At 31.9% G+C, this 72,089-nt stretch overlaps 5 protein-coding genes across 5 annotated transcripts; 3 read left to right on the plus strand and 2 right to left on the minus strand.

The window, feature by feature from the left end:
- Nucleotides 1-25,106: 25,106 nt before the first annotated feature.
- LOC145571370 (uncharacterized) lies at nt 25,107-30,342 on the minus strand. Its single transcript, XM_081630416.1, has 3 exons — nt 30,331-30,342; nt 25,710-25,799; nt 25,107-25,652 (listed from the first exon to the last, which is right to left on the minus strand). Exons 1-3 carry the CDS (start codon nt 30,340-30,342, stop codon nt 25,107-25,109), a joined length of 648 nt encoding a protein of 215 aa, XP_081486542.1.
- A 6,166-nt stretch (nt 30,343-36,508) lies between these two features.
- Nucleotides 36,509-39,154, plus strand: LOC145571371 (cationic peroxidase 1-like). The gene is made up of 5 exons (XM_081630417.1): nt 36,509-36,574; nt 36,981-37,202; nt 38,038-38,229; nt 38,331-38,496; nt 38,751-39,154. Exons 1-5 carry the CDS (start codon nt 36,509-36,511, stop codon nt 39,152-39,154), a joined length of 1,050 nt encoding a protein of 349 aa, XP_081486543.1.
- A 1,722-nt stretch (nt 39,155-40,876) lies between these two features.
- Nucleotides 40,877-42,967, plus strand: LOC145571372 (cationic peroxidase 1-like). The gene is made up of 4 exons (XM_081630418.1): nt 40,877-41,080; nt 41,589-41,780; nt 41,935-42,100; nt 42,564-42,967. Exons 1-4 carry the CDS (start codon nt 40,877-40,879, stop codon nt 42,965-42,967), a joined length of 966 nt encoding a protein of 321 aa, XP_081486544.1.
- A 4,805-nt stretch (nt 42,968-47,772) lies between these two features.
- On the plus strand, nt 47,773-50,003 carry LOC145571373 (cationic peroxidase 1-like). The gene is made up of 4 exons (XM_081630419.1): nt 47,773-47,976; nt 48,586-48,777; nt 48,916-49,081; nt 49,600-50,003. Exons 1-4 carry the CDS (start codon nt 47,773-47,775, stop codon nt 50,001-50,003), a joined length of 966 nt encoding a protein of 321 aa, XP_081486545.1.
- A 2,650-nt stretch (nt 50,004-52,653) lies between these two features.
- On the minus strand, nt 52,654-56,032 carry LOC145572639 (cationic peroxidase 1-like). Its single transcript, XM_081631599.1, has 4 exons — nt 55,820-56,032; nt 55,521-55,703; nt 54,711-54,879; nt 52,654-53,288 (listed from the first exon to the last, which is right to left on the minus strand). The coding sequence occupies exons 1-4, from the start codon at nt 56,030-56,032 to the stop codon at nt 52,897-52,899; spliced, it is 957 nt and encodes a 318-aa protein (XP_081487725.1). The 3' UTR covers nt 52,654-52,896.
- Nucleotides 56,033-72,089: the final 16,057 nt, after the last annotated feature.

The following is a 72,089-nucleotide window of genomic DNA, read 5'->3' on the forward strand; positions in this document are numbered from 1 at the left end:
AACTCAAAATCCATGGAATTTCCCAAGAGAAACTATGGCTAGAGAGTATAAAACGAACGTAAAAAAATAATAAAAAGCATAAGGAGAAAATAAGTCTCCTTGAGTATTTATAATTCCTTAATTTCCAATTTGAAAATAATTAAAGAAAATATAAATTACACAAGTTGTCAGACAATTAGACAATAGAAGATGATGTGGCGCGAAGATGCTCAATGAAGACGGGGAACTGACCCAAGAACCAAGCCTTAACGAGCAACCATGATGGTCCATATATGTTGGCACGTTGTTGGACTTCAATAAGGCATCGCTGCACCAGCGAGCTATAGCTCGCGAGCTCTCGCTCACTTGCTGCTGGCCATACCGTCGACTTCATAGCTTGTAGCTTCTGATGCAAAGGTCATATATAGACTTGTGACCTATCGTTAGAAATCCCTTCAAGTCTAGTTTCCAATTAAAATTGAATCACTTTAATCCGATCTGCAGAACTCAAGTTATGATCTGAAGAGAACAAGGTCAATTTTAACACTTTTTAAACCATCGTTTTTCTTTGTTTTCAACTCAAATTCAATTCAGAAAGGCACATAGTGATCCTTATGAATGCTATATCCATTTTCTAGTAAAAAAATAATCAAAATCAATATCTACGAACATGAGATCTTTGGTTAACAAACTCAATTCATCGACTTCTATCCAAATACCATCCGAATCAACTCCAAATACTTCGAAAGCTTCGAAATGAGTATGAAATCACCTGAAACATTAAGAAAAACACAAACGAAGCATAATAGAGTGCAAAACAAATAACTTATGCATTTGCAACCTAAAAAGAAACAAAAAGACCTAAAAAGAAACTATAAATATAGAATAAACGTGCCTATGAATCCTATATAAATATGACTCATTATGGATTCACCAAATTATAGGCGTCAAATTGAAGGTTTCAAATTGAAGGTGCGCCTAGCTAAGCATGTTGTGAATATACTTGGCAATAGCGATTTGATTTATGAAGGTTACACTGCATTCATTATCCGTGAGACTACTGACTCCATATGGTTATAAACTACGAATGAAGGGTCAGCGTCGGGGATGATGGTACATAGTTGAGTCATGGAAGTCAAATTTGCCCATATTGACCTATACTCAATTCTTATTATGACAAATGCTCTTTGCGATTCAAAAGGCATACATACAGGGCTGGTTTTGGGCCTATGCAAGCAGACCTACTACACAGGGCCCCAAAACCAAAGGGGCCTAATTTTTTTTTAAGGCATTAAAATAAAATCTGGAAACTTCCTTCTACTTAGCTATCTTTAATAACAGATTAATAGTCAACAATATTCTCCTACTTTACTCCGTCAAATTAGCTTTCTAGTTTTTAACTAAAAGATCCAATTTTCCATTTACAAATTCTCCATTTTTTCAAAAAAAAACCCTCTAGTTACTCTCTTTTCTTGCAATTCCCACAAAAATCTCAAACCTTCCATATTCTTCATTTTAATTTCTGCAATTATACTTTGTAATTGATAATGGAGCAATTAAATCGATTTTTACCTCATTTAATTTTCATTTCAATGGTTAAAATTTTCCATCCAATATATAATCCTAAGAGATGGGCATTAGTTTCAACAGTTAAAATTTAATTTTCATTTCAACAGTTAAAATTTATGCAATTATACTCTGTAATTGACAATGGGCATGAATTATTTGTGGAGTTGAAGCTACTAAGAGATGTTCTTCTAAATAGAAGAATGGGAGCAATTGATATATTAATGTTTCTAAAAAATTTTGATTGTTTTCCCAATACAAATAATGCATATTGAATTTTATTGACTATTCCCGTGACCGTTGCTTTTGCAGAACGAAGTTTTTCGAAATTGAAGCTGTTGAAATCCTACTTGCGGTCTATGATGTTACAAGAGAGACTTAATGGATTAGTAATGACAGCAATTTAAATGATATTTTGGAGACTATACAATACGAAGATTTGGTGGATGAATTTGCTTCAAAGAGCGTTAGAAGGATGGCTCTTTTTAAGTAGTAGTTTGATACTAAGATGTAATTTATAAGTTTAGTTATATATATATATATATATATATATATATATATATATATATATATATATATATATATATATATATATATATATATAGTGTAAATAATTTTTTATTTAATTTATAATTTATTTTATATAAATTACTATATCATGAATTAATTTTTAATAATTTCAATAAAAAATAGATTAAATTGAAAGAATCAAATTATTAACAAAAATGAAATTTAGATTTGTCCAAACTCTTAGAATTTTAACCTTTTATGCCTAGGTTGATGAGTACAACTCCAAATATTGCAAAGGGACTTATAATTGTTGAAAATGATGATAAGAATAGGAGTAAGGATGATCAAAGGCTTGAATTTATTATGTTTAGGCTCGTATGCGTTGTCTCCATTTTTGTTCTTTGTACTATGTTCGAAAACTAAAAATCGGGGTCGTATTTATAGGCTAGAAGACAGAAAAGAAGGGCTGATCATGAATTTGTGTGTCGTGTTACAGTACAAAGTGTCGGGTCACGGTACATAGTACTGTGACGTAGTTCGTTGTACTATGCCACGTTGTTTTTGTACCGCAGCGCAGTGCTTTGGCAGATTTTACGCGTTTTAAAATTTTTCATAACTTTTTTTTATCTGCAACTCAGAATAAGACATAATATTTTTTTGGAAAGATCTTTAAGTTTAGTTTCCAACCCAAAGTTAGGTTAAAATCTTTTGTTGATTTTAATATATGGTTGTTTTAGTGCACTGGTGTGGATTTTGGGCCAAGTTTAATGCTTTTCTCATATCTTCTTCATTATAAATCAGAATAGGAGTTATGATATATCGTTGGAAATCGTATTTTGAGAATTATTCAACAAAATTAGATTTGGATCAAAATTATGGGGCCAAAAATTCAGTTTTGCTTGATTTTGGACTGTGGTCACAAAAAGAAAAAAAAATTAGGCTATAGTTTGTGGATTTGAGATAGGAAAAAAAAGGTTTGAATGGATTTTTAGGCTAGGCATGGATTAGGTTAGGTGGATTAGAACCCTAACCTGATCCACCCACCCAAACCCTTACCAAAATATCAAAAAATTCTGACAAAAAAAAACATCAAAAAATTTTGACCACAACCCAGATCCATTAACCACCACCATAATTTTTTTTTAAAAAATCCAAAAAAAGAACAATTAAAATCAAAATTAAGGAAAAAAAGAGATACATACCTTAATTTGACCACACCAAACCTCGAAATTGGGTTTACAAGGCCAAATTCGAACGTAAAAACTCTAGATATAGAGTTTTCATTATCGAATTTGACCTAAAAACCTTCGTTTTCCACCGTTGATGTTGTTGTTCATGTCGTTGTTGTTGTGGCGGCGGGTGGTTAGTGTTGGCGGTGGAAAGAGAAAGAGAAGGGGAAAAGAGAAAGAGGACTAAGAAGGAGAACAAGAAGTAGAAGAAGATGAAAGAGGAAGAGTGAGACGGAAAACGAGAACGAGAACAATAAAAGGAAAGAGGAGGAGTAAGAAGAACGACAGAAGAAGAAGAAGAGGGAAAGAGAAGAGGAGTGGAAGAGAAAGAGTAGGGGGAAAGAGAAAGAGAAGAGGCGGAAATGAGAGAGAGGTGTCTTAGGATTTTTATGAAAAGCATTTTTTTCTTTTTTTTTTAATTATTTCCGACGGAATTTTCCGTTGAAAATTTCCGACAGATTTTTATTCTGTCCGAAAACATAGTTTTTGACGGATTTTCCGTCGGAAAAGTACATATTTTCCGACGGAGTAGTTGAATATGTCGGAAATTTTTGACGGAATAAAAAACCGTCGAAATTTTTGACTTTTCCGACGGAATAATGTGTCCGTTGGAACCAGTCCGTCGTTATTTACCTATTTTCTAGTAGTGCGCATCCATCCATTACCCACTTCATCCATCATCCACATCCGCCCATTCCCCTTTTGCGAGTGAAACATGTGGATCAGATGAGTAATGGATGAATATATTATGTGAAAAAAACAAAAACCTACACATAAACTCTAATCCATGATTATTATTTCTACACTAGTTCTTTAAAGATTTATTAATAAAAATGAAACAATAACAACATAATGTTTGGAAAAAAAGATTTACAACAAAAATTAAGTAATTTTCATGCATATATAATTCATACTTGTTTTTATTTTAAAAAAAAATAATTATATCCTAGTACACAACCCAAAAGGTTCACCAAATAGTACAATACTAGGGAAAAGTACGGATTCAGAGATCTGCAAAAGTAAGGCAAAATCATACTTCTAAGAGCATCTCCAATGGTTCAATTATAAGGACTTGCTTGCAATTTAAATAAAGTTCCTAGCTACATGCTTACCATTGGAGAATAAAAAATTGAGCAACATGCTAGCAATTGTAGCCCAACCAAGCTACATGCTTAATTGAAAAAGAGACAAATAATCTCCATTCATATTGGAACATGTGTATAATTATCTATTTTTTTTTTAAACTTTATTTTTTTGCAAACTACAATATGTTGTGGCTTACCATTGAAACAAGTTGTTGCTTAAAAAGTGTTGTAGCTTAGAAATTTATGTGGAAAAGCAAGCTACAAAGCATTGTAGCTTGCCATTGGAGATGCTCTAAAGTTTAAATACTTTATAACTAAAATTAACTTATTAATTTTATTAAGCTTGAATTAAACAAAGAAATATATCATGAATTAAATGGATCAAACTATATCAAATATATAGGAAATTAAAATGGAAAACAGTCGTCGCTTATAAAAAAAGAAAATTAGATGGAAATTCATGGATAATGCTAGAATTATTGAGAGAGCTCTCTAGAAAAACATCTGAAATAGTAAGATGGTGGAAAGAGTAGGAATGGAAGGATGATATGATACCTTTGAAAAAAATCAGCACAAGACCGAGTTATCTATTTAGTAAGATCAATTTCCGCTACTTTGGGAAAAGAGTTCATACAAATTAATTCAATTACTACCTTAGTTGTATATTCCCGACCCTCTTAACATGACTAAAAGCCAAAACATTAAAATGAACCTTTAGCAATTAATATCTTTGTAAAGCAAAAATTAAAAGAAGTGGGCCTAAATATCTTCTTTATCTTGGTGCATGCTTGAAAATCTTTTTACTTGTTGAGATCTCATTTGTTGCATCACAAACTCACACTCCATCAATACAAAATCATATTCCAAATTGTGAGCCACCTTCATTATATTCCACATTCCATCACACACCATGTTTTCAAAGCTAAAACATTTATTTTACAAGATAAGTTTCTAAATTATGCACTCAGTCTAACTTAATTCCCTTCGTAGACATGTTGTTAGAATATTCTTTCCTTTTGCTTGTATCTACATTTATGTAATGCTTTTATGATTTTTTTTAATTTTTTATTTGGTAAAGTTTTATAGGATGGACTTATAGTATAACTGATAGAGTATAAAACATATTCCTAAGCATCAACCATCAACTTAAGTTTTTGGTTGATGGTTCACTAACATGGTATTGGAGCCAGCGTGACACAAAGGTCACGGGTTCGAATCTCATCTACCCCTCTTTCAAAGTGGAATTAATTCATGCCGGGTATGGAAGGGCTTAGCTTCCTTGAACCACGCGTCTATATTAAACTTTTGGAACAAATTTTATGATATTATGTTCTTTTGTATTGCAACTTAGTGCCAACAAATTAGGCTCGTTTATTCTTTCTTGTTCATGTAGCTACCATGACTTACTTTCATTTTAAATTATCGTTGCAAACTAATTCTTTAAAAAAGATTTCTACCTTTCTTGGGACTATCTGTGATCAACTCGTGTTTTAAGAACTAGGTTTTTTTAGTATTTTACCAATAATAACCCCATTATATAGGTATTTCTAATTTATTTGAAGTACACATATAAAACAAAACTACTAAAACTATGAATAACTTACCTCCTAAGGTTGTCACTCAGGTAAGATAGGATTACTAGTTCCACTATCCTCTCCGATTCCCATGTCACACTTTCACAAAGAAGGGAAAAGTTTATTTTAAATTTTTATAAAAGAACTTTAAAATAATGTAAAGTATTATAACTAACCTAATAGATTATATAGCATCCTTGATCGTGACCACATTTTCTACATTCTTCATTTTTTTTTTTTTTGCCTCATTAGTTTTGATATCTTCAGCTTTCTTTTTCCCTTTCTCCCCGGCTTCAATGAGCTTTATTGCATTATCTAGATAAAATTTAAATTGATCATTAAAAGGTAAATATTATCTACTTTATTATTAGTGAAAATTTATAAGTTTTATTCATCACACCACTTGCCACATCCTTCATTTGTTTTGTTATCAAACTGATAAAAGATTTAACGGACTTTTCAACATTCGGTTTAATTTGTGGCCTTCTTAACCCCTTGTTACTGGCAGCAAGAGCATAATGTAACATCCCTTTCATGCACTTATAATACCTACGTAAACATTTTTTCTTCTTATTATCCAAATTGTCCTTTACAAATTTGAGATTAGTTAGTAATAATAAAACTAAAATAATGAAATATTACAATTAATAAATAAAAGAAGAAAAGAGTGGTAAGAGATTACAAAAAGAAAGCTTAATTAATATTCAAAAGAGTGGTAAGAGGGTTTAATAAACATGAAACAAATTATATTAAATATATTAACAAATTACATGAAAACTTATATATTATAGTGACACATATAACACATTATAAGTGGGTTGAAGAATTACTAAAAAATTTGCAATTATGGTGCTTTTAACATCATCAAAATTCGAGCCAACTTTTCACATAAAGAAGATATAATAATTATAACTGTTAACTAAGCTACAATACAAATCTCTGACAAAAACTAAACTATTATCACCTTCATGCAAAACACTAAATGTCATCTTCTCAAAATCGATATACCAAATCTTATACAACTACAATATCAACCGAAAAAAACTCCGAGGTTTTAATGATGCTAAATCCCATGAATATGGTTGTCAATGTTTCTTTTACAATTTACTGGTAATAGATTAGACTACTACCTAACCATGTATACTATCTATTGATTGTTTATACTCATGATAGTATCTTCAAACTTCTTAAGTAATTTGGGCTTCATCTTAAGAGGTATATCAACTGCTGTGAAAATCATTTGACATTTATCAAGTTCATGATCAATGTTGGACTGAAAATGCAGATTCCCTCTGTCGATACCTTTGTTCACTACTACAAAAACTAGAATAAGAAATGCAAGATACAAAACAGTTAACTTATATAGGTGATCTCTAGAATTATATAGAACGCCTATCTAAGCTAACCGTTTAATATGATTTATTTTATTATTTTTATTAAATTGTAATTTTAATATATAGAACGCATTTCTTAGTTAATCGTTCTATTTGATATATCCAAAATTTTACACTTACAATATAAATCGCCCCTCCTAGTTAACCGTTCTATATGTTTGATATTATTTTTTTAAAAAAAATAAAGAAAAATGTAATATACCAAAAGTCCCAAAACTCGAACCCTAACTCCTCTTTCCTCTTAAGATAGCCGTCATACTTATTCTCCTTCAGAACTTCCCCTCTTCTTTTCTTCTTCTCTCATTTCTTCCTTCTTATGAAACCCTAACTCCTTTCTCTTCTACCTAGATTCATCCCTTATTGTTCTAAGAACTGATGTCTGATTAAACTCCGAGCATCAACGTTGATGTTACAAAAAATGCGGTGTGCAAAAGATCAATTCTGAATGTTACGAAATATGCGATGTGCGAAAATATGTCGTCTTCTTCCTCTGTTTACAACAAGCCTTGTTTTTAAACCCCAACTCCGATACAATGCAATGTGCGAAAGATCAAGCCATTGAATGTCTATTTTGCTCTGCTTATGGTCATAAGTTGTTGCAGGTTGATTGGTGTTTAACATTATGTAGGTAGCTTGTCTAATTCTCAATTATTAATTTTAGATCTATAACTTTTATCAATTGATTTTTATGTTATGATTTGGATTAAATTCTGATTTTTCATCTTTGATTTGTGGGTGTTTGTTGTGACTTCACTATTTGCGCACACTATTGGTGGAGGCGCTACGGTGGTTGAGGTTAGTGGAAGTGCTGATGGTCGTTCAGGTTGTCGCTGATGGTTCAGTTTGGTGGAAGGCTGGAAGCGCCGCTGGTGGTTCAAGTTGGTGGAAGTGAAGTTGCGGTTGAATTAGATTATTAAGTGGTTTCGAATTTCAAGGGGAATTCAAGTTGGTGCTCTTCTGAAGTTGTTACCTGTTAGCATATTGATAATTATTAAGTTAGGTTAGAGGATTGAATCAAAATGTATTTGAGATGTAATTAATTGAATATAAAGGATAATAAATTTTGTTTTAATTAATTTGGCATTTGGCATTTGGCATTTGACTTTATAATTATAATTCAATTTTATTTATTGATTGATGATGTATATTATGGAGTAGTGTATATGTATTTGAGATTCTTCATCACTGAAAATTGAAACCATTACTAGGGAAATGGTCATCTGCAATGAAAAAATCAAAGATGATAACAATCCCTACCCTTTTAAGTTATCCATGCCCTTTGTTTCACCATTTACTCTTAGAGTTTTTGTTTAGGTAATTTGTAAATAACTACCCCTCAAATCACCTAAATTGATTTTACCACTCTTTTATTATTTATTTTAAATAACCACCCCTTAAAGTAAAAGAAATTAGAAATCATCACCACATAAATAAAAGTTATTGATTTTCGTATCAAAAATTGGTCTACTAAGGGCTTGTTTGGCATTGTTTTTTATTTTTAGTTTTCTTTTTTTTGAAAACCAAAAATCAAAAGCAAGAAACAAGAAAAAGGTGTTTTCACTTTTTTGTTGTCAGTTTTCAAAATTATCATGATTTTGATAAGCTGACTAATTTTTAAATCATTATATGACATATATCATATGATTTTGAAAAATAAAAAACCAAAAAACAGAAAACCAAAGCGATGCCAAACGAATCCTAAGGTTTTGGAGGTCACTTTGGCCCTTTGGGCCAAACTCGACTCTAATAAAATAGGAGCTTTAGACAAGAGAAAAATAAATTCAATATTAATATGCACACATAAGCACATTGTCACGCATGGTGCAACGAAGCTCGCAACCTAAAGTCAAGTTCTATGTTCAACTATGGTCAAGCTTAATTATTTGGGTGTCAAAGGGTATCATAGTTAAGAGTTTAATTTGGACACATTAACAAGGCGGCCTCCCTTTATGGTGTGTGCTTAGGGATAGCTCCACGAGTTCGTGATGAAATCGAACTCGACTCAATGACTTGGTGGATTTAAAATCTAAGACAAATCGTTATTTCCATGAGCGTTTTTGGGTTATTAATGCAAAAATCCTCAAGGCTAGCCATTAGTAGAAAAATAGAGATGCCCACTATTTCAAAACCCCCATTTTCCACCATTTGGGAATATTAATATATATATATATATATATATATATATGCAATACAATAAATAAAAAGTGTCATATATACAAACAATTCTAATTATTTAATAATGTAGTTAAAAAGTTAACAAAATATAATTTCAAATAGAAGTGAAATTTACAAATTAAAGGTAAGGAAAGACGCCAACATGTCTCGAACTTCATTAAGTTCCTTGCTTGTTAACGGACCTTCCTTTTGTACCTTGCAAAACTAGGAATACATAAAAACTATGTTAGAATTAATTACTTAGGTTAAGCATTATGCATGTATGACCTATTTGTTTTTCATAACATGTCAATGTTACCTATTTTTAGGTTTCTAAGGCTTGAAATCACATTAAAAGTACATTTTATTAAGTTTTAAGACGCATTTTACTCAAAATGGCCCAAATATGGCCTATATGACTTCTAATTCGGTCATTTTCTACATTTCTTATCAAATGACCTTGTTATTTCTCATAAAATGTCTATGTTACCTAGGTTTAGGTGTCTAAGGCTTGAAATCACATTAAAAGTTCATTTAATTAAGTTTTAAGACGCATTTTACTCAAAATGGCCCAAACATGGCCTATATGACTTCTAATTCGGTCATTTTCTACATTTCTTATCAAATGACCTATTTATTTATCATAAAATGTCTTTGTTACCTAGTTTTAGGTGTCTAAGGCTAAAAAACACATTAAAAGTGCTTGTTATTAAGTTTTAAGACGCATTTTACTCAAAATGGCCCAAATATGGCCTATATGACTTCTAATTCGATCATTTTCTATATTTCTTATCAAATGACCTATTTATTTCTCATAACATGTCTATTTTACCTATTTTTAGGTGTATAAGGCTTGAAATCACATTAAAAGTACATTTTATTAAGTTTTAAGACGCATTTTACTCAAAATGGCCCAAATATGGCCTATATGACTTCTAATTCGGTCATTTTCTACATTTCTTATCAAATGACCTTGTTATTTCTCATAAAATGTCTATGTTACCTAGGTTTAGGTGTCTAAGGCTTGAAATCACATTAAAAGTTCATTTAATTAAGTTTTAAGACGCATTTTACTCAAAATGGCCCAAACATGGCCTATATGACTTCTAATTCGGTCATTTTCTACATTTCTTATCAAATGACCTATTTATTTATCATAAAATGTCTTTTTTACCTAGTTTTAGGTGTCTAAGGCTAAAAAACACATTAAAAGTGCTTGTTATTAAGTTTTAAGACGCATTTTACTCAAAATGGCCCAAATATGGCCTATATGACTTCTAATTCGATCATTTTCTATATTTCTTATCAAATGACCTATTTATTTCTCATAAAATGTCTATGTTACCTATTTTTAGGTGTATAAGGCTTGAAATCACATTAAAAGTACATTTTATTAAGTTTTAAGACGCATTTTACTCAAAATGGCCCAAATATGGCCTATATGACTTCTAATTCGGTCATTTTCTACATTTCTTATCAAATGACCTTGTTATTTCTCATAAAATGTCTATGTTACCTAGGTTTAGGTTTCTAAGGCTTGAAATCACATTAAAATATCATTTAATTAAGTTTTAAGACGCATTTTACTCAAAATGGCCCAAATATGGCCTGTATGACTTCTAATTCGGTCATTTTCTACATTTCTTATCAAATGACCTATTTCTTTATCATAAAATGTCTTTGTTACCTAGTTTTAGGTGTCTAAGGCTAAAAAACACATTAAAAGTGCATTTTATTAAGTTTTAAGACGCATTTTACTCAAAATGGGCCAAATATGGCCTATATGACTTCTAATTTGGTCATTTTCTATATTTCTTATCAAATGACCTATTTATTTCTCATAAGATGTCTATGTTACCTATTTTTAGGTGTCTAAGGCTTGAAATCATATTAAAAGTGCATTTTATTAAGTTTTAAGACGCATTTTACTCAAAATGGCCCAAATATGGCCTATATGACTTCTAATTCGGTCATTTACTACATTTCTTACAAAATGACCTTTTTATTTCTCATAACATGTCTATGTTACCTAATTTTAGGTTTCTAAGGCTTGAAATCACATTAAATTATCATTTGGCTAAGTTTTAAGACGCATTTTACTCAAGCTGGCCCAAATATGGCCTATATGACTTCTAATTCGGTCATTTTCTAAATTTCTTATCAAATGACCTATTTTTTTCTCATAACATGTCAATGTTACCTAGTTTTAGGTGTCTAAGGCTTGAAATCACATTAAAAGTTCATTTTATTAAGTTTTAGGACACTTTGTATCCATGATGCCCAACTATGGCCTATATGAATTATATGTTGCCTATTTTCTATATTTTTTAACCAAATGAACTATTTCTTTCTCATAACATGTCAATTTTACCTATTTGTAGGTGTCTAAGGCTTGAAATGACATCATAAAACATTTTACAAAATTTAAGGACGTGCCTCATCAAGTTGTAGACTGTCTGTACAATGAGTCACTATGTCAAGCATGAATCTCATCACATACAGGCCACAATCAACTCCTTTATCTTTTTGTGCGCACTAACATAGGAACAAATCACATGAGTCAAACATGCATAGGAAATCAGCAACAATTTACACAATGTTTATTAAGATCATCACAATATCGTGTGGCATTACCATCGGTGATTTCCATGTAGGACCTTGAGGAGCACGACAATGTAGCTTCTTCATAACACTGTACGAAAGTAAATTCAAATTTGATTAGTCGTCTGACGTTAAAATGAGTTGGGTAATGATAATCACACTAGCTATATTTACTTTTGCAGTATAGCCTTCATGAGCAACTTCTTTGTTGATCGAGCTGAATCAAGGTGATAGATTGTGTTATTGGAAAAACACATCACCATGAGGGTCCAATGCAACCTACATAAATTCACAATACACAAACAAATCAACAATTATGAGTCAACATATATTAAGGAGAAACGATTGAATTTGACATGGTTAGACGTACTAATCATAACATGGGGCGAATATGAACTTGTCTCCCGCACGCACTGACTCCTTGATACTCTTTTCTACATAATACATCACGTCAAGGTGGTTGCCTAAGATTCTAGGCGTGGATATCTACTTGGGGGATAACCACCCAACTTCACAAGGAGAATCAGTGTCACTTAAGTGCTCTTGTAGTGCTCTACGTGCATGAACATTGAAAAAGTTAATGGAAATATGAAGGATAATCACCACTAATCTGAATAACATAATTTAAGTGGCATTAAAGTACCTCATGAATGTTTGAATGAGGGACATGTTAAGCATTGAACCACGTAGAAATTCCTTCACGTTTTCTTTGTTAATCCACGTTACTGCATTCTAATCATAGTGGAACATTGCCTTAGGAAGTGAAACTTCAATGGGATCGACCAAATGGCTAACACGATTGTGTAGAAACATTAAATCCTTAGAGAGCAATTGAAGTACAATGTCTTCAACAAGTGGAGTAGGTTGCATGGCTTAACCTCTCAAAAAGTTCTTCTTTGACGCTTCTACACTCTTGGACCGTTGTTCACTATTTTTCTTTATAGGTTGATCAATGCTTTTGGGCTTCTCTACCCGCCTTTTCTTTGAAGCTTGGCTTTGATTCGAAATTTGATTAAAAAATCACAAGTGAGTAATATAAAAAAAATAAAAAAAAAACAACAGGGTGATTTCTGCCAAGGCCGCAACAACTAAGGCAGCAGCAGCAGCCAAGGCCGCAACAGCAGCAGCAGCCCAGGCAGCAGCTGCCAAGGCCCCTGTAGGCCTGCAACCCAAGCAGTAGCTGCCTAGGCCGCAAAAGCCCAAGCAGCAGCTGCCCAAGCCCCTGCAGCCCAGGCAGCAGTTGCCCAAGCAGCTGCTGCCGAGGCTGCAGCTGCTTCCCTGCCCGCAGCAGCCCAGGCAGCTGCTGCCGAGGCAGCCGCAGCCTTGGCAGCGGAGATGGGGTCGGGGAGTCGTGAGTGAGTGATGTTTTGCGTTTTTTTGTGAGAACAAGTTAGAGAGTGCAGATTGGTTATTTAACACAAATATATATATATATATATATATATATATATATATATATATATATATATATATATATATATATATATATAATAACTCGTTGATCAACCTTACCCACGCACATGGCCAATCCACAAAGCTACCTTAAGCTTGCCAAAGCTTAGTCATCCCTTCCTACTCTATGGGCACCGGTAGTGGGATGTCTTTGAACCTCACAATCACCGAATTGATCCCAATCGAGTAATGTTGTGGCATAACCGTATCACCGGTTGTCACTTTTGCACTACCATACGCCACCAAATGCAATTCTCCACTATTTGATAGCCTCAGGCCTAAAAGTGCACACCGGGTATCTTCCTACACTTGTAAAAAAGAAGTTATCAAAAGAGGTCTTTTCCTACACAATTGATAATATAACGAAATTCCTTACGCTAGAACCAAACAAATCACTTGTAAATCTGGAAATTGATGCGGTGTTGGATTTTCAAGCTCTCTCGAGTCCGCATGTGTAGGAGTAGCAACCTGCAATTGTTCGTCAATAATGCCACCTTAGGTCTCACGTAACTCAATATTTCAAAACAAATAGATTTGAAACTACCTCACGTATCACATCTTCTCCATGTATCTCATCTTCTCCATGTATCTCATCTTCCTCTTGTCCTTGTGGGTGACTACATGAGTCGACCGGTGTAGTCGAGGGGAACGACAAGCTCGATAAGTTCATCTGCTTCACCCAAGCATTGAATTCACCTACTATCTCGTTGCGTACTTCTTCCTTAATTAATGCTACCTTGGCATCCAAGTCATCCGGTAAGTTAACACTTGCTCGAGATCTTCCTGATTTTGTGTATTCCAGACCCATCACCTTTTTCCGTCCTAGAAATATCCCTCCTAAACCTACTTCCCGTCCTGTATGGTAGGGCTTTCCTAAAGCCAAGGTGAAAGGGTCTTTCTCTATAATTGGAACTAGCTTGCCTTCAACAAGTTCTGTAGTGTGCTCAAGCTATAGCAAAAAGAAAAAGGTAACATGAATACAGTTAATGTTTTTGTTTAGTTATAATTATGCAAAAGCTTCATAAAGTTCACAAGTTCATAGTTAGCTTAAAAGTTTATCTGCCATTTTTTTGGTTTCAGGACCCTTGATCACCTATTTTCTGGTTTCCTTATCAAACGCATGGAGAGAACAAATGAAATCGCCAGCACGACTCACCAACGTAGTGATCGTGGAGTCATAGGGTTCTTTGGATGACTCTAGAAGCGATTTGAGGTATACTCCCTCCTCGACCCAAGTTCCCCTCCATTCACCAAATGTCTTGGACCCCATACGATGGGTGTACTCCTTCTGCAATGCATTTTTTGTATTTTTCTCTCGAAGTTCCTACATAAATAGAAATGTTAGTATCATTACTTTAAAAAGAGTCAATATATTATACAATTGTCAATAGATTTACCCAAACTTACAATTGCTTCTGGCTGACTTTTTTGAACAACGAAAGCTTTCCACTGATCCTCCGTCATGCTTGGCCATTTTTGCCACGGGAGTTGGTCTTCCTCAACAGCTTCGTCATTTCCACCTTCATTATCCTTTCCCTTGCAAGCTTTCTTATTCTTTGGTTTCTTTTTCTTATGGATCCATCTATTAGCTAATAAGGTTTTGAAGCCTCTGAATCTTTCCGCTATTAAAGATTCAAACACCCTTCTCTTGGCGTCATCATTAGGAATATTAAACAGCTTCTGCAAGCATAAATAAAAGCGATTATTAGTTTCCACTTACAAATTACACAGACCTTAAGAGGAAGGTATTTATAATCACATAAATGTGCCAACAAAACACTTACCCTTGTATCATCCCAAATTTTTTTAATTAAGCCTGGAGGTACTTGAAGCCATTCAAGTGTAATGGGGATTTTGCACGCACACATGCCAACTTGGTTTCCATATTGCCGACGCCATTTGCCTGCAGGTTGGCCTCTGTTGTCATACTCCAGGACCATGGGACCGGTAGGTCTCTTAAAACATGTCGTCGGACCCCTACCCTTTCTCTTAGTTGGGGCCTTTACACCCCCCCCTTCTACCACCACTTGTGTTCATTTGATCCTGTCCTTGGCTTTGAGTTTGAGGAGTAGGATCCTCACCAACAATCTCACAAATTGAATTTTCAATAAGAGGCGCACGTTCAGTAGAAATTTCAAATTCTTCAAGCCTACGCTCAAACTCATCTTGAGCTTGATCTTCTGGCTCACCCAAATCATTCTCCTTGTTGACATCATAAAGCATGTCCTTGTCCTCATCCTCATCATCATCCACCTCCAAATCCTCTACACAATGAAGGTCATAATCGTCCTCCATGAGATATAAACACCTGCCATTACAAACATAACACGTTATTAGTTGCATTAGAAATAAATTAGTTAGGTAAATTATAAATCAAATATAAATTTATGAATTATAATACAACTAAACATAGAAAATGGGCAAGTAAGTTAACATATAGGTCATTTTTATTCTATTTTCACCAAATTGACTCCATAAATTACCTAACTTATGATTTTCTAATATTGTTAACACTTAATATGCTATCATATTTAACATGTTTTGAGATTTAATTCATTCATTAAATAGAAATTGTGATTAATTGGCAACTAAGTTAACACTTTCATTCATTTTCACCAAAATTAATCATAAAATCACCTAACTTGCGATTAAATAATACTTTTAATGCTTACAATCTCAAATTTACACTAATAGTACCTCACTCTAATATTCCTTTGTTGTGATCTGATCGCATATAATTTGCTTGGTCGTCTATGTTATTTTCTACAACAGGTTTAGGAACAGTGAAAGGTATTGAATCGTCAAAAGCATCATATTCGTCCTCATCCTCAACATCTCCAATGCCTAGGATTCTTCTTTTGCCGGCGAGCACAAAAGACCATTTTGAATCGGCTGGGTCAGTTACATAGAACAGTTGCTTAGCTTGAGATGCTAGGATGAATGGTTCTGCACTATCATTCAAGTGGCCAAGATCTACAAGAGTAAATTCATCATATTTGACGTTACACCTGATATTATCAACACACTTACACTTGAAAAGAGCAACCGTGAAGTTACAATAATCAAGCTCCTATATTTCTTGAATTCGACCGTAGTATGACAACTTTGCATCGACAGGTGATTTATCCTTAGCAATTACAAACTCCCTTGACGATGCCATAAGCGTTACACCACTGTTTTGGGTCGAGGATGATTTTAAATCCCGACCCTCTGTCCAAAAAGTGTACCCATTGATGTTATATCCCTCAAATGAGCGAACATCATCCCTAGGACCATAAGCAAGCCACCTTACTGTACCGGTGACACTATCATCCAATCGACCCATCACTCGATCACGAAACCAACTGACAAACCTCTTATTATGCAACTGCATCAGTGCCCTTTCACCTTTCGATGGAAACTCATCACGCAAACTATCCATGTGCTCGTCTAAATATGGGTGAACATCTGCAACATGGTGCAACACATATAGGTGTGCTTGTAAGAACTGATCTCGGTCGGGTGACATTTGTTTCGACCCAATTGTGTCATGACCATCAAGTCTCCCTTCATGTAGAGAAGTAGGAAGACCAATAGGTTCAACAACAGCTATATAGTCGGCCATAAAATTTCCAATCTCCTCACTCACGGTCCCTTGAATTAAACTTCCTTCCAGGTGAGTCGGATTCCTTATATATTACTTTATCTTGCAAGCTGCTCATGTGTCTTTCAAAAGGATAGCACCACCTCATGAACACTGGACCGCACAACTTAATCTCACGCATCTAATGAAGAATCAGATGCACCATTATGTCAAAAAATGAGGGCGGGAAATACATCTCAAATTTGCACAAAGTCACAACCACATCCATTTGCAACACATCAAGTGTACAAGGATCAAGCACTTTGCTGCATATTGTATTGAGAAACGAACAAAGGCTTGTAATAGCTTCCCTCACGTGCTTCGGTAAAATACCACGTATCGCAATCGGTAGGAATACTTGCATCATAATGTGACAATCATGGGATTTCATACTTGTCAGCTTCAATTCTCCATTTAAAGATACAAATCTTTTCATGTTAGATGCGTTCCCTGATGGAACCTTAATGCCGTACAGACATGCACAAAACATCCGTTTTTCTACCCTTGACAATGTGTAGCAAGCCGGTGGTAAATAAGTCTTTTCATCCTTGCCTTTACCCTCATCTTTCTTCTTTGACGCATGCGTGGCCTTTCCTTTTCCCTTGCTCTTCCCCTTTCCTGTTTTCGAAACATTTATATTTTCCTTTTCTGGTTCCTTTCTCTTTCTAACCTTTCCCTTTCTAACCTTATCCTGAGGCCATAATTCTGGACGAACCCCCATCTCTTACAAATCTAACCGTGCACCCTTTCCATCCTTTGTTTTGCCTTGAATATTCATTAGCGTTCCCACAAGTGCATCACACACATTCTTCTCTATATGCATCACATCAAGACAATGCCTAACGTCATGTTCTTTCCAGTACGGAAGCTTCCAAAAGATTGATTCTTTTTTAAAGGGAGCAGTTGAGACCGCAGCTTTTTCTGATTTTCCAATCACCGTTCATATACCCTTAACTCGAGCATAAACCTATTCACCGGTCAATGGCCTAGGCACAGTCTCCTCTTCCACTGTCCCATCAAAAGCCTTTTTCTGCCTACGGTATGGGTGATCACGCCTGAGGAACCTTCGAGTCCGCACGTAGAAATCTTTGCGAGAATTTTTAAGGTATATGCTTGATGTGTCATCAATACATATAGGGCATACTTTTTTCCTTTGACCTTGTACCCACACAAGTTGCCATATGCAGGGAAGTCATTCATGGTTCACATAAGGACTGCACACAATGTGAACTTCTCGTTCTTATGAGCATCAAAAACGGAAACCTCTTCGTCCCACATCTTTCTCAAATCGCCAATAAGTGGTGCAAGGTAAACATCTATGTCGTTTCCAGGTTGCCTAGGTCCCGTTATTAGCAGTGAAAGCATTACATACTTACGTTTCATGCACAACCATGGAAACAAATTGTAGATCACTAAAAGTACCGGCCATGTGCTGTGTTGGGTACTAAGAGTGCCAAATGGATTCATCCCATCCGTGCACAACCCAAGCCTTAAATTTTTGGCTTCGTCACCAAATTTCCCAAACTTCAAATCAATGTTCTTCCATTGTGGGGAGTCATCTGGATGCTTCAGCATTCTATTTTTCTTTCTTCCCTCTACAAGCCACCTCGAGTATTTAACGTTTTTTGGTGTTGAGAATAGACGCTTAAACCTTGGAATAATAGGAAGATACCACAACACCTTAGCAGGAGGTCCCTCCGTACCAGGATTGCAACTCATGTGCTTATAGCGCGACCGCTTGCATCATGGACATTCCTTCAATTCTTCATACTTATTTCGATAAAGAATACAATCATTAGGACATGCATGTATCTTCTTGTACTTTAAACCAAATGGACACATGAGCTTCTTAGCATAATAGTAAGACATAGGAATTTCATTCCCATTAGGCAAGATCTCACTTAATGTGGTCAACAAAGAAGTAAAACTAATGTCCGTCCACCCATGCTTCGACTTAATGTTAAAAAGTGTTAGCAAGACTGATAGTTTGGAGTATTTTTTGCACCCAAGATACAAGGCTTTTTGGAAGCCTCCGATAATAACTCAAACACGCCACCTTCAACACTATGCAACATCTCATCCACGTCTTCATCCTCGACCTCATCCACCTGATCATCCTCAGCTCTATCCTCACCATTATCAATAATATATTCATCATTCTCGTATTCCTCGTCCACATGAATCTCGTTGCTTTTATCATGCTCATCATTCCCATCAAGATCCCCACTGTACTCTCCATCTTCACCGTGCCGAATCCACACATGGTATTTAAGCCTAAACCCACGACAAAATACATGATCTCTAATGATTGCAACACTGTTGACCACCTTCACATTATTACAATCAACACAAGGACAATAAAGGCCTTCGTCACCCATTTTGCATTGATAAGATAAAGCCCTCTCGCAAAACTCTTGAGCTCCATTCCAAAATTCCAATGTATCACGTCTACCATACATCCAACCATGATCTTCTCCATTTAGTAAATTGCCTCTAAACATATATAGAAACATATTATGAATAATATATAATTGCTACATATTTTATGTAAATCAATTTCAAATACACACCGTGAATTTACCATTCATATAGTGAAAAAATGCATGTTTCCAAAGTGTCCTTATCACTCCAACCTAACCTATCCTTGAATGTCTACTCTCACTGGTGAATATATGTCAACTTTCCAATTTTAAGGAAAATCCGGCAACATTTTCCCCTAGTTCTCCAAGTACACGATGTAAATAATTACTTACCCACATATGTACCCAGAGAACATGGTGAGGAAATGGTAAGCCAAGATGTTCCTTAAAATCGAAAAGAAGACATGCATTCACCACCTAAGTGAGAGTAAACATTTAAGAACAGTCCCAACCGGGGACTATTTAGGAGAAAGCCTTGAACGACTATCTAGGCATATGATGATGCAAGCATTCTATATATTGTTGTATTTATTTGTAATTAACCAATAATACACAAGTTGTAATATCCTGAAAAACTTTTATTAAATGGATATATAGAATTAATTAATTCAAACAAGAAATTGCCACAAAATTCAATGAACAAAACGCTAAATTGGGAACAAATTGCAATGTTTGTTGATAACAGAATCATTAAACTAGTAAAGAAAAAAAAAAGAGAAACATATATAAATAAGAGGGAGAAGAAGAACAAACCAGAGAAATGGCAACAAATTGCAAGGATTAGGGCAAAGGACTAGCAGCAGCAGGCGCGGAGTTCTCCGGTAAGGCAGCTATGGCGCTCGATATGAGGGAACAACTTTGAGCTCCTCCTTAATTGGCTAAGGTTCTTGCTGTTTTCACTTCTCAACCGTGAAATAAATCATTCAGACACTATCAACTTTAATCATTATTATACTTAAAAAAATTTAGTTTTATCAATTTAATCAATATAAATCAGTTCATTTTAATAATCAATTTAATAAACAAATATCTACAAACATGAGATCTTTGGTTAATAAACTCAATTCATCGGCTTCCATCCAAATATCATCCGAATCAACTCCAAATACTTCGAAAGCTTCCAAATGAGTATGAAATCACCTGAAACATTAAGAAAAACACAAATGAGGCGTAATAGAGTACAAAACAAATAACTTATGCATTTGCAACCTAAAAAGCAAAAAAAAAGACCTAAAAAGAAACTATTAAAATAGAATAAATGTGCCTATAAATCCTATATAAATATGACTCATCATGGATTCGCCAAATTATAGGCGTCAAATTGAAGGTGTCAAATTGAAGGTGCGCCTACCTAAGCATGTTGTGAATATACTTGGCAACCATATGAAGTGGGATTTGACATTATATGATCATGGACAAAATAGTAGGGAACTGCCAAAATTTTTTTAAGGAACTTAAATTATAAATAAACCGTTCATGGATCATTAAAGGCAACCACGAAAAAGGGACAAACCAAAAGGCAATAGCGATTTGATTTATGAAGGTTACACTGCATTCATTATCCGTGAGACTTACTAACTCCATATGGTTATGAACTACGAATGAAGGGTCGGCGTCGGGGATGATGGTACATAGTTGAGTCATGGAAGTCAAATTCGCCCATATTGACCTTTACTCAATTCTTATTATGACAAATGCTCTTTGCGATTCAAAAGGCATACAAATAGGGCCAGTTTTGGGCCTATGCAAGTAGACCTACTGCACAGGGCCCCAAAACCAAAGGGGCCCTAATTTTTTTTTAAGGCATTAAAATAAAATCTGGAAACTTCCTTCTACTTAGCTATCTTTAATGGCAGATTAATAGTCAATAATATGCTTCTAGTTTACTCCGTCAAATTAGCTTCCTAGTTTTTAACAAAAAGATCCAATTTTCCGTTTACAAATTCTCCATTTTTTCAAAAAAAAAAAACCCCTCTAATTACTCTCTTTTCTTGCAATTCCCACAAAAATCTCAAACCTTCCATATTCTTCATTTTAATTTCTGCAATTATACTTTGTAATTGATAATGGAGCAATTAAACCGATTTTTGCCTAATTTAATTTTCATTTCAATGGTTAAAATTTTTTCCATCCAATATATAATCCTAAGAGATGGGCATTAATTTCAACGGTTAAAATTTAATTTTCATTTCAACGGTTAAAATTTATGCAATTATACTCTGTAATTGACAATGGGCATGAATTATTTGTGGAGATGAAGCTACTAAGAGATGTTCTTCTGAAAAGAAGAATGGGAGCAATTGATATATTAATGTTTCTAAAAAATTTTGATTGTTTTCCCAATACAAATATTGCATATAGAATTTTATTGACTATTCCTGTGACCGTTGCTTCTGCAGAACGAAGTTTTTCGAAATTGAAGTTGTTGAAATCCTACTTGCGGTCTACGATGTTACAAGAGAGACTTAATGGATTAGCAATGATAGCAATTTAAATGATATTTTGGAGACTATACAATACGAAGATTTGGTGGATGAATTTGCTTTAAAGAGTGTTAGAAGGATGGCTCTTTTTAAGTAGTAGTTTGATACTAAGATGTAATTTGTAAGATTAGTAAAGGAGTTTAAAAGAGTTTGATATATATATATATATATATATATATATATATATATATATATATATACATACATACATACATACATACATACATACATACATACATACATACATACATACATACATATATATATATATGTCGCGTTTTTATTTTAATACAATATAAATAATTTTTTATATAATTTATAATTTTTTTTTATATAAATTACTATATCATGAATTAATTTTTAATAATTTCAATAAAAAAAATAGATTAAATTGAGAGAATCAAATTATTAACAAAAATGAAATTTAGATTTGTCCAAACTCTTAGAATTTTAACCTTTTATGCCTAGGTTGATGAGTGCAACTCCAAATATTGCAAAGGGACTAATAATTGCTTGAAAATGATGATAAGAATAGGATTAAGGATGATCAAATGCTTGAATTTATTGTGTTTTGGCTCGTATGTGTTGTCTCCGTTTTTGTTCTTTGTGCTATGTTCGAAAACTAAAAATCTGGGTCGTATTTATAGGCTAGAAGACGGAAAAGAAGGGCTGATCATGAATTTGTGTGTCGTGTTACAGTACAAAGTGACGGGTCATGGTACATAGTACAGTGACATAGTTTGTTGTACTATGCCACGTTGTTTTTGTACCACAGCGCAGTGCTTTGGCAGATTTTACGCGTTTTAAAATTTTTCATAACTTTTTTTTATCTGCAACTCAGAATAAGACATAATAGTTTGTTGGAAAGATCTTTATGTTTAATTTCCAACCCAAAGTTGGGTTTAAATCTTTTGTTGATTTTAATATATGGTTGTTTTAGTGCACGGGTGTGGATTTTGGCCCAAGTTTAATGCTTTGCTCATATCTTCTTCATTTTAAATCAGAATAGGAGTTATGATTTATCGTTGGAAATCGTATTTTGAGAGTTATTCAAAAAAATTAGATTTGGATCAAAATTATGGTGCCAAAATTTTTAAATCAAATGAAAGTCAAATGCATTCAACGAAACTAATTGAATCATATGAAAGTTAAACACAATTTAACAATCCTTTTTGAATCAAATGAAAGTAAGAATGTATTCAACAAAGCTAATTGAATCATATGAAAGTCAAACACATTAGAACAAAGCTTTTTGAATCAAACAAAAGGCAAATGCATTCAACAAAGCTAATTGAATCAAATGAAAGTTAAACACATTCACACAAAGCTTCTTTAATCAATTGAAAGTAAAAATACATTCAAAAAAGTTAATTAAAACATATAAAGTCAAACACATTCAAATAAAGCTTTTTGAATCAAATGAAAGTCAAATGCATTCAACAAAGCTAATTGAATCAAATAAAAGTTAAACACATTCAAACAAAGCTTTTTGAATCATTTTAAAGTCAAAATACATTCCATAAAGCTAATTGAAACATATTAAAGTCATACACATTCAAATAAAGCTTTTTGAATCAAATGAAAGTCAAATGCATTTTAACAAAGATTTTTGAAACAAATAAAAGTCATATGCGTTTAACAAACTATTTTAATCAATTGAAAGTTGAACACATTCTAACAAAGCTTTTTGAAGAAAATGAAAGTCAAATGCATTCAAGAAAGCTAATTGAATCAAATAAAAGTCAAACACATTCAAATAAAGCATTTGAATTCAAATAAAAGTCAAACACATTCAAACAAAGTTTTTTGAATCAAATGAAAGTAAAATGCGTTCAATAAAGCTAATTGAATCAAATGAAAGTCAAACACATTCAAACAAAGCTTTTATGATCAAATGAAAGTCAAAATGCAAACAAAGCTAATTGAATCATATGAAAGTCAAACACATTCAACAAAGCTAACTAAATCAAATGAGAGTCAAACACATTCAGATAAAGATTTTTGAAACAAATGAAAGTCATACTCGTTTAACGAAGCTAAATGAATCGAATGAAAGTTGAACACATTCTAACAATGCATTTTAAATAAAATAAAAGTCAAATGCATTCAACAAAGCTAAATTAATCAAATAAAAGTCAAACACACAGTTTATGAATTGAGATCAAGTTAAAATGAAAATCAGGGACATAAAGCACATCTTTTAGGAAAATGTTATTTGTAATCTTGACCTCACCAATGTGTGTGACTTTAACAGAACTCCCATTAGGAATTGTTATAGTATTGTTAGAATCAGATACTAGTTTATATGACTGAAAATTATCTAGTGTGTGACAAATGTGGTCTGTGCCACCACTATCAATGACCCATAGAGCAGGAACAAAAGACATGAGGCAAAGTTTACCTGTAAATAAGGCATTGCCACCATAAGAAGTATCCCTAGAGCCTTCTCTCTTCTCAGTGTATTCTTGTGGTTGCCGCTTTTGACAAGAATATTCATAATCTTGCTGCATTGTTGTACTGCCATTTGAGGAGTCAACAAGTCATCAACATTCTTTACAGGCTGTTGAGGTTGTTTAGTGTCAGAATCACTAACTTGAGCAAGATGAGCAGCTCTTTTGTTTTTATTGAAGTTTTGCTGACCAGAATCTTTACTGTTGTTCCATACATTCCACCCAGGTGGATAGCCACGTAGCTTGAAACACCTATCAATGTCATGTCCTGTCATCTTGCAATGGTCACAAAACCACTGCCTCTTATTACAAGTCATCATGCTATTCTGATTCTTAGGCTGATTATAAGACCCTACAGAATTCTGTTTGAAATTTCTATCATATGGCTTGTCATTGAACTTCCTTCCAACAGCAAAAGCCATAGGTTCCACGATGGTAGATGATCATGCACTCATTTCTTTGTGTTTCTCTTCTTGAACACACAATCGATATGCAATGGTGATAGTAGGTAGAGGTTGCATCATCATAATATGAGTCCTGACAATAGCATACTTGTCATTGAGTTTCATTAGAAACATTATCAATCTCTAATCCTGCTGAGCTTTCACTATCTTCTTAGTAGTAAGACTAGTACAAGAAGCACAAGAACATATAGGAAGAGGTTCATAACTGTCCATTTCATCCCAAACTGACTTAATCTTTGTAAAGAAAACAGAGATAGATTCATTTGGACCCTGCTGTAAGTCAGATAACTGCTGATATAAAGCATATTGTTGTGTAGCAGAAGTATGGCCAAACCTCTCCTCAAGATTATCCTTAGTAGACTTGTAATACCACACACTCTTAGCTATAATTTTCTCTAAGGCAAACAACAACCAACCTAGGACCACATCATTACATCTACACCAAGTTTTATAGTTTGGATCAGTAGTAAGTGGTTGCTCAACACTGCCATCAATGAATCCTAGTTTGTTTCTCGAGGAAAAACTCAAGAGAATAGACCTCTTCCAATCACCAAAACAACTTCCATCAAACACATCAGAAACTAAGGTCTTATTCGAAGCATCAGAAGGATAAATATAGTACACACATCTAAGTACAGCAGTAGGATCCAAAATAAATTGTTGTGTATTCTAAGGCATGATTAACAGAAAATTATCCTCAGAAATATCACAAATCTCAAATAATACTTCAGAAAGCTTGCTCCGAAAAATCCACAAAGAAATCAAGAATTCACTCAAGAATTCAATATCCTCAACAGAAAACTCCAGATTCACAACCTCAGAATCAATCCAAAAATATCAACAATATCTCAATAACAACAATCTAGACAAAATCATCACAAACAAAATAAGAATCTAATTCCTCAACCACAAAATATATCAACCTCAATCAAACAAATAGTCGAAAAATCTCAAAAAACTAACGCAAGAACAATCGCTACAACAATTGCAACAACAATCGCAACCTCAATCAAGCATTAAATGGTGAACAACCAAAAAATCATAATAGAAATTGCAAAAAAAACCTCGAATTAATCAACATCATAACATCAAAACTCCATTAATGCAGCAATCAACCATAGCAGAAGAAATTTGCAGAAGAATCGAGCTATTTTGGCTCTAATACCATGTTGATTTAATCAAAAGAGAGAGAAAAATCTAGAGAAGAAAACAAATGGAAAGAATTATGTTGTATTATTTCTAAATGAATGAAAAAATACAGAGGAAAGGTATTTATGATATAGCTCCTAACTACATTTTATTACATGCAACAACGAATCTATCATTTTTTTTATTAGTGAGTTCAATCAACATGAAACAAATTATATTAAAATAATTAAACTTAACAAATTACGTAAAAGATTCAATGCAATTGAATTGACTTTTACTGTTGGAGATATGAGGGACCAAACTACAACAGGAAAAGGAAGCAAAAAGAAAAGAAGAAAAAGGAAAAGAGAAAGAAGAAAGAAGAGAGCGAGGAAGAGATTGAGGAAGAAGAGAACAAGAGAGGAAAGCAAATAGGACATGCTTCTATGAGAAGACATAAATAAGTGAAGATTCTACAGACTATGCCCGTGAATGTGGATAATGTGTAAAGTGTGGAAGATATCACGAAACTTTTCTATTACTATCTAATAGACAGCTTCATACTTGTTTCAATACAGGGGACAAATTTTGTAGACTAAAAACCTACACATATGTTGATAAGTCGATATTATACCATTATTTTTGGGCTATTTGGGATGCGTTTACCATAGAATCTCAACATATAGTTTGTGTTTCTATATGTTTTATTTTCTATTTTGGTTATTTAGTTGTTATGTTGTGATTTTAGGATGAAATAGAGCATTTGGAGTGATGATGAATATGCTATGACATTTTGAGATGGATTGGTGAACTTAATAAGGTGATTTGAAAGTCATAAGAAGTCGTATGTTAGAGTGAAGATGATGACAATACTACACGATTATGTACCTCTAACTACACGGTCATGTGATATTTTCCAAGTATAATTGTTTGGTACATGGTCGTGTACCATGTGCTACACATTCGTGTGATGACATCTTCGTATGAACGCAGCCTACACGGTCATGTATCCCTTAGATACATGAACGTGCACATACATGATGGAATCTGGGATCGAGTAGAGACTAGCTACAGGGTCTTGCACCCATCAGTACACAGCCGTGTACGTGTGCGCAAAAGATAATTTTATTTTTATTATTTAATGTTTATTTTTAGGAAAGTATAAATAGTGGTTTTAATCCTATTTTAAACAACTAATTTTTATTATAGCTTTTTCTATTCTACGTTGTTTTGTGAAAGAACACATTTCACTCCATTGAAGCATTCATCTTAATTTAATTTCAAGTATTTCTCTTTCATCTTTAATCTCTTTAATTTTATATTGTTATTATGTTTTCTTTAATTATTTGTCTTGTTATTTCTATCATCATGTGTGAGTAGTTTCATAATCTAGGGTTAGGTTGAACCCTAATATGGATTAACGTGTTATTTAATTCCCAATTCCCAATTTAATTAATTTATAGTTCTTTTTTGTTAGGGTTGGTTTTATTATCAATGATTAACTAGAAATAGTATTATTGAATGTGATTAGGGTTACAACGAAAGTTGATTCTTAATTGATTTTAGAACCCTAATTAAAGGTAAGAGCTTTTATGCATGAAAATAGCTAATTGTTCTTGCTAGGACTTATAGGATGTCGTTCTCAATGTATTTAATATGCATGATTCCATGAAACTAGGTAGGGGTGTCCATTCGGTTTTCGGTTTGGATTTAGCCCAAATACAATCTAATCCGAAATAAATTTTGGTTTTTAATTTTAAAATCCAATCTGATCTGAATTACTTACCAAATCCGATCCAATCCGAATTATAATTCGGTTATTTGGATCCAATCCGAAAATCCGAATTAAAATATGTTGCTAATTTTTGTGGGTCTAATGCAATTATAAAAATAAAATTGCAATAATAAAATTCACTTCCTAAAATTATAGTAGTACATGATTTATACAAGTATTGAAAACATAGGTTTACATGATTAATATTATTATAATCATAAACATAATTTAACCTGATTAATATTAACAATGTTTTTTTGTAAAATAACGCTTTCATAATTCGGTTATTTCGGTTTTTTGGATCCGAACAAGGTCAATCCAATCTGATCTGAAAATCCAAGTTTTCAAAAAAATTCAATCCGATCCGATTTAAAGTTTGGATCCGATCCGAATTGATAATTCGGTTTGAATTAGATTAGATTTTGGTTTTTATCCGAATAATGGACACCCTTCAAAATAGGTATGATTGCATGTTAGGGAAGCTATTAGTTGATCGAAAGAAACTCTTAGTATTGTTTTAGGGAGCGTCTATCCTGGGGAATATTTATTGATTTAATTGAGGGAAAGGGATGGTTCTATTGCATTGATTCATATTAGTGGGGATGCTTAATCTTAGATGTCTTTAGTTATTGATTAATTCATTATTATAATTTTCGTTGCTTGATAATTCGTAATTGTTCTAGTATAGATTTCTCGATATTGATTGGTTACTTGCTTAGTTTAATTTGAGTTTGTTTGATTAGTTAGTCCTTAATCTCTTGGGATTCGACCCCTACTTGCTCAACTACATAGTAGAGTTAGTTCGGTTATTTTTGTTAGGTACACGACACGTCTATCATATGTTCTAAACTTCTGAAAAAATTAATTGGATTCAGCTACATTGAACGACATTCATGAAGGAGCCAAAAAATCAAAGTCGCCACCAACTCTAGCTTTACAAGTTGTTCACCTGTTCTGGATGTTTACAAATTGCCTACCTTTTGCACTCTTAGAAAAATTAGCATGATTGCTGCCATTGATTGCTTAATGTGTTTCAATTTATTATGTGTTGGATGCCATTTAGTTGTTATCATCAATTATATTTACAAACTTGCTTTATCACTGTCTATAAGGGTATTTTTCAAAGTATAAGGTTTGGAGAAACTTCTTTCGGTTTTTTCACCGTATACCTTCAATTTTTAGTTTATTTACCATATACCATCGAAAATTTTCAAATTCATCATAAAACAATCAGTTCGTGTACAATACCACAAAATACCGTTTTTGCTAACTGTCATTAGTTTGTCATTAGTCTTTCGTTTAGGGTTATTTAATAATTCACCATATACCTAGGTTTTTAAAGTTAATTCACCATATACCTAGTTTTTATAAATGATTTCACCATATACCCAAAAATTATAACGACTACTTTTTTTTAAAAAAAAAAAAACAGTAGTTGACATTTGTAAAGGCTAGTTTATGTATAAAAATGTTTTCCTTAAGGGATTGAAGTAACCTTTTACACTTCTAAAAGCATTTGATTTGTCGACACGTTCGAAATCATCATCTTTATCCTACGAATCTGCATACATAAGAGTGTTAAACAAAGCGTGTGCATGTGGGAGATAATTTACAATAAAGACCTCTGATTCGGCAAAAACTCCACAAAGGTTATACTACAACAGAAGCTACGTAGTCACCATCTTCAATGTCATTACTTCTATCAACAAGCATTGGTTTTTTGCTTCTGGTGTTTACATGCCTGCCTGATCTAATATTGCTCTCTCCTTTCTTTTTCCCAACAAAACCTTCATACTTCTTTGCTATGCTTCTAGGATGAATGATTTCGAGTGTGTCAACATTTTCTCAAATGCTTTTAGAAGTGAGAAAGGCTGCTTCAATCCCTTAAGAAAAATGTTTTTATCATAAACTAGTCGTTAATTTTTTTTTCTTTTTTTTTAAAAAAAAGAAAAGAGCAGTTATAATTTAGGAAATTTTGTGAAAAACTACCTATTATAGTCCAAAATTTGCGAGAAACTACCTATTAAAAAATGTTGTAATTGACTACCTAATTTTTGAAAAATGTTGTAATTTACTACCTTACGCCGAATTATGAAAGAGTTTGATCAAAATTCTCCGGCGTTGACTTGGTCACGTGACCATCATGTGACACTTAATGACCCTTTTCTTTCCCAAATTTTCTCACAATTTTCCCACGTGATGGTCACTAAGTGTCAAGTGACCAAGTCAATGCCAGAAAATTTTGGTCAAACTTCATAATCCGGCGTAAGGTAGTAAATTACAACATTTTTCAAAAGTTAGGTATCAATTACAACATTTTTCTAATAGGTAAATTCTCGCAAATTCTGGACTATAATAGGTAGTTTTTCACAAAATTTCCTATAATTTATGGGTATATGGTGAAATAACTTTTAAAACTGGGTATATGGTGAATTATTAAAATACCTTAAACGGCATATTAACGACAGTTAGCAAAATGGGCATCTGATCTTGTGGTATTGTACAAGAACTGAGTGGTATATGGTAAATTTTTTTAAAAAAATATGATGGTATATGGTGAACAAAGACAAAACTCAAGGGAATATGATGAAAAATCCGTTTTTTTAAACTAAGTCAGCAGCTTGTTGTATAGAATAATTGTAACACCCTAGAATTCCTTTCCTTTAAAATACCTATTTTTCTCTTTTTAAAAATCAAAATAGAAAAATCTAAGATATTACCGCCATCGTGAAAACGGCTAAGGAAATTATCAAAGACACGCAGCGGAAGAGTATCGTTAAAAACATTCAAAACGGGTCAACTATTAAGTCAACCAAGACGAAAGTAAAGTCAAACCAACATCAACCGAAGTCAATCTACAACTTGGAACCATTGTAGGACCTTAGTAATACCAAATAAAATTAAAACCCTTGCGTTAGTCTCACAAGCATAATATAGTATAATAAACAAAGCAATAAATCACCCTCATAGTCTTATGGAAACTAAGCATGCTTCGCTCTTCACTCATGCCCATCATGAATATGCTTCATCACCTGAAAAGCTCTTCTCTACTTGTCCCCACTACTCGCCATTAGAAATGGGTCGTCGTAGGGCCAAAGTAAAGACAAGGCCAAACAAACATACAAACACACAATTAGCGATGCTGAGTACATAAGCATAAATAAAACACACTAACATGCTTTCATCCTGTCATCACGCAACTTACCTTGTTGCATCTGTTTACAAGCATACAACATTCAACATGACTCTATAAATAAATAACTAAATAATTTATTTAGCTTGATTACGCATCGAACGGGTTTCCCCCTAACCTGCCCCAATGAAGGGGTACTAACACGGGAGCTAACCGTGCCAGTATAAAAGAATCACTCGTAAGTGGCGGAATTCCTGCGCATAATAAAAAGGAAAATACAGCGTCCTATACTCCCAGTAGAAGTTATGGTCAAATATAAAGTCGCATAACTCCCCCCATATGTTCCTACTCAAGGTATATACGTTCCAAGAGTTTTGGTGCGTAATCTCTTTCACTTTACGTTCTTTACAATTTATTAAACTTGGTGATGACTCTCAAATCATAACACAAACAATCATCTTGATTATTCAAACAATCAAACATACCAATTTAATTCTTGAATAATTAGTGACCACATAATATTTAATGTTGAACCCCTTTTTAAATCTATCTTGGTGTCAAAAACACCTTAAACACATAATGCGCCACAAATCCTATCTCTCGGTGTTGAAAACACCTTAAGTGCACTAAGGCACCAAAAATATAATTTATTCCTCTTGTACAAAGACATTTAAATAGCTCATTCCTCATGCTTATAGCATCAATAAAAATTATATGAACCCTAATAAAATTCCTTTTCAATATTCCAAACCAAATTAAACATTTAGTTTAATTAAAAAACCTTCAATCGTGCCAATAATAAAAATATGGTTCAATGACAATATTCCAATATCACCAATTCCAATAAGTAATTTATTTCAACCAATCATGCTTCACAAATAATTCACCAAAACCATTCTCAATTAAATTAATCCAACCAATTCCTAGCATGTCACTAACTTGGAATCACTTAAATAAATCCTAGCATGTTTCTACATGCTTAATAAACTTTAGAGTACGCGTACGTACCTTAATTTGTCTTTCCAACTAGCCAAAATGCTAGAAATTACTCAACTTAAAGTCTCCTACAATACCAAGTATATAACCTTAATTAATCCCTTGATTACACAAATTTCCAGCAACTTTTAAATACTTTAAAACCTCTCTAACAAGCTGAAATTTTGGGTTAAAACCTTTAAAACTCTTTCTTTAAGTGGACAATTAAAACCCCAAAGTAAAAATGTAATTATAGTGCTTATATTAAAATTCCAGCACACTTTTTAAGGTTTAAACCCCTCAATTAAATCTGAAAATTATATAAAAACCAAATAAAATCTTATTTACTTATGGATAATCAACCCCTTTAATTAAAACAACAAAAGTAGTACTTATAATAAAATTCTAGCCATTTATTTTAAATAAAAACTCATTAAAACTACATAAAGATACAATCTTTAAACTTTAATAACACTTCCAATCAATGAGTATATAAAACCCCCAAATTAATTGCTAATTAGAACCCTAAAAACCAACACTTTAATAATTAAAACCTTAACTTTTAATACTTTATAAAATCTGAAAATTAAACACTTTATAATCCAAAATTTACAATCTTTAATCATCAAAACATAATTATAAAACATACTAATCATGTTTAGGCAATTAAAATCAATACCCAAAAATATATAAAACATGAATTAAATTAAAAACAAGGATTTAAAACGAGGAGAGAGAAGAAGAAGACCACCGTGGGTGGTGGCCGACTGGCTGGGCGGCGGTGACGTGGTATGAGGGTGGGGTGACATGGCACCGGCGATCTCGCAACCATGAGTGTGTGAACTTATGTTCACGTAGGAAAGAAAAAAAAGAAAAAGGAGGAATAAGGAAAAAGGAAAAAGAAAAAAAAAGAAAAAGAAAAAGAAAGGAAGAAAAGAAATAAAGGAAAAATAAAAGAAAATAATATTTACCCCAATGATTCTTGAGCTTCTTTGTGTGGGAAATTTTTGGGGTTTTGAGAGGTATTTATAGAGTAGAGAGTATAATGTTAAGTTTGGGCCCAATAAATAAATGAGCATGAATTATAAAACATTTGACCTACAAGGGTTTAAATGAAGGGTTGGGCTTATTTAAATAAAATGAGTTATTTCAATAAGAGTATGTAGGACTAGTTTACATACGATATCTTAAACAAGGCCCAAAATATATATTTTACTTTTATGAAACCTTATAGTTAAAATACTTTAACCCTTTAAAATATTAAATTAAAATACTTGAGCACTTAAAAAATATATTTATAAATACTTAAATACTTTATAAAAATACATAAAAATATGAAGTATTACAATAATAAATTCATGCTAGCTATTCTCTATTAGCCAAACATCTCATAGCTCAACTACTACAAGGTCTACTGGTCTACAAATGCTAATATGGCCTTAGTTTTATATATCTTGAAGTCTACATTCAAGCAAACTATAAATCTATATATGCTGATTTGAGTGATTTATGTCCTCCTTGCTCTTATTTTGTGAATGTATGTTACCTATATCAGGGTAGTAAGTGTTTTTCTAAAATAAAATTATTTATAAATGGAAAAATAATCATTTTCTTTTACTTTATAATTATCTAAAAATTAGAAATTCATAGAATGGTTTCATTAAAATAGGGTGAATTGGATAAGATAAAGTGGTTTGGATAACATAGGGTGTATTTCATTAGATAAGGTGGTTTCATGAACAGAGGGTGGTTTCATAATATAGTGTAGTCTCTTTAACATAGGGTGAATTGGATAAAATAGATTGGATTTAATAACATAGGATGGTTAACATAACATAGTGTGGTTTCATTAATATACGGTGAATTGGATAAGATAGGGTGCCTTGGATAACATAGGACGGTTTCATAAACATCTAATAGCTCAACTACTACAAGTCTACAACAACTAATAGGGCCTTAGTTTTCATCTTTGAAGTCAACATTCAAGCGAACTATAAAGTTAATGGTCCTAAGCTCCTAGCATATTTAGTATTTGGTTAAGGCTCAACATAAAAGAAATTGCATAAGTTTAATGATCCATCTATCTATGCTGATTTGAGTGATATATATATATATATATATATATATATATATATATATATATATATATATATATATATATATATATATATATATATATATATATATATATATATATATATTACTCATAAATTTCATATTATTTTTCTCATATTAAATAATTTATTTATAATTAATCATTATATTTTTCTTATTTTAAATATTTGTAACAAGCCTTGATTATTTTTTTTAAATAAGTGGTATCATTTGACACATTACGTTAAAGAAGCATAAGTAGTAAACTGTTAAAATTGACGGTTTAATGATAAAGTAGATGATTTCAACCACCTAATTTGTCCAAACAAGGTGTCTATGGATTCATGGGAACAAAGTACGATGACCTATTTACTTTTTGAGTCTAAAACATTAAAAAAAAAAAAAAAAAAAAGTATCACGACCTATTTACTTTTCGAGTCTAAAACATTAAAAAAAAATGTTCAATATTCAATGATATGTGAGATTAGATAAATGTATAGGTTTCTTAACGTGATGTCGAAACCTTTAGGGTGATACAATTAATTGTTTGGAATAATTTATGACTATTAGCCGGTCACATAAAAGCCAATGGTAGCCTTGATTTAATGAAATAGCGTAAGCTTTAAATGGTTGAATAAATAACTTAAAGATAAAGTGGGTTGCAACCAACCATTTAATTGGTCTCCCAAATTAAAGTGTGGGGGGGGGGGGGGGGTGGGTGGGTGGGTGGGTGGGTTGGTTTGTTTTGCATGGGAGGCAACCCAAATTGTTTTTTTTTTTTTTTTTTTTTTTTTTTGTTTTTTTCAGGTTTGAAAAGTTTATATACCAAACTAAAATCTATAATCAATGAAAATGGCCATTATAGTGTTTTCAAGATTTGATGATGAAAATTCAATGGAATATAAGGGATGGATCCCAAAATCATATTATATTGTATGAATTATTAGTTAGTCACATAAAGGGTCGTGGAGGCCTTAAGTGAATGAAAATAGAGGCAAGTTCAAACCAATTCCGAAGTCAAGTCCTAAATTGTTTTTGTATTTACTTAAATTGTTTTCAAGTCAATTAACTAATTGCCAATATTTAAATTTATAAAAATATTGTCAAGTTTTATCTATCATGTATTAATTTTTTATTGCATGAATTGTATTTTCCCAATAAAAGGCAAAGAAGGGTATTTTAGACATTTGATAGAATACCAACTTTTTACTTTCCCTCTAAACTTATATAATAGATGGACTTTTTGTCAAAAACTACCTAATAAAACCCATATTTTATGATAAACAACCTAATAAAAAAATGTTGTAATAAACTACCTAATAAAGATAAAATGTTGTAAAAAACTACCTTTGAAAAGGTAAAATGTTGTAAAATACTACCTATACCAGATTTCCACAATTGACGAACCTCAAAATACTCTCGAAATCACCACTTTCATTCCCAAAACTAATACAACTTGCTTGAAATCGCCTCCACCACTCCTAAACCACCCTTCAACCCCAAAATCACCACCTCTACCCCCAAAAATCAACATCCCGAAGCACTAATTTACCTTAATTACCAATTCGAAATATCCTCCAACCGCCCCGAAAACAACCTTACCACCTTGAAAACCAACCTTCACGGTTGTTTCGGGGGTGTTTTAAGGTGGATTAACCTCGTTAAATTATGTCGACGGTGGAAATTCGGTCAAAAGTAGTATCTTACAACATTTTACCTTTTATTAGGTAGTTTCTTACAACATTTTTTTTATTAGATAGTTTCTCACAAAATTTAAGCTTTATTAATTAGATAGTTTCTCACAAAAAAGTCCATAGATATATGGCAAAATTGAACTCAACAGTACAAACTTTTAACAAGATGCATGTAGTAGTATGAACTTTGACTAATAGCTACTCCCTCTGTCCCACAATACATAACGCAGTCAATATTGCACACATGTATGCCAATGCACTAGTTTGACTTTATTTTTATATAATTAAATATTAATGAAAATTATTTATATTATGAAACTTTTTATTAATTCCTATGTAACAACATATTTTATTATAAAATATGTTTTTTATTATGTTTGTAAAAAATTATGGTCAAAGCTAATACATAAATAGTGAAAAAAAAAATCCAACGTCTTATGTATTTTGAGACGACGGAGGGAGTATAATAACACAAACTTATTTATCGGGTGCAAAACATATCATAAATGAAACTTGACACCCGGAGGGAGTATAACAACACAAACTTATTTATCGGGAGCAAAAAATATCATAAATGAAACTTGACACTAGATATTTTGTCAAAGACAGGGTATATAATATTGTAAAAGTTTAATTTGTGTCAAAAAAAAAAAAAGTATATATATTGTAAAAGTTGACGAAGTATGATAATTAATCTGTCAAAGTAAAGTTGTAATTCTTGTAAACAATGGCAAAAGTAAACGTCAAACTGAAACTTAAAACTAAGGAAGAGATTGCTTTTATTAGGGTAGAAGTAATTAAAATGAGGGAAGAAAGAGATCAGATTACTACATAGTAGGAAATAATAGGCCTAACTAACTATCATATTCATATATATCTAGAATAATATGTAAAGATAATCTTAAATTGGTTAATTTTGAATTTAAATGATAACCATTGTTAAGGAGAAGGAAAATAGCCAGATTATCCTAAGCAATTCATTAGGGAAATACCTTTCTTAATCGGATATATGCTAAAAAAAGACATTTGAATTGCACTTTACAAGCATAATCATTGAAACTAGGACGTGTAAATAATTTTTCAAACATTATAAAAGAAGATGCAAAAATAGAACAACGTAGTACATTATTTTTTTTGAGATAGTAACTTGAATACCTTATATTCTTTTAATATCCTTATATTTTATGTTTATCCTTTAGTCTACTTTAATTTCTTCCATGGCATCCTCCTCGTTGCTTCAATGGTGCTTGATCTTTGTACTTTTCGGGTCGGCATTCGCACAATTGTCTGAAGACTACTATGCAACAACATGTCCACAGGTTAACTCTATTATTAAAGATGAAATGACAAACATCTTAAGAAAAGAACCTGGCATGGGTGGATCTCTTGTACATCTTCATTTCCATGATTGCGGAGTTAGTGTAAGTCTAAGATCTTAATTTGGAGTTGTGTTTAAGTTTTGGTTATATATATACGTAGTTTGTGCATACAATAATTTTTATTTAAGGATCTTAATAGTGGTTCTAGGTTAAACAAGGAACAGTTGATTGATATCTGCATGCATAAGTTATTGTGCTTATGATGTCAAGATCCTCATTATTCTTATCAAAATTCAATGAGGATATATATGATGTCTATGATACATTCAGATGTAATTATACGTCCTTCCACATTCTCCTCCCCACAAACACATGCGAGGGACGGAAAATGTAGAAATGGTGATCCATTGCTCGTTTGTATAGGGTTTAGATCTTGTTAATTCGAGTTTGGTCATGTTTAGGTTGATTCAGGTTTTATTTTGGGTTGGGTCGCTTAATATTCAGTTGACAATATTCTAAATTTGATAAAAGTGTTATTATTAAACATATGGTTTTGTTAAGGTTCAGTTAATATTGAATGGGGTCAAGTGATTCAGGTTGTGTTAAAGTCATGTAATCAAGATCAAGTATTTCAAGTCAAATGATTCACTTTGAGTCAATTATACCCGATTTAGAATAATGTGATAGAATATGAAATTTCAATTTCTTACACCATGAATTTTTCACGAAATAATAGGTGATATAATGGTCAATTTTTATTTTTATTTATTTATTTTTTATTTTATTTTTTATTTTATTTTTTGAGGAAACCATACAGAACCAAGTGTTACCATTATAAAACATGGAGAAAGTATAAAACTACTTTAATTTTGAAGTTATTATTTTTGTTGTTAGTCAAATAAATGATTGCAGTGTAAAATACTTGTTAAATAATTAGGGATGTGATGCATCAATTTTGCTTGATGATACGCCAAGTGTGGCTGGGGAGAAGTCTGCCGCACTTAATCAAAATTCAACATGGGGATACGAAGCCATTGACCAGATTAAGGCCCGGGTAGAAAAAGCATGCCCAGGTATTGTATCATGTGCTGATATCTTAACAGTGGCTGCTCGAGACTCAGTTGTTGGGGTATGGTTAACTTATAACTTCTTTATTTCCATAGTTAAGTTATTTTAATGAATTTTCTCCTTGATTCAGTAATTTTTTTGAATTGATAATGAATTTTCCAGCTTGGTGGACCAACTTGGACAGTACCATTAGGAAGGAGAGATTCGCTTGAACCACATAGATTTATGACTAACCTCTTAGGTGCTCTCTTTATTGGGAATTTAGAAACACTGATTCTTGCCTTCAAACTAAAAGGCTTCTCAACCGAAGAATTTGTGGCTTTAACAGGTATTTTTTTTTCTTTTATTTACAAGGGGGCAATTCCTTATATCAACTAATATTCCGTTCATACCAAACTTTATACAATTTTTAATGTGATAGTCGATACTTATAAGAAATATAAAAAGGTGTGTTATAAGTATAAAAAGAACAGTAAAAGTATGTTTTTATGAAAATGTAGACGTGATGTGAGATATTTACGCAAAACTATATCAAAAGAGACAAAACTGTTACGTTTTGACTAGTGTTTATCTCGAGTACAGGTTCTCACACAATTGGTAGGGCAAGGTGCACAACCTTTCGAAAACGTATCTACGAGGAAACAAACATAGATCCCAGCTTCGCGAAGGCAGTGCAAGTACATTGTCCTAGGCAAGGAAACGATGGCGATCGTATACCAATCGATTGCACCACTCCATACGTGTTTGACAATGCATACTTCAAAAACTTGATGCAACAAAAAGGTCTTCTTGACATTGATCAAGAACTATACACCGGAAAGGGTGGACCCGCGGATGCCATTGTTGCTAATTATAGTGCAAATCAAGATAACTTTTTCAAGGAATATACCTCAGCAATACTAAAGTTCGGACAAATAGGTGTTCTTACCGGCAACGATGGAGAGGTTAGAATTAATTGTAGGAAGGTCAATGCTCCGAAAGCTTGAAGCTTGCTATAGAATGTTCAAGTTCTTGTATTTAGTTAATACGAGCCTTTGAACGTGTGTGATGCACGTGTTAAATATAAAAGAAAACATGTATGATTATTACTTGTATGATTGTAAATTTGTAATTTTCAATCATCGAAAAGGTGTACATAAGTTACTATCTCTATTTCTATTCAAAAAAAAAAAAAAAAAAAAAAAAAAAAAACCCCTATATTTGGTGAAACCAAATACGTACTTTAATTTATTTCAATAATGTTTTGTTACGAAACTCCGTTAACGTTGAGTTAATTGCTCATATACAACTTATGCATACTTTAATGCAAGAAGTGAATTAAGCTATTAAGACATTTGCGATACATGCAATACATTAAAAGACATTACGGAGTATATCTTTTAATCTTTATGCAATACATTAAAAGACGTTATATCTCTTAATCTTTATGCAATACATTAAATGATGTTATATGTAATATCTTTTAATCTTTTATAAATCCTCCCCCTTGAATAAGCAAATAATGCTCCTTTTCAATGTATGTATAAGAATAAACTTAGCTATCTAAAAAATAGGTTATAATCGTCAAAGAGTATAAAAAGCAAAATATTATACATCTTATGTATGAAAAAATAACACATACCTTATAAATGATTTGAAATGTAATTGTATATGACCCGAGCCCTACAAATCATCACATTGTGTCCTTAAGAAAATTGAACTTGCCAACTAGGAATATTTTCTAAAAAGTTTCGAATCCACTCATCAACTTCTTAACCAGCTTTATCTAAAGCAATAAATTCAAACTCCATGGTGAATCAAGCAATTATACAAGTTTGCTTAGATGTCTTTCAAGACATCGCCCCTCGATCTAGTGTAAATACATATCCAATGGTAGATTTCGAATCCTTGGGGCCAGTACGTTATCCGATTTGCATCACTATACTCTTTAAGAGTACAACAGGATATTTAGTGTAATGCAAACAAAAGTTTTGTGTTTGCTTTAGATAATCCAATTCACATTTTTAATGCTTCCTAGTGATCTCTTTTGGATAAACGACTTAATTTGTTAACAACAAAAGCTATATCAGGTTTAGTACAATTGATGATGTACAATAAACTACCTAAAATACGAGCATATTCTTTTTGAGATACACTTTAATTTGGCCGTTGTTCTTGACAAGGCGTTGATCTGATTAATATCTATGGTTGTGTTCATAGAATTTATGTCAAAATCCTTAACTAATTCCAAGTTAAGCTACTCGGAGCTTATATTTCTGCCTCTAGAAAGTTTTGGGTCAACAGTTTATCATTTTCATGAAATATTATTTTCGTTCTTTCTTTTGTGAAGTATTATACTACGTATTACATACATGTCCTACATTAATCTCTTAATTGATAGGATAGACTTGCTAGCTAAGATGCATTGCTCATATTAGTTGTTTATCAAAGATTACCTTTTATTTGTATAGTCAAAAACCAAAAAAAAAACGTTAAATTTGACAAGTTCATAATTAGATATATGCTAAATAAAGGAATTTGCATTGCACTTTACAAGCATGGTCATTAAATATAGAGTGCGTAGATAATTTTTAAACACTATAAAAGAAAATACAAGTTTAGATCGATATAACATTATTATTTGAGATAGTAACTTAACTTATTTTTTTATTATTATTTTCCTTATATTTTTATGTATATTCTTTAGTCTATTTAATTTTTTTTTTTCCATGGCTTCCTACTCGTTGCTTCAATTGTGCTTGGTCTTTGTAGTTTTCGGATCGACATTCGCTCAATTGTCCGAGAACTACTATGCAAAATCATGCCCCCAAGCCAAATGCATAATAAAAGATGAAGTTAGGAAAACCTTAAAGAAAGAACCTGGCATGGGTGGATCTCTTCTTCATCTTCATTTCCATGATTGTGGAGTTGGTGTAAGTCTAACATCTTAGAAGTTAGTGTTCAATTTTTTGTTATATAAGTTGTGCACGATAAAGCTAATTTACGGATCCTAAAATTGGTCCTAGGAGAAAAATATGTGAACAACAATTAATTGATTTTTCCATGCAGTATTGATTCGTGTCAATATTCTCATTATTACTCTTATTAAAGTTAGAATTCTAACCATAAATTATAAATTAAAATGATGTCTATTATACATCTGAATGTAATTATTTAATCTTCCACATTCTCTTTAATACACGGACACATGAGAAGGGTCATTTTAATCAAGTTTAGGAGAATGTGATATATCATGAAATTTCAATGTGACATATGTACCTAAGATTTAAAATCTTCAATTCCTTTCATCAAATCATCCTATTATTAAAAAGAATGGTAAATTTACTTCTTTATTTAGCAAAGAAAAAAAATTAGCATTTTGTATCATTAGTTTCTTAAAAAAATATTGTAGCTAAATATATTTGTTTAATGTATAATCAGGGATGTGATGGGTCAATTTTACTCGACGACACACCAAAGACACCCGGGGAGAAGTCCTCCTTAATAAATGTGAATTCAACTTGGGGATACGAAGTCATTGATAGGATCAAAGCTCGACTAGAAAAAGCATGTCCTGGTATTGTATCATGTGCTGATATCTTAGCAGCGGCTGCTAAAGACTCTATTGTCACGGTATGATTATCATAATTATTTTCTTGTTGCACCTTGAGTCCTTGATCATCAATTTTTTTGTTAATTTATTGATAAATAATATGAATTATTTAATATATGATGAATTTTCTGTATTATTCATTTCTTTCTTATTGATCATGAATGAATTTTCTAGCTTGGTGGACCAACATGGCCATTACCATTAGGAAGAAGAGATTCAACTGAACCACATAAAGCGTTAACTGACACCTTAGGTGCTCTCTTTAATGCGAATTTACAAGCTCTAATTATGGCCTTTAAACAACAAGGCTATACAACAGAAGAATTTGTGGCTTTGACAGGTAATTTCCCTTCTTTTATTCACAAAAAAAGGAGGCAATTTTATTTGCTTATCTAGTATTCAGTCCATGCTATGATATAGTGATTTATTCATTTTTTTATTTTTTATTTTTTTATTTTTTTTGAAGCATAGTGATTTATTCATTTTACTATAGTACCATTATTAATTATACCTTTTATATATATATACTTGTATAAATTACCATATATGAAAAGTTTATACGTCACTTTTTATATTTTCCTTTTTTTAATTTCCCATGTAAAATAACCTTGTAAAAATATTATACACCTCCTATACTACGAACCATGTCTCCAATGAAAAATGGTAAGTGATCCTATATTATGAGATGGAGACAGTATACACATTGTAATGATTTTATACACGTGATGAGAGATACAGACCTAAAACTATATCACAAGAGTCATAGATTGTAAAATTTGACTAAAGTTGTTTCTTGAGTACAGGTTCTCACACAATTGGTAGGGCAAGGTGCTTAACCTTCCGAAAGCATATCTATGACGATAAGAACATAAATCCTGCCTTCGCAAAGGCGATGCAAGCACATTGCCCTAAGGTAGGAAACGATAGCGAACGCATACCAATTGACTCCACCACTCCATATGTGTTTGACAATGCGTACTACAAAAACTTGTTGCAACAAAAAGGTCTTCTTGGCATTGATCAAGAGCTATACACTGGAAAGGGTGGACCGACAGATGCCATAGTCGCGAATTATAGTTCAAATCAGGAAATCTTTTTCAAGACATATGTTACAGCAATAACAAAGTTTGGACAAACTGGTGTTCTTACTGGCAACCAAGGAGAAGTTAGAACTAACTGTAGGAAGGTCAATGCTCCAAAAGCTTGAAGCTTGCTATAGATGAGGGTTCAAGCTCTTGTAGATAATTTATTCGAGTCTTTGAACATGTGTGATTTATGGACTAAATATAAAAAAGAATATATGTAAGATCAATCGTATGATTGTAATTTTTATCATGGAAAAAGGTGTACACAAGTTACTATCTCTAATAAAATACTTTATTCCAATATATGGTTATGGACTAATAACTTAATAAGTTTTACTATATGATACTATATATTCGAGTTATATTATATATATACTATAATTACTATAGATTTAGAAGACATAATCTTTCTTGAACCCGGCATTCACCCAAATAAGGGTATTTTACCATCTTAGAAACTTGATTACTTGAAGGGCATAACTTAGAAAAACTCAAATATATATTTGAGGCCTTTTAAGACTGCCTATTGAAAAACGATTAAACAAACTATGAAGCAATCTATATGGTGGAAAATTAAGTTAAAAGTAAGGAACATGATCGTGTGATTACATTAACCTACTAAACCCACGACTATTGTGTGACACCAAGCCACTAACACAAACTAGTCACTTAAATTATATTTGCTGAAATGAAATTATTTTTACTAATTTTCTATTATAATTCTTCTTTAAGAAAACTAAATTTTACTGAACTGAACTTATTTTTACTGAACTGAAGTTATTTTTACTGAACTAAAATTAATTTTACTGAACTGAACTTATTTTTACTAAACTGAAATTATTTTTACTTAATATTATTTTTTTAAGGTGAAGTGAACATGGCCTTAGTATGACTTTATTATTATATACAAAACCTATGCTCATAAGGTAGGAAACAATCTTCTAAAACATATACTATCATAACCATATATCCTAAAGATATATTAACTAAATAATATAGATTGACATAAATAATCCTAAATATATTATTTTTCTAATAATATCAACACATGAAAATATATTACACATATATTTTGTGATATTGATGATATATTATATCACTAATAATGTGGAAAAACTTATAAAATGATGAATTCATATCAATGCAAAGTTGTAGTTTACATCAAAGCACTTTGTATTTGAGATATCACATCTTATTCCTTATTGTTTGTTATTTTCTACTTCCTTGATTTCGTTTCCTTAAATAATCTGGAGAAAAGTACATGTATATTATGAGAAAAAATGAGAGTTCATGTACATAAATAAATGATTTGTTCAAGAACATAAATAAACGAGCTCGTTGTTCAAGAATTTTTTGAATAATGAGTATCATGCTTGTGTTCGTTCAAGCTCATATATTAAACGAGTGTTCAAAAGTTGTTTAACTTCAGCTCATTTATTAATTAACAAATATAAACGAGCTTCAATAATCAAGCTTGAGCCTAAGTAGTTTATTTATCAGTTTAGTTAATTTACACACCTTGCTAGTGATACTGTACGGTGCCTCTCGCTCATGTTGATGAAAAGGAAGGCTAGCTTAACCTCCTACCATCAAATCTCTTCAAAGAAGGGAGCAAAATAGTAGGCTAAGGCGGAGCCATTGACAGCAAGGAGAGTCGGTTTGCAGCAGAAATTCCAACCAAAACTTTTAAGTTCATTGGCGGAGATAATAAATTATTATATGGTTTAATTTCTAGAAAAAGATGTTAATTACTAACTTAACCAGCAACTCGATCCAATGCAACCTAAAAAATCCATTTTATATTTCGACTTGTAAGAACATGAAGTATTAATTTAGCATAACTCAATTATGAAATAGATTTATATAATAGGTCTAACCCAATCCAGGTGAACCCGACTCAAATACCCACCAAATTGACACCTTTATGTAAGATATATGCTAAATAAGGGGATTTGTATAATTGCTTATTCACAATTCTTGCAAAGTATGCCCTAAATAGCAAGTGTAACTTAAAAAAAACAGGGCTTTTTGTCAAAAACTACCTAATAAAACCCATATTTTGCGAGAAACTACCTAATAAATAAAATGTTGTAATAAACTACCTAATAAAGGTAAAATGTTGAAAAAAACTACCTAAAAAAAGGCAAAATGTTGTAAAATACTACCTATACTGCATATTCACCGTTGATCGACCTCAAAACATTCCCAAAACCACCGTTTTCATTCCCAAAACTAACACAACTTGTTTGATATCGTCTCCACCACATCTAAACCACCTTTCAACTCCAAACCCACCACCTCTAACCCTAGAAACCACCATTCCGAAGCACTAATCTACCCTCACCAACTCATAATATCCTCCAACTACCCCGAAAATAACCTTACCACTTTGAAAACCAACCATCACGGTGGTTTTGGGGGTGTTCTAAGGTGGATCAACATCCTAAATTAAGTCAACGGTGGAATTTCAGTCAAAGGTAGTATATTACAACATTTTATCTTTTATTAGGTAGTTTCTTACAACATTTTTTTAATTAGATAGTTTCTCACAAAATTTAGGCTTTAAGTAGTTTCTCACAAAATGTCCAACAAAAAATGAAGGGAGTATCTTTTTTGGCTTAATTTTCAAAACCAGTTTTTGGATGGAGTAGATCGCTCTTGGTTGGCTCTAGGTAATTATCAATTGGGCCTAAATTTTGGTTTGAAGTTCGATTTTCGGTTCTCTAAACCTAAAATAAAACCAAATCGCAAACTGTATTTTTTCATTTTTCAAAAGCAAACCGCAACATATTTAATATTAAAAAAAATAAAAAAGAAAATTTTGACATTTGCTACCACTAAAAACACCATGCTTCACATTTGCTACCGGTTTAAATTTTTTTTTTTTTACTTTACTACCACCCAAATCAGAGTTTGTTAAAAATAACTATTACTTACCTTATACCGTTAATATTTCCGTTAGTAGGGCCCAACCACCGTCCAGCCACCCCCTCCCCGTCAGCCACCCCTCCCCCTGCCTTTCCCCCACCTACGCAGCCCCCACCAGCAGCCTAGCACCTGACTCGCACCGGTTTTCTCATCAACCACTACTGCAATAACAACCTGCAACCACCGACCCCACTTCTCTGCAGCCACATCCCAGCCCCAACAATAACAGCAGCGACAATTCAGCAACAAAACCACCACGTAATCAGTAGCACCGGCCAAATTCTCACGCCACAACACTCAATCACCAACCGCCAAACTGCACCACCCTGCAATCAGACGCCACAACACTCAACCACCAGTCGAACCCACAAAACAGCAGCCCCCAAGAAGCTTCAATTTAGCCTGATTCGATTTGGATTTTGTGTGTTTGGGTTATGGGTTTCATAGATAAAGGGGTGGCCTGGGTTTCGGGCTGGTGGTTTAAGGTTAGGGATGGCGGTTTTGGGTGGGGGAAGGGGAGGGAGTGGGGTGGTCGGCCGCCGGCAGGGGGGAGGGGGAAGGGTGGCTGACGGGAGGGGGCAAGCTATTAAGGGTGGCTGGTTTTTTTTTTAAAAAAAAAATTATTATTTTTTTTTTGAATAAACTTAACGGAACTCTAACGGATTCCGTTAAGTGGTACTTATTTTTAACAAACTCTAATTTGGGTGGTAGTAAAGTTAAAAAAAAAAATTAAACCGGTAGCAAATGTGAAGCATGGTGTTTTTAGTGGTAGCAAATTTCAAAATTTCCTAAAAAAAATTTAAAAAAAAAAACCAACCATATTTCTTATTCAATTCAGTTTTAAACTGAATTACTTTCACCCCTTGTCTTGTCCACTTTATAAGGCTAGAGGGTTAATCCTTTCTTTGTAAAATATTCACTCGTTTTGTGATAATTGCAATAGGCATTGTACAAATTGAAGACCAAAGAAGGAATTATTACATTGGTAACTTTCAACATTGTCATATGATTTTGAGTTAAAAACCTTCTTGGACTTGTGAAGTGGAATTTTGTAGCAGGTGCAGGGAGCAACTTTCATCATTGTCATATGGTTTTGAGATAAAACCTTCTTAGACTTGTGAAGTGAATCTTTGTGACGAGTGTAGCACAACACCGTTTAACATTGTGGAATTGAGTACGATGATTTATATTCATTGTGATACCTATATTCCTTTTTTTTTTTAATGTAAATTATTGTATTTTCAAACACTTAATTTATGTATACAATGGCTAAATGCCTTATATTGAGTTTCCATAGATTATTTTAAGGCTTAACCAATTAACAACAAAAACAACAATAGAAAATTTGGATGTAAATGTTAAAGATATAAGATATCGGAAATTATATCTAAATATTTTTCGATATATTATATCTCTTACAGTAATGTTGGGGTATGTATATTCAGTAGATTTATTCGCTAACACTAAATTTATAGAAATAGTAAAATTGCACCTAACAAAGAGAAAAATATATGACACTATATTACACTACATGAGTAACATGACCAACTAATTCACTAAACTTCAATGCAATTGCAAAATATAACATTTTTATTTCTTAGCCGATTATTAATACGTGTGCAAATATTCACCAACACACATCATGTGTGGTTTTATACTTCCGTTACACCCTAATGCATAAGCAACCACACAAACGCTAAATGTTTACAATGTTCAAAAATTGAAATAAACCAAGATAAAATAATCCAACTAATAACCAAGCTAAAATAATATTGAATGAATTTGACAATTTCATAATTAGATATGCTAAATAAGGGACTTGCATTGCACTTTTCAAGCATGGTCATCAAAAATAGAGTGTGTAGATAATTTTCAAACACTATAAAAGAAAATACAATAGATCCATAAAACATAATAATTTGAGATAGTAACTTAACACTTATTTTAATTTATTTCCTAATATTTTATGCATATTCTCTAGTCTATTTAAATATCCTCCATGGCTTCCTCCTCGTTGCTTCAATTGTGCTTGATCTTTGTAGTTTTCGGATCGGCATTCGCTCAATTATCCGAGAATTACTATGCAAAATCATGCCCCCAAGCTAAAAGCATAATTGAAGATGAAATTAGGCAAACGATAAAGAAAGAACCTGGCATGGGTGGATCTCTTCTTCATCTTCATTTCAGTGATTGTGGAGTTGGTGTAAGTCTAATATTTTAGGATTTAGTGTTTCAATTTTTTATACATACATATATAACGTATGCACAATATAAATAATTTAAGGATCACAATAAAACAACATACAATTAATTGATTTTCCCATGCAATATTAATTCATGTCAATATCCTCCTCATCACTCTTATTAGAGTTAGAATTCTAACCATAAATTAAAATAATATCTGTTATACATTCAAATGTAATTATATAATCTTCCATGTTCTCTTCTCCATGGACACATGAGAGGGAGGGTCATTTTTGTCATGTTTTGGGAAATGTAATGTAATATTGTGAAATTTCAATCTGACATATGTAAGCTTTAATTAAATCCTTTTTTTACCTTTCATCAAAGCTTCATATTAGTAAATAAATGGTAAATTTACTTCTTAAAAATTTGTTCTTTTTTTGGAAGAAAACAGGATCCAATCAAGTTTATCCATCATTACATAGGTAGAGACAGGGGTAGGGGGAAGTGGCTATGATTTTCCCATATAATTTACTTTTTAATTTAGAAAAAAAATACATAGATTTTTGTATCATTAGCTTTAAAAAAAACAATTGTTGCTTAATATATTTATTTAATACATAATTAGGGATGTGATGGATCAATATTACTTGACGACACACCAAAGAAAGCCGGGGAGAAGTCTTCATTTATAAATGTAAATTCAACTTGGGGATACGAAGTCATTGATAGGATCAAAGCTCGACTAGAAAAAGCATGTCCTGGTGTTGTATCATGTGCTGATATCTTAGCATCAGCTGCTCGAGACTCTGTTGTTACGGTATGATTATCGTAATTATTTTCATGTTCCACCTTGATCAATACTTTATTTGTTAATTTATTGATAAATTTTATTAAGTTACTATGATAATTTTTTTCCTTTAATTCATTTCTTTCTTATTGATCATGAATTTTCTAGCTTGGTGGACCAGCGTGGCCATTACCATTAGGAAGAAGAGATTCAACTGAACCACATAAGATGTTCACTGATGCCTTAGGTTTACTTTTTAATGCGAAATTACCAGCTCTAATTATGGCCTTTAAACAAAAAGGCTATACAACAGAAGAATTTGTGGCTTTGATAGGTAATTTCCTTTCTATTATTCACAAAGGAGGCAATTTCTTTTTTTCTTTTTTTTTTCTTTTTTCTCTCTCTCTCTCTTTTTTTTTTTTTTTTTTTAGAACAAGAGGCAATTTCATTAATAATAAACATAATTAGTTTTATGTGATAAGTTATTTGTTTATCTAGTATTGTCCATCCTATAATATAGTGATCGATTCATTTTACATAATTACCTTTTTTTTTTTACATAATAATTACCATACATGCAAAGCTTATATGTCACTTTTTATTACGGAGTATAATTTATTTATTTATTTATTTATTTTTGTACTTTCCCATATAGAAATACCTTGTATAAATATTATACACTACCATATTAGAAACCTTGGCTCCCGTGAAAAATAATAAGTGATCTTATGTTATGAGATAGAGAGAGTACACGTTGTAATGATTTTGTAGACGCGGTGAGAGATATTGACCTAAAATTATATGAAAAGTCATAAATTTTAAATTTTGACTAATGTTGTTTCTTGAGTACAGGTTCTCACACAATTGGTAGGGCAAGATGCTTAACCTTCCGAAAGCATATCTATGACGATAAGAATATAGATCCTGCCTTTGCGAAGGCGATGCAAGCACATTGCCCCAAGGTAGGAAACAATAGCGAACGTATACCAATCGACTCCACCACACCATACGTGTTTGACAATGCATACTTCAAAAACTTGATGCAACAAAAAGGTCTTCTTGGCATAGATCAAGAACTATACACCGGAAAGGGAGGAATCACAGATGCCATAGTCGCGAATTATAGTTCAAATCAGGATATTTTTTTCAAGCAATATGTTACGGCAATAACAAAGTTTGGACAAACTGGTGTTCTTACCGGCACTAAAGGAGAGGTTAGAACTAATTGTAGAAAGGTTAATGCTCCAAAATTTTGAAGCTTGCTATAGATGAATGTGTGTGATGTATTAAATAAATATAAAAAAGAACTAACTGTAGGATGGTTAATTGTATGATTGTAATTCCAATCATAGAAAAAGGTGTACACAAGTTACTATCTCTAATAAAATACTTGATTCCAATATGATAAACAGTTGCTATATTTAATTTACTATACGTTTAAAAGACAATATCTTTCTTGAACCCGAGATATTACCACTCTATCTTTTGAGAGAGAGAGAGAGGAAAAAAAAAAAAACAAAAACCCTATGACTCTAAGCCACTAACACAAACTAGTCACTTAGAAGAGTAAATTCCTAGACATTAGGAGTAAACTAATCACTAATAATAATTTTAAACAAATATTCCAACAATATTCACATATTCAAAAAGCAAATTCTAGTTACTTTCTGGCATGTAGATCGGTGTAGACGAATGTATATTGCTCGATTTGCAAACAATTCGTGAATGGCTCGTTTAATAATCAAGTTAATTAGCGAGCTTTTTTCATATGAACGAATTTAAATATATATATGAGCTTCTTTAATAAATGAGCTTTAATTTGTCTTTTTGTCATTTAAAAATCTCAAATTCACCATCATAAAAAACCTTAATTAAAAAATTTAGACTTAAATTAACAATTGTGAGTTAGTCACTAATAATTTATAAAAAGATAAAATGATCAATTTGTATCAAAGTTGTATTTTACATCATAGCACATTGTATTTGAGATATCAACTCTTAGGGCTTGTTCTGATTTACTTAATTGAGCTGAACTGAATATATTGGAGTTGAACTGAACTGAATTGAATATTTTATGAGAGAAGGAAATTAGGAACTGAATTGAACTGATTGGAGCTGAATTAAACTGAACTGAAAATAAGCTGAAGAGAACAAGCCTTTATTCCTTTTTGTTTGTGATTTTAACTTCCTTGATTTCTTTTCCTCTTATAATCTGGAAATAAATACATGTATATTATGAGAAAAAATTAGTTCGTGCACATAAATAAATGAGTTGTTGACAGGTGGTCACATACCTAACAAAAATAATAATAACCTAACTATTCCTCCTAATTATGTAGTAGGATAAGTCAGGGTCGAATCCACATAGAGAAGGTTGTTTAACAATCAACTTTTACCTGTTTTTTAACATATTATACTTTATCTGTTTTTTAATACTTGCAACACTTCTCTAAAATGAAAATGTCACAACACTTGCTATAATATAAATATATAATTAGAATTTTTTTGGGGGAAAAGTTGTAATATTTCCTTTATTTAGAGCATATGGCCTACTAAATTATTCTTCTAACAACCTCTCATCCTATTTTAATGTATATTAAATCACATGAACCCCACTTTTCTAAAATACCGTTAAAAAAGTGTATATTACAACTATTCAAAAAACGGAAGAAGTATATGATATTCTCGATACATATTGTCATATTAGCTCATATACAAAGTGGGTCACTAAGATAATTTCTATATTTACTATACATTTAAAAGACAATATCTTTCTTGAACCTCCGGTATAACAATGGAATTTTAATTTACTAAAATATTCCTAATAGAGTATATTTACTAATTATTTAAAAGACAATAGCTTAATTAAGCTGATGCATGGTAAAAATTCAAAATCGATTTACATAATCTATCAATTTATATTTATAGCTAAAAAAATAAAATGAAGAAAACATTAACTATTTATGGTTGTATATATAAGTTAGTTGCTAGCTATAAGCCATCAAAATAATTCCTTTATTACATTATGTGAAATTAAACAAAAGTCAATAAGTCATGCGTACGTGTGTATGATGAAGACCACAAGTATAAAGAACTTGAAGTAAGTATGCAACTAATAAAGGATGATATCACATAAATGACTATTTCTAATTGCTGAAAAGTCTGCTAATAAAACTAAAAAGATTTCAATTGTTAAATAACAAGTAGACATTGGTTAACTTTTGTTACTTGGGTGGCAAGTTAACTATACGTGCGTAGTCCGTAGTACTGTAATTTTTTCTCATTTCACAAGTTGAGGTTACTTATTGTGTGGGAAACTCCAAGTTGACAGGTAGTTAATAATTAATGTAGTTGCAACCGGGTTTTATCTTAAGCTTATGTCTTCTCTTCTAAATTTTAACTCTATTTATCTTGTCTGATTTGATCTAGTAAGTTATCAATAATTGTTTAAGAATTGAAGCTTAAATCTTAATGTACTGCGCTTGATCCTAAACTTAATGTCCAAATATTAAGAACTTATTCTATTCAACTTATTCCATAAACTTAATACTTCTAATACCAAATTAGTAGAAGGATTCAAATAAGACTAATGAATAATTAAATATCAAATTCAAATCATTGGATATTAAACTTAACGCCCTATCTCAAGCTGTTATTTATCCATCTTTCATCTGCCACTTGTGCCTTCCCTAATCCATATCTTTCGTAAGTGTCCCATGCATAATGAAAAAAGAAAAGATAGTTAATCACTTTATAAGGTTAAGAGGGTACTCCTATCGCCATATGATTTTGGATTGAAACGTCCTTGAACTAGTAAAGTACGGAGTAGACTCTTCGTCTCTTGATTGTGGGAAAGGCCCAACAAACCCTTGGAGATGAGTAGAACACAAAAGAACAATGGTAGTGCATGTATTTCAATAACTAACAAAAACAAAAATCAATATTATTAAACCTTAACCCATCAAAAGTTTGTTATCGTCCATCAACCATAAATTTAATAAACTTTTAATTTCACTCATTTATTTTCATAACCTAATCAGCAAATTAATTTTTGCATATAAACTTCTTTATTATTTTCATACACAATTTAAATATATTAAATAATATTATTTTCATCACACTTCTTGACGATAAAATAATAGTGAGTCCTTAACGTAGAGCCCTACAGTTACTTTTGATTGTTCCGCTATTGCCGGTTTGAACACCAAGCCTACTCATCTTCAACATTGCAGCAGCAAAATCATTGAAGAAAGCTCCCTCATTGCTCGCATAGAGTCGAACCGCACGATCAGTTTGGCCTCCACGTCCGGTGAATAGTACTTGGTCTGAATGAAGTAGACCTTCAAAATTGGTTAAACCCACAAAGTATTCATTGTTAAAGGCGTTCGGACTACGAACATCCAACGGACCAAGGTTGTTGTCCCCACCATTTCGGGGGCATATACTTTGCAAGAATTGTGCGTAAGCGGGAAGAATGTTTCGTTCGTTGTAGGCTCGATCACGGAACCTTAGGCACCTAGCTTGCCCTAATGTGTGAGCACCTAAACAAAAACAAAATTTGTGTTGAAAATAGGATAGTACACCAGGGTGCACCATGCGCATGGTACCCGTAAAGCAGAAAGAACATATTGTTGTTTGACAAAACACATACTTATGTTTGACAAAAAACATAAAATATATATATATATATATATATATATATATATATATATATATATATATATATATATATATATATATATATATATATATATATTTGATATGTTCTTTACATTATAACTTATGTTCTTTTAACATATGTTATTTTGAATTTTGAAATTTAATTTGAAAATGAAATCTTGAATTATTTTTAGTTGAAAATAATTTTAGAGATAGAACACTAAAATTATTATGGAAAGTTGAATTTTTGGAGAAAAGAAAACTATTTTTGGGGAAATATTATCTTTGGTAAAGATTTTTCCGTTAATGTGTAATTTTTCATGAAATTTTAATAAAGTTTTTATCATGTTCTTTTGTAATGTCTTCCTGTTCTTTTATAATGCATGTTCTTTTTCAAAAACCTTGATGTTTTTTTTCAAACTATTGAATGTTCTTTCCGCCTTTTTTTTTATTTAACTAGGTGCACCATGCACATAGATTAATTTGAAAGTAATAAATGTAAAGTTTTATAATAGGATTGTATCCCACTATTATAGATTATATTCTTTCTCCGTTTTTTAAGGAAAATGTTAAACATAATTCTAAGGATTATGTATAAGGAACTAAAAAAAGAAATATTGAGGATATATTAACATTTATCACGCCAATATGCGCGTGATTTTGTCTTAAATTCTCAACTCTGTTCCATTTTAGGTTGTATATTCAATGTTTTTATATAACGCTAAGGATTACATATATCATTATTCTTTTTTAATGCAAAATTTTGACTTTTATATAGTTCATATACTCCACTTTTACTGGTTTTGATAACAACGAGAAAAAAAATATATATAAGCTAGATACGTCTCGATTTATACTTATTTGATATCTAATTTTATAATTTTTACAGATTAATAATAAAATATATTAATAATTAAAATAACGCATTACAAGCATGAAATTAAATGATCTGAGAAATGTTACATTCAAATTTCAAAAGACAACTAAGGAAGTGTTACATAGTTTCCAATTTCTGTTTATATAAAAAAAACGTTGCGATAAGATAAGATAAGAACTACTAATTATCGTATAACCACGGCATTCGAAGACTATTTCTAAAAGTAGACTGTTGATTATAATAATTTTCTGTTTAGAATCAAGTTTTAGAGTTGAAATTTGATCTAATTACAGAAATCGGACCGTTGAATATTATTTTTTAATTTCATATAATGTTGTTACGTATTAGCTAGTTTAATCTAATTATCTATCTTCGCCAAAAAAAAATTATTTATCATTAGAGAATTGACGGGGTTAAGAAAAAAAACCTGAAAGAGCAACGATTTCTCGGACAGAAAAACCTTTGCGAGAGAACAAGGAGACGAGGTCACGGACGTTATCGGAACCGAAGGGAAGATTAGTATCAGCTGCACCAGCACTTGGTGTTGAAGTTGAGTCTCTTCTTCCAAATTCAAGATTCCAGCTTGGACCTCCAAGCTATAAATTCGAACAATCAATTACACTATACTGGCTAACATAATTAGTTAGATCATATTATTAATTTCAATTATATATCAACTAGGTTAGAACCCGTGCGATGCACGGTATATATAAAACCTATTTTAAATTTGTACATTTAAAAATATAAATCGTTATTATACATGAATATAAATAAGAATTACGTACATTTTGTAACTTAAAATCTTTTATTTTCATCAAAATTATGATATAGTATTTGTTCAACGTCATCTTATTCATAGTTTAATATTGATAGGTTTTAGTTGTAAGGAAAAAACATCTAATATTTAAATTTCAAAAATGTTAAATATGATAGCTCTACAAAAAAGAAAAGAAAAATGACATCATCATTGCATTTAGGTGGGAAAATTTCTATTAAGAGAGCGACACATGAGCAGGGGTGACGTCAGCACCTTTATTTTAGTAATAGTTAATAAATTAAATTATGTCAAATACATTGTTTCTCATATTGTAGAGAATGTCAATAAATCTTTAGCAATTTTAGGAATGAAAAATATAAAAGTCGTTTTATGTTAAAACTTTTTTTTTTTTTTTTTTTTTTTTTTTTTTTTTGTAAATTTTATTGAGCGTGTTAGATAGGATATTAATTAGTAGCTCACCGCAACAACAGACTCCTTAGCAGCAAGTGCCACAATATCTGAGCAAGATACTACACCGGGACAAGTAGCCTCAACTCGTTGTTTGATGGAGTCTATCACATCAAATCCTTGCAAAGAGCCTACGTTGTGAACGGATTGTTTTTCACCTCCTTGGATATCCACTAATACTGATGCATCACATCCCTGTATTTAAACACAACATGTTACATATTTTTTGTAACGAATTTCAACATTATAGGAAGTAATAATGCTAACATAAATTTAAATGATTGTACAATGCGTATAATCTAGGTACTTACACCAACAAAGCAATCATGGAAATGAAGGCGAAGCAACAAAGCACCCATTCGTTGATCATTGGCAATAGCATCCCTAGTGACTGATTGAACGATAGAATTAAAATTAGGGCATCTTGAATCGTAAAAGTTTGTAGACAACCCGCTTTGAGCATGAGTTGTGGTGGTGAAGGATAAGAGAAGCAAGAACATGCAAAGGCTAGCAAATGGAGCCATGTAGTTTAAAATAGCCTTAACTTGAATGAAATTACAAGTAATTAGCATTTGCTAGCTAGGAAAGCTTGTAACAATAAGATACTTTGAGCTCAAATTTATATGTTTTTTGTTGAACTCATAAACTATGATTATATTATTGCAAATTGAAAACTGTAGAAGAGGTCCATGAATTATTATTTTCTTCCTTTGTCACCATGTCCACGAAAAAAACCGACAACTTATCGTATAAATTTTTAATTCATATTTATATAATCCATCAAATTGTAGGTTAGAAATCAATATCAAGAAATATGTAAAATAATGATTCTTAAGAAGTTAATGAGCTGTATTAATGCGATTGATTAAGAATAATTCTTGCCGAATTGGTCAATCAGATCACCGTGTTAACATATAATTGTCGTCTCTTTATAAAATATAATAATGATAATTATCTTTACTATATTTATAATCGAATTCTTCATCAACTCTAAACTTAGCTTTCAATGAGATGAAAATCAAAGGAAAAAAAAAAAAAAAAAAAAAAAAAAGTCATGAAAAAAAGAAAGAGTATAAATGGAGTTATTTTTGTCATTGTATAAGCATAAATAAGTTGACAATAATATGTTGTATGAAATATGAATACACCATTTTGTTGTTGGTCCAAATGAGTCATAAGGAGTTACAAATGGAAGAGGGAGATTTTCTAAGACCTTGTTTTGTTCACATAAGTGGTTTAATTTATTTAAATTGACAATTTGTTTTAATTAAAAGAGTCAAATTTGATTATAATAGTAAAGAACGATTTAATCAGTAATATAAACTAGATTAAATTTTTTTTTTTTTTTTTTTTGGTGAATAAATTAGATTTGATCAGTATACATATAAAGGCATATGAAGAATGGATTATATGTTAAATGAGTCAATTGCCAATGGGCTTATATATGTCGTACGAATTAGCAAGGACATTTTGTATATGTTTTATACAAGGCCCTGTTCTCTTCACCTTAAAAAAATAATATTAAGTAAAAATAATTTCAGTTCAGTAAAAATAAGTTCAGTTCAGTATAATTAATTTTAGTTTGATAAAATTTCAGTTCAGTAAAAATAAGTTCAGTTCAGTAAAATTCAGTTTTCTTAAAGAAGAATTACAATAGAAAATCAGTAAAAATAATTTCAGTTCAGCAAAAATAATTTCAATTCAGTAAAATTAATTTAAGTTCAGTAATATTAATTTAATTTCATTAAAAATAATTTAAGTTCAGCAAATATAATTTTGTTTCAGTAAAAATAATTTCAGTTTAGCAAAATTAAGGTGAAGAGAACAGGGTCCAACAACTACATTTGTTCTAATCTATTTTTGTTCAACAAAACCATACTAAACGTTAGGGGTGTCCATAATTCGGATAAAAACCGAAATCCAATCCAATCCAAACCGAATTATCAATTCGGATCGGATCCAAACTTTAAATCGGATCGGATCGGATTGAGATTTTTTGAAAATTCGGATTTTCGGATTGGATCGGATTGACTCTAGTTGGATCCAATCCAAACCGAAAACCGAATTGTAAAATTAAGCTTGTGTAAATATGTTTTTTGAAGTTTAGGACAAATAGTTACTTTTACATAAAATAAATTAGGGAGACTTTATATTAATTAATTAATGGCTTGATTTATTTTAATCATGATTTTAAAGACTTTTATTTATATTAAAACTTTATTTTTATGATCGTATTAGACGCTAAAAAATAATGTATTATAATTCGGATTTTCGGATCGGATCCAAATAACCGAATTTTAATTCGGATTGGATCGGATTGGATCAAGAGAGAAATTCGGATCGGATCGGATTGGAAAATTGAAAACCGAATTATATTTCGGATTGGATCGGATTTGGACTAAATCCAAACCGAAAACCGAATGAACACCCCTACTAAACGTGAACGTTGAAAAAATAATAAACTAAAAAAAAAGTCTGGGCTGAAAATTTGTCCATCCCTAAACTCTGCACCAAATTGCTGATTAGACGTCATTAGGTAAGGGATCAATTTAGACGTTGTTAATAAGAAGTAAGCAAATAAAAATATTCAGCAAAACTTAGTAAGCTAGAAAATGTCGAGTAATTTGAAAGAAAAAATTATTTAAAATAAACAAGTACCAATGATAAATTGATAATGCAAGCTGTCTCATTTCAATCCTCGTGATTGTATATATTTGTTGACAATAATTTAGCTTGTGATTGAGAGCGAGGGATAGATTAAGTGGTTAGAACTTTCCTTCTGTATTCAGGAAATCCTGCAATCGATTTTCGCCACTTGTCCTTGTGGCTCTCTAAACATCTAAAAAAAATTAATAGCTCGTGATTGTAGATGACTAAACAAACTAAACATTCCACTTCGTTAGCCTAATCTACTTTGAGATATTCTTATATTTGAAGCATGATTTTTAAGTTAAATTTATATTTCATGTCTCATTTTATCAAATAAGTCAAATTTAATCTACGGTATTTTTAGACAGTTTAAAATTTTATTTTATTAATTAAACTATACGAATTAATGAAAACAATAATTTGTGGCAAAAGACGGTACTTGCTAAAATTGTACATTTGGCTTCATATTATGTCAATCTCCGAGTCTCCTTCATGAACTCGAGGTTTTTTTATAAATCCCAAACCAGGTATATAAGGACTATTAGTACTATGTTTTTAATTTAGCCTTACTTGTTGTATGTGGGCTGCTATTAGTGTAGTTAGCCTTTTATGTCTAATACTCTAAGCCCATTCTTGTAATTAGGTTTGACCCAGTGAAATAGAAGGCAATAGAGTACATAATGTGTATATACTTCTTTGGTATTGGAGATTTGGAGTCCAAGTTGAGTTGAGTGGAGTTGAGTTGCGATTTATACTTAATTGCTTATATTATAGACAATTCACACGTGATTGGGGTGTTAAACCCATAAACAAGTCCATATGAGAGTGGAAGTATTGTCACACATTAAACAAACATTAAATTATAGTAACATTGCACCTAACAGAAAGCAAATTATATGATACAATACAATAATACACGACCAACTAATTCACTAAACTTCAATTCAATTGCAAAATATAACATTCTTATTTCTTTGCCAGTTATTACAAATGTGTGCAAATATTCACCGATACACATCATGCGTGGTTTTACACTTCCGTTACACCCTTATCTATAAGCAACCACACAAACGCTAAATGTTTACGATGTTCAAATATTGAAACAAATCAAGATCAAATAAACCAACTAACCAAGCTAAAATATTGAATAAAAATTCCAAAAAATCACCACTAAATTTCTTCTCTTCGGCTCCAATATCCATAACCTTTAAAAGATTTTCACCCGCACTAAAAACCATTTCAACAAAAAAACCAACATTTTGATTTCTTTTACTAATTTCTTGAAATAAACTTGTATCCAAGAACTCATTACAAACACCTTTTTTCATACTAATTTCACATTTTTTAATCTCATAAAGTGCTAATTTTTTAATATTAGTAAAAATTTTACTAACATTGGCTAAACTATAAATATTCCTAAGATTAATTACCTTATTCCTTGCATCTTCAACTCCCATCTTAATTTCAAAATAATTCCTCTCACAAATTGTAACAATTTCCCAATTAATGCTCTCTTCTTTTTTAATTTTTATTGGCATGATCTTCTTCTTCACAATTTGTATGTAGTCCACATCTTCGTACAATGCTTCTAACAATTGATCTATGGCTACCCATGTCAATTGTTCGGGGTCGGTTTCGGGTTTGGGTAAGTTATGTATGAAAATGGACTTGCAAGTGTCTGGATTTTGGGTTATGTTACATATGTTTTGGATGAAATTTTGTGTATCCGGGTCAATATCATGATCAATGTTGCAAAATAATGGGGGAAGAAAAACTAGTAGAATTAGAATAATTAATATGTGATTAGAGTAGAAGAATGCCATTTTTTTTTGGTCTACAAATGAAAGTTACTACTACTAAATTAATATAAGATACATATTTAAAGAATGATCATGATTATAGAGGCATTTAGGGAAATAGTCATGATTTTGTAACATTTTTAGAAAAAAATAATATAATTATTTATGAAGTAATGACCTAAAATAGAATCATAGGTAGTAATGAAATGGGAAAATGAGATATTCATTCATTAAGCGAAGACTAAATGATATGAATGAGCGGATTTGTTACTCTCATGATTGACTTTATAATTAGTTTTCTTATGTGTAAACCACATAAAACCGTGCACTCATAATAGAAATGAGAATGTGAAAGCATACCAAAATCATTTCCAAAGATAATCTTGACATGTTAATATGTCTCTATCACGAAAGTGGAGAATAGCTCCAGCGATTAAATCTTCCTTTCTAATACCGAGAGATCGTGGGATTACTCACTCTTATGGTTCTCTGATAGAGAATATCCATAGAATATTCTCATCTTAGGTTTAGGATATATTTTGGATAAGATTATCTTTGATATATGTATATATCTTATACTTACCTAATATGATTAGGTTACTCATTGTAACCCTATAAATATTGATCAATGAAAATCACTCTAATCAAGGAGTTTATATTATCTGACATGGTATCACAACTTAGGTTAGATCTTGGGATTGTTTAGATCTAAATTTTTTTCTTCCCCTGCCGGTGGGTTAGAAAATTAAACCCACCGGCGGGATTCACAAACAATTACACAAAACACATTTTTTTTTTTGCTTCCGCGTTTTAATTATGGAGTACGATGGTTGACCATCACCGGCAACCCCTCTTGTGCTCCAACTAATTCCCACCACACATAGGAGCTTTGTGCACCACCTCTACCTCTTGGTTCTCCACCTAATACGCCACCTAGCTCACTCATAGTCTTCCTTCTTTAGCCTAATCTGTGAGTGAAATGCAATCTTGCATAGTGTATCCGATGCCTGATAATAGTCTTGGACTCTTGGATGAGCCAGGCCCACGAGACGAACCACCCCTTTGTTTGTCTTTTTTTTCTCAATGTCGTTGTTGGCCTCCACCACCTTAGTTACATTGTAGTCTTGCTCCTGACCCCTTCCAAGCGGAGGTCTTCTACTTGGCAGGAGCCTTGTTCAACTACACTACAATAACTTAAGGGGAGTGTTGGATTTTTGGCACTAACAACACTTATTTTTTTTTACCTTTTCAATTTATTGTCAATTTTACTTATCACAAGTACATGCGGTGGAATTTGTTATTCTCTAAATCCGGCCGCTACTTAGCTTGTTTTAATTTTTTGGAATTTATCTTGTTGTGTGGGTCAATTTTTTTTTTTTTAAGGTAAACACTTCCTAGTGGTTAAGTGGTGTGGGATTTAGGCTATCTTATTTGTTTTTTCTTCAACTGTGATTTCCCGTAGTAGTGAAGTGTCTTCTTCCCGATGATGGTTTGATCCCTTAGCTTCTTATTCTCTGGATCTGCAACTTAGCCCAAGTCTGTGTGCGGCTCTTCTCCTTCTCCTCAAGCCTAGGAGTGCTTATCTCTCTCTACGTAGGTCGTGGTTGTTGCTTCTAATCGCCATCACCGGCACATGTCTACTACTTCTCTTTTGATCATGGGTTACCATACTATCCTTACCGCTCGATGCGTGATTCAGATCTAGTCTGAGCATCCGATTTTCTCCCGCTCCGACTACGGGGGTGTGATAGAGAATATCCATAAAATATTCTCATCTTAGGTTTAGGATATATTTTGTATACGATTATCTTTGATATCTGTACATATCTTATACTTACCTAATATGATTAGGTTACTCATTGTAACCCTATAAATATTGATCAATGGAAATCACTCTAATCAAGGAGTTTATATTATCTGACATTCTCTAAACACCAAAATATGTCTCCATCACTCCATGTCTCCATATTTGCTTTGAAACTGCCTAGTTAGTGAGCAACTAAACCTACAATGCAATATCTAATGGCAAACGTAATTGATGTAGATGACTTATATATAGGGATTTATGCTAAAAAAAAATTTAAAAATAAATAAATAAAAAAAAAAAGCTAAATAATTTCATTGATGTATATATATATATATATATATATATATATATATATATATATATATTTTAAAACATTTCATTAATGTATATAGTAACACAATTAATACCATATCGAATGTGTTAACACCACGCTTCAAATCTCAATTTCATTAAATTTAAAAAAAAAAAAAAAAAAAAGTTAAGAATTTTTTTTTTTTTAAACAAACCTAACGATCTTTGGGCCGTCAGCCCATCACCTATTGCAATTTATTAGAACACAAGCTGGATAGCAAATATGTGCTGTTGTATGTGGGCTTCCTTGTGCAGACAGTAGTACATAAAACTCTACCTAAATAATCCAACTTTATCCACCTAAAGGGTTCAAGCTTACATCTTGATTTTTGATGGGATATTTTGTGAGCATTGCTCTTAGGGCTGGTAGTCCTGACCCGACCCAAAAATTAGATCCAAACCCAATTTGAAGTTACTGAAAAAAATCCGAACCAGACTAACCAAACCCGAACAACCCAGTTTGACCCAAACATCATATATTTCTCAATAATATTAAGTTTTACACTATTTATGGTAGTCTTTTTAGCACAACGAACCAAACAGTGGCGTAACCAGAAATTTTACACTAAGGGGGCCAAGATTAGGGGAGCCCATAATTTGGATTAAAACCGAAATCCAATTCAATCCACACCGAATCATCAATTCGGATCGGATCCGAAATTTAAATCAAATCGCATCTGATTGAGATTTTTTGAAAATTCGGATTTTCGGATTGGATCGGATGACACTAATTGGATCCAATCCAAACCAAAAACCGAATTGTAAATTTAAGCTTGTATAAATATGTACCACGCATTTCTTCATTTTTTGAAGTTTAGCTCAAATACTTACTACTACATAGAATAAATTAGGGAGACTTTGTATTAATTAATTTTTTTGACAGATTTGTATTAATTAATTAATGACTTGATGTTGAACAATTTATTTTTAATCATGATTTTGAAGACTAGTATTTATATTAAAACTTTGTTTTTATAATCTTACTAGGCGCTAAAAAATAATGTAATCCCTCCGTGTTTTACTAAGTGTTACAGTTTGACCAAACACACATGGCGAGACACAACTTTGACCATTAACTTATCTAATCATATGTTAATAAAATCATAGGAAAATTCATGTTATGAAAATATACATTATAACAAATCCAATATGTATTATACAATATCATTTGTTTTTTATATATTAGTGAATTAATCAAGTCAAAACCATTATGTGAATTGTGAAAAAACTCAAAGTGTAACACTTATTCAAACACGAAGGGAGTATTATAATTCGGATTTTCGGATCAGATCCAAATAACCAAATTTTGATTTGGATTGGATTGGGAGAGAAATTCAGATTGAAAAATTGAAAACCGAATTATATTTCGGATGGATCGGATTTGGACTAAATCCAAACCGAAAACTGAACGGACACCCCTAGCCGAGATCAAATATACAAAGTATTTATTTATTTCATCTACTAGAAATAATTTTTAAATCTCATTGCACAACTTATAAAATTTTTAATACTAAGCTATAACTAACCTTATAAAATAAATTTATCCTAACACATATAATTCCTACAATTTTAATAAATAATAATTTTTTTAAAAAGAAAAACTTAAGGAAAAAAAACTGTAAAATATGCTACAAGCCCACTAGTAAATATAAAGCCTAAAGTGAAAAATAGTATATAGAGTCGAACTCTAGTTTCATGGAAGAAATTCCCTTCAATTTCCTCAGGATAAACCAACTAAGCTAAAATGTACATATAATAAATACATGAAAACTTAGTTTTTAACTAATGGGGGGGGGGGGGGGGGTCATGGACTCATGGCCTACCCCAGCTCCCCCTCCCCCCCCCCCCCCCCCCCCCCGAAAGTATTGCCCACTACCAGGTAGGGACAAGGAAGGTCCATACCAAAGTTGAAAAAAAAAATTCGCTAAGTGTTGGAAAAACGTCATTTCCTATTTTAATACTGTTATTTTAAGTTTGAGATTGTTAAAATAAAATTTAATACTGTTATATGTTTCTTCAATATTGTTTTCGAGGTGTCATTCTACTCTTTTCAGTAGTACTTATATATTAAAAGGCTAAGTATTTGTGTTAGAAATTAAGTATTATATCTGTATACTGTTATTATATAAGTGAAATATGTTATTAAAGAAGACAATAATGTTATTATAAATCAAGAAACTGTTAAACTGCGTGATTTGGTATCTGCGTTATTATATATTATTTTGTTGGTATCTACCTGCGTTCGATTGGTATCAGAGCCACACGGATTAAAAGATAAATTAAGTTGTTAATTTAGAGCTTGTTTGGCATTGTTTTTTGTTTTCAGTTTTCTTTTTTTTTTGAAAATAAAAAACAGAAAACAAGAAAAAGATGTTTTCACTTTTCTGTTGTCAGTTTTCAAATTTATCATGATTTTAATAAGTTTGTCTGATTTTTGTTTTATTATATGACATATATCATATGAGTTTGAAATCCAAAAAACCAAAAAACAGAAAATCACAGCGATGCCAAACGATCCCTTAATAATTAGGTAAAACTAGAGAATACTAGACCTTCTACAGAGTGTAAGAAACCTGATTTTAAGCATTATTATCATATTCCTGAAAATACTAGTAATTTTGGCCCAGTCCTTAATTATATAGTAGATCAAATTGGTGAATTAAGATTAGAAGTTGATAACATATATGCTCGTTGTATTAATATCGAAAATAAGATATCAATAACCACAACTGATATTAATAAAAAAGTAAGCGATCTAAAAGAACAGGTTAAACAAGTTCAACTTGCTTTAACAAATGAAGTTAGGCATCAATTCGGAAAAGAAGTATCACCTAATAAAGAGAAAATTGTCCCGTATAAATATAAGTATCTTCAAAATTTAGATAAAAATAAAAAGTTTACTGTACCACTCCCTAAAAGACCTACTAGTAACCAAGAAAAGAATAAAGAAACTAAAGATGAGCTCTCATCTTCAGGAGAAAACGCTTAATGAATTACAAGCCCTATTCGACAAGGAAGAAGACCCTAATAAGCTTAACGAAATCATGAACTTTATTTCTGAAAAAGGGATTGCTTCTGATAATGAAATAGCGGAAAATAATTATGTTACTTTAGAAGAAGATTTATATCAACAAATGGGATTAATGAAGTTAAATGATCTAGACTTTCTACCCATAGAAGTTGTCCAACAAAAGATCGAAAACAAACTAGGTAAAAGAGTAATGGATAATAATGATGTTGCAGAAGAAATTATTAATGAAAACATTAATGTAAACAATGTTATCCAAAGACCTAGGTATCAAGGAGAAGGAAGTTGCACACGACCAAGATACATACCAGGGAAGACTACCCGGTTTAGTGCCAAGGTTATGCCTAATCTTATACCTAAACAAGAAGAAGTGACTCTTGAACCTATAAGTTAAACTGATTATAAGCTTAAATTAGATGGTGTAAGAGATAGACAAGATGTTTTAGAGCAGTGGAAAAAGAGTATGAGTAGTGTACTTAATTTAAACACTGGCTGGACTTCAGAGAATTTCTTAAATTATATTGAACATAGTCTCTATGGCTGTGTAGAAGACTGGTACGATGGAATAGATGAAGAAGTCAAAACTGCATTAAGAGCTAGTGAATCACCTACTAGAATGTTCAGGCAGTTATGTCAATACATTGAGTTAGAATTCATTGGTCCTAGAGCCGATCCTAATGAAAAACGAATGGAATATCAAAAGAAGTTAAGTAATTTGTCCATCTGTAATATGAAATATGTTGATAATTACATTATGGAATTCGAGACATATTATTATAAAATTGGTGAAAATGAAACAAATCTTGGAATGTTCTATGACAAATTACCTAATCCCCTTAACGAAGAAATTAGTGAAAAATATCAAGAATGGAGAGAGAAATTCTTAGCTAGGGATGCCCTAGGAAACATAATTGCTTTCCTTAGAAAGTGGATTGAAAAGAAATGTAGAGAGGTTGCAGGAACTCAACAAATGAAGAGACAATTTCTCACTTGTTGGGATTTCCCAAATAACTATGGATGTGAAAGAAAAAACTATAATAAGAGAAGGAATTATAAGAAAAATAAACTTGATCGATCAAGAGGAGAAACCTATAAGAAGAAGTATTATAAACATAAATATAGAAAACCAAGTAGATTTTTCAGAAAGGCAACATATTGTCCTGAGAAAAAGAAAACATGCAAGTGTTGGTCTTGTGGAGAATTAGGACATTATGCTAATGAATGTAAGAAAGCTAATCATAAATTAATGGAAGCCTTAGGAAGTAGGGATTACATAGAAATACCAGAAGACGAGGCTTTAGAATTGGCTTTAAGTAATAATAAAGGAATAGTAGAAATCATAGAAGAGGAAAATGAGTATAATGAAGAACCTGAAGTTAGTGATGAGTTTGAAGATGAAAACTATGAAGAAATAAATAATATGATGGAAGGAGAAGAGTTAGAAAATTCAGAGTCATATGACAATGAGGAAGATAAAAGCAAAATGACGATAGGTCAACTGAAAAGAGCTGAGTATTCATTTGAAGATAATGATCTAGATCAAGTAAACAAAGAAAGCTGAATTACCCCCAGATTACTAAAGATAAAATATTTAAAACTTCTTTCTTTAAAACTAGAACTAAATATGTATGTGAAGAAATGGAAGGAAGCATAGTAATCGAAGATTGTGAACAAAAGGCAGCCAAAATTAATATCATAAACTGAAAAAGTATTAAAAAAATATAAAGAAAAAGGAAATTATAGCTATATTTGTATTGGTGCAGTACAAGTATACATAACTCCTTTGCAAGATTTTGGCAAGGATGTTAAATGCTTGAGTTTTATTTGTGATATTAGACATAAAGAATTTTATAATCAAATAATTAGTGGTATCACATGTAAATTAAGTCAAGGAACGGTAAGCTATATATGTGAACCAAGATATTATGTGAGCTTAGAAGCTTCATTTGCGTCAAAGTTTTTAGCTATCAAGCTATTAACAGAAGGAGTGAAAATGCATAAAGGAACATGACCCATACAATTAAGATGGAAGGTGTTTTATAAGTTAGTAAACACTATAGACTCATCTTTAAGAAACAAATAGTCGATGCTCAGAAATATGAGCAAGGAGGAGGTCCTAAGAAGAAAATTACACCTATAAAAGTAAATCCTAATGAAATTGAAAAAACTTCGGAAGAATTCTTTATGAACCCTGCCGTTAGTAAGAGATCAAGTAAAATGTTAATTGATGAATCAGGATTACTTCATATTGGAATGACTACAAAACCTAAAATACAAAGAAATATGAGTCTTAGAACACCAAGTCTAAGTAGACAAAATTTAAAAATAATAAGAATGAAAAACAAGGTGATGAAAAATCAGAAGAGGATGAAGAAGAAATATTAGTTCTACTAAAAAAACTAAATGAAAAAATATGAAAGTAAAAAGGCTTTAAAACAACCGGCAAGGCATAGCATTGATATTGGGTCATATTCTAATTTAGAGTTAAATGAAGATCCAAATAATTCTATTGATAAAAGGAAGGTAATTGGATATAAGACCAAAACTGTGAGCGAACCAGTATATGAGGATGAAGTTAAAATATGCAAATGGAAGCTTGTAATGAAATATCCATTACTAATCCTAATAGCATTTATATTCCAATTAATATATGCATTGAGGATTATAATAAATATAAATTATGTGCATATATTGATAGTGGTTGTTCTACATGTTTTGGAAAAAGTTTATTATTTCCAGAATTCTTGTGGAAAAAGGCTAAAAATCCTATGCAAGTCAGGATTGCTAATAATAGCGTCATGATGCATACTGAAATAGTTGAAGATTTACCAATAGAAATTGGAGGAGTTCAATGTATTATTCCTATTTTATGGGCAACTAATCAGCCTAGTCATGATATGATAATAGGAAATAATTTTCAGAGATTGTATTCTCCATGTACTCAAACCATTGATCAAATAATCTTTACTATTAATGGTCATTCTGTTCCAATACAGAAAATAACAAAGGCTTATACTCATCAGACAATGGAATTTACGCGCAACCAGCGTGGTGATAGGGTTACTCCAACACAACGAGAGGTTGCACTTAGAATTTCTGAGTGTGATTCATCATTAATAGATCAGATAAATAAGCAGCAAGAAAAATTATGTGAAAAATTATCACTACAAAAAAAATGAGAATAGGCAACACATAGAATTGCAACAATTTGACAAATGTTGCCTTTTGTAGTAAAAGGCAACAAAACATATTTGTTACCTTGATCTTAAACAATGTATACTACACTACAATGCAACGGTTTAAAAAGTGTTGCTTTAGAATATGTAAGACAACAATTAGTAAAATGTAGCTTTTTTTTTTACATAAGGCAACATTTTATTTCAAATGTTGTCCAAAAATATAACAACAATAAAATTGTTTCCTATGCAATAATTTTACTAAAAAAACATATTGATTATTTCATGTGTATCCATTGTCTTATTTAATACAACTTATCAATTTACAATTTTACATGTTACTAAAAAACATATTGATTTCTAAATTAATTATTGCCAACAATTGTAACATTGCCATCATATATTAATTTGTTAGATGTAATCATAACTACTATTAATACTAAATTGGGTATAATCTCTTATATAATTATTTATTATTTTTTTAGCATTATGTTAATAGTCTCTATTGTTTTTTTTTTTTTTTTAAAAAAATAGTCTCTATTAATTAAGTGTAAAAAAAAACAATCAAGACATTTTATTTAGAAAGAGTATTCAAGGTACAATGTAATTACCATATTATACTCAATAACACTTAGAAAAAATTCATATGGGCTGAGATATACGTAGTATTATTTTTCAATACCAAAAGTGCCTAGCTAAGCTAAGAATACACTCAAATTTTCGAATCATCAAAAGTATAAGGATATTGCCCAATAAGGCTTTTTTTTTCTAACTGTGGTAGTCAGATTATGAGCCTCTATAACATAACTTCTACTAACTTTTTTGATGTGGTAAGAGCAACAGGTGGAAATATTAAGTTTGATGTCCTTGTAAATTGCGTTGACCTCACGAGCAACAATGTTCGTTGCAGAAATACTTAACAACCTCCGATGAATCAATCCAAACTTCAAATGCTTTGCTGTCCAAAATGCTGTTGTTGAGGGTGTATAAAACAGCTAAGGCTTCAAATTGAATGGGTGAGCTAGTGAAAACAGGTGCACTACCTCTACCTTTGTATCCTCTCCACATCAACCTGAAGAAGCTCCAGATCCTGCTGGAAATTATAATGTACCGCACATTATTCACATAACCTAAAGTTGCTTAATCAGAAAACCAGGAGAAAGCTAAATCACTTACAGTCACCTAACAAAGCATATGTTATGTTCCTTATTTTGCCTCAAATACAGATGTTGTATCCTTATTATAACAATTGAACTTGACAATATTCAGCCCAAAATCTAATTCTCAAATGTTATAATTCCAAAATCTGACATGGATGTTCTAAGAATATCAACTAACTCACAAAATCCCTAAGATCTTATAATATTTGTGTCTAATTGGGATATATATACCATATATCTAGTGAGAATAAAAATACTTACAAAATTACAAGTATCTAATTTAGTTACCGACATGATTTCACTCAAAGTAAAATTTTCTCAAACTAATTTTTATTCTAAAGTCCAATTTAACAAATACTTTGCAATCAAACAAAAACAAAATTGCTCAAGCTAGAATGCTTGATTAAGCATGACACAAGTTTTAAAAAGTAGCTGAAAGAATTCCGCATATTTTAACAGAGTTGCTGCTACAGCCTGCGATTACCTGTGGCTGGCAACTGCCTAATACCTGCTGCCTGTAGTTGGCGACTGCCTGCTGGTGGCAGCTAGCTGCATCATGTGGCTGGCGGCTAGCTGCTGCCTGCTAGTGGCTGCTCACTGCTGGCCACTGGCTGCTAGCTGCTACCTGCTGTCTGCTGCCTGCTTCCTGCTAGCTGGCTCCCAGCTGCTGCTAACGGCTAGCGATTGCTAACAGTTGACAGTGCTAAGTGTGGGACAAGGCTAAGTGCTGCCTGTTGCTAATGGCTAATTTCTACAGATTTGAGACATGCTGACAGTGCTAAGTGTGGGACATTGGGAATATTTAAGGTGTGATAATTGTGATGTTTAGTACTCTAAAGACACTGCAATCTAGGGCCATTGGCAGAACCAAAATGTTGATAGAAACATGTGCATAGACGTCAGGATTGATAGCTAGTAGCTATAATCCATTCTGGTAAACTAATCAATTCTGAAAATTAGAAAAATCCATAGAGAGTAAAGAAAAAGGACAAAGTGCTACATGAAGAAAGTGAATGAGAAGCTGCAAAGGAAAAGAAATAAGAAAGTAGGGATGAGCTTTACCTTAAAATGCTTCTTTCTGAACATCAAGAAACGAAGATTAGCTAGGGATATGAAATTACATACGATATATGTGGTCTTAAATTAAGAAGAACGGGTTACACCTTTGTCTCATCCAATCAATCCTGTTATTGCAATTGCTTACGTATAAATAGCCAATAGACAATTACAACTGACGCATATCAACAGAAAAAGGCAGGAAACAAAAATAAAAAGCTCTGGAAACAATTATGAATTTCAAAGAGAGATCTTAGGTATACCCAAACAGAATGCCAAAGTCAATGCCATATATTATTTCAGGATAAACAAAGACTAGGCCATTAGCAAAATGCTTATGCAATTTCACACTTATCTAGCAAATGACATGTCAAGCCATCGAATTATATTAAGAATTGATGCGATCATAAGTGACTATAATCAAAACCAGAAAATCACAATCAGAAACTTACATTACAGTTTATCTCAACCATTAATCGGCCAATCTAAATTGAGTTAATAATTATCTCATAGTGCCTATATATTACTTGTATTAATTATGAATAAAAATCGAGAAAACTACTCATAATTCAAAGCTTTACCAAGAACTAAAAAAAATATATCAAAATCTGAATTTAAACACAAACATAAACATGAAGAGTGGAGCTTTTATCAATGTAGAAAATTCCATTTCGAATAGCCAACTAAAAAAAAACAAATCCGCTTGTCAATTATATTATTGGTGTGATACTCACTCGTCAATTATTGGTATTAGAATTTTACACTCATCAGGTGGTCTCAGTTTCATCCGTATCGAGCCATCATGATATTGAAAACCAGGAGAGAAAGAGGTTCAGAATAAATTGCAAGATTCGATAGGTAGCACAAACACACAGAGGAATTACTTATGCTAGTTAAAAAGGAAGACAACACGATTACAATTATAACATAAACATGGAAATCAATTATACCCATAAGCTCACATACAAACAAGAATATAAGATAAGATCTTTAAATGCCAAAGTGAATGGTAACAAGCACTTGAACATCCAATACATCAGAAAATCTGAAAACATGAAATACTAGGGCCCAAACAAGAGAGCATAGGTATATTCTTTATTATATATCTCAAGCACACAAGTTGAATCTTTAGTATCAGAAAATCTGAAAACATGAAATACTAGGGCCCAAACAAGAGAGCATAGGTATATTCTTTATTATATATCTCAAGCACACAAGTTGAATCTTTAGTATGAAAATTGGAACTTGACAAATACAATTTACTTTGATTTGGAACACGGAAATGCTTCTTAAGAAAGCAAGTTTATAAAGCAATATTTCAGCCTAAAATCTAATTCTCAAAGTTATAATTCTAAAATCTGACATGGCAATAGAAAAATTCAGCATATTTTTACCAGATTAAAGCTTGAAATGATATTATCCCAATATCTACAAGCTGCTGCTACCTGAGACGGTCTGGTGTCTACTGCTTGTGGCTGCTTGCTGCATGCTGTTGGCGGCTATCTGCTGCCTCCTTCTAGAGCTAGCTGCTGCTGCTACTGGCAACTGGCTGTAG

This window comes from Chenopodium album, chromosome 12 (assembly GCF_948465745.1).
Source record: "Chenopodium album chromosome 12, dcCheAlbu1.1, whole genome shotgun sequence".
NCBI lineage: Eukaryota > Viridiplantae > Streptophyta > Magnoliopsida > Caryophyllales > Amaranthaceae > Chenopodium > Chenopodium album.

Bases quoted from the DNA above. Each gene is read 5' to 3' on its own strand.
- LOC145571371 (XM_081630417.1), top strand. From the start codon at position 36,509: ATGGCAAAAGTAAACGTCAAACTGAAACTTAAAACTAAGGAAGAGATT. The intron at 38,230-38,330 runs GTATGGTTAACT...TGAATTTTCCAG, and splicing joins CTCGAGACTCAGTTGTTGGG to CTTGGTGGACCAACTTGGAC. The intron at 38,497-38,750 runs GTATTTTTTTTT...TCTCGAGTACAG, and splicing joins AGAATTTGTGGCTTTAACAG to GTTCTCACACAATTGGTAGG.
- LOC145572639 (XM_081631599.1), bottom strand. From the start codon at position 56,032: ATGGCTCCATTTGCTAGCCTTTGCATGTTCTTGCTTCTCTTATCCTTC. The intron at 54,880-55,520 runs GTGAGCTACTAA...TCGAATTTATAG, and splicing joins CTAAGGAGTCTGTTGTTGCG to CTTGGAGGTCCAAGCTGGAA. The intron at 53,289-54,710 runs GTTTTTTTTCTT...GTTTTTGTTTAG, and splicing joins AGAAATCGTTGCTCTTTCAG to GTGCTCACACATTAGGGCAA.
- LOC145571373 (XM_081630419.1), top strand. From the start codon at position 47,773: ATGGCTTCCTCCTCGTTGCTTCAATTGTGCTTGATCTTTGTAGTTTTC. The intron at 47,977-48,585 runs GTAAGTCTAATA...ATACATAATTAG, and splicing joins TCAGTGATTGTGGAGTTGGT to GGATGTGATGGATCAATATT. The intron at 49,082-49,599 runs GTAATTTCCTTT...TCTTGAGTACAG, and splicing joins AGAATTTGTGGCTTTGATAG to GTTCTCACACAATTGGTAGG.
- LOC145571372 (XM_081630418.1), top strand. From the start codon at position 40,877: ATGGCTTCCTACTCGTTGCTTCAATTGTGCTTGGTCTTTGTAGTTTTC. The intron at 41,781-41,934 runs GTATGATTATCA...TGAATTTTCTAG, and splicing joins CTAAAGACTCTATTGTCACG to CTTGGTGGACCAACATGGCC. The intron at 42,101-42,563 runs GTAATTTCCCTT...TCTTGAGTACAG, and splicing joins AGAATTTGTGGCTTTGACAG to GTTCTCACACAATTGGTAGG.
- LOC145571370 (XM_081630416.1), bottom strand. The intron at 25,653-25,709 runs GTATTATTTGAG...ATCATGCCTTAG, and splicing joins TTCGGAGCAAGCTTTCTGAA to AATACACAACAATTTATTTT.